Source organism: Liolophura sinensis, chromosome 13 (assembly GCF_032854445.1).
Source record: "Liolophura sinensis isolate JHLJ2023 chromosome 13, CUHK_Ljap_v2, whole genome shotgun sequence".
In the NCBI taxonomy this organism is placed as follows: Eukaryota; Metazoa; Mollusca; class Polyplacophora; order Chitonida; family Chitonidae; genus Liolophura; species Liolophura sinensis.
Genome location: NC_088307.1, coordinates 1,813,125 through 1,885,213, shown reverse-complemented (window position 1 = coordinate 1,885,213; position 72,089 = coordinate 1,813,125). Strand labels below are relative to the sequence as shown.

The 72,089-nt window shown below is 42.6% G+C and overlaps 4 protein-coding genes across 4 annotated transcripts; 2 read left to right on the top strand and 2 right to left on the bottom strand.

Moving 5' to 3' along the window:
- Window positions 1–13,711: 13,711 nt before the first annotated feature.
- On the bottom strand, window positions 13,712–25,102 carry LOC135480167 (integrator complex subunit 3-like). The gene is made up of 3 exons (XM_064759931.1): window positions 25,015–25,102; window positions 21,286–21,334; window positions 13,712–20,107 (listed from the first exon to the last, which is right to left on the bottom strand). The coding sequence occupies exon 3, from the start codon at window positions 19,981–19,983 to the stop codon at window positions 16,906–16,908; it is 3,078 nt and encodes a 1,025-aa protein (XP_064616001.1). The 5' UTR covers window positions 19,984–20,107; window positions 21,286–21,334; window positions 25,015–25,102; the 3' UTR covers window positions 13,712–16,905.
- A 4,626-nt stretch (window positions 25,103–29,728) lies between these two features.
- LOC135480388 (toll-like receptor 4) lies at window positions 29,729–32,422 on the top strand. Its single transcript, XM_064760216.1, has one exon. It carries the CDS (start codon window positions 29,924–29,926, stop codon window positions 32,420–32,422), a length of 2,499 nt encoding a protein of 832 aa, XP_064616286.1. The 5' UTR covers window positions 29,729–29,923.
- A 7,336-nt stretch (window positions 32,423–39,758) lies between these two features.
- Window positions 39,759–41,410, top strand: LOC135480387 (toll-like receptor 4). The gene is given in 5 exon segments (XM_064760215.1): window positions 39,759–39,799; window positions 40,188–40,338; window positions 40,830–41,084; window positions 41,086–41,172; window positions 41,174–41,410. Coding segments are annotated over 5 exon segments (771 nt in total).
- Window positions 41,411–48,323: 6,913 nt separating this feature from the next.
- On the bottom strand, window positions 48,324–48,785 carry LOC135480386 (homeobox-like protein HDP1). Its single transcript, XM_064760214.1, has one exon. It carries the CDS (start codon window positions 48,783–48,785, stop codon window positions 48,324–48,326), a length of 462 nt encoding a protein of 153 aa, XP_064616284.1.
- Between the last annotated feature and the right edge of the window lie 23,304 nt (window positions 48,786–72,089).

The following is a 72,089-nucleotide window of genomic DNA, read 5'->3' as shown; positions in this document are numbered from 1 at the left end:
GTACACAGTCATTCAGGCTCGGAAGCGTCGATTAAGTCCGTCCGGATGGAAACTGTTTAGGAGACTTCTCACAAATCGTCTGAGTAAACTTACACACCTTTCAGGTATGATTAGATCACGTGATCTCCCCTAGCCACAGCACACCTGCATTTAGAAGGGCGTTGGCGAATGGACGTGACTATTCATGCTAACTAGCTGATCAGCTACAAGACGAGTCATCCAGCACCGAGCTTGGAGGAAACTAGTTTAGAGTAAGATTGATTAAGGCATTTAACTGACGAAGTCTTGTGGCCAAATTGAATAGATTCTAGCCGTCCGCGTCCTATTCAGTTTTCGTATAACACTTTTACACCATGAAATACAAGAGGACTGTGTACAAATAGTACACAATATTGTGGCAAAAATGCACTTACACATAATTTGTGTATCAGCAGTACACAAGCTGCGTAATTTTTAATGTTAAATGTACACAAATTATGTACCCTTGACACACTTATCAATGTGGATGTGCAAAACTCTACAGTCTAGAGTATATTTCCAAAATAACCAAAACATCTATTTTCAAATAAATATAGAAGAAATAATTGTATGAATAGTAAACAAAGTTTACAACACGTATAATTAATTAAGAAGGAAGAATTTACCAGTTTTCACCGATGCGGGGAAGACGACGTTCTATATAAGCATGGCATCCAAATCAAATTTCATACTCTTAGTCCATGAGTAATTTCCACGTCGAATACAACTTGTCATCAAGTTTCGACCAAATTTCAAGAGCATCATTGTTTTCTTCAATGTGACTTCTTGTTGACAATCCATTTTAATCCATCTAAGTGACTTCAAAAAAATGAGAAGTCGAATATTTAATGTTTCAATATTTCGACCAAATTGTAGTTTTCATCTTCAAGATTAAAAAAATTGTCGATTTACTGAAACTTTTTTTTTTAACGGAGTGTCTATAGGCTTCTGCCATCAGCATTAAAGGATAACAAAATGCACTTTATACATAATATAACATCGTAAACCTTTCCTTGTATTTATTTAGTCTTTATGATATAGACTATTTGCATCTTCGGATGTACGGATTTTACAGAACGGTTTCTGTTATCACGCAATTACAGCCAAATGAGGTATTGATTAAAATTCCGTCAAAAAGTATTTGGGTCTCTATAGGCATAAAAAGTGCGCTCTGTTATAATTACACGAGCTAAAATATCGAAAATCTAGACCAACAAAATACTCCTACACAGCGGTGACCTACTGGTAACATTTCCTGGCACGCATCGTAATTGCTTTGAAATTTGTCTTCTGCGAAAGTCTTTTCTAGTGAAGGAAAATGGAAAAATCTAAATCAAACCTGATACACATAAACAATTTTTTAAAGTCAATGAAATATCCATATAAATATGTTGTGTATACCGTAATTTAGGCATATTCTGAAGGCATTATGCTGTGTAGAGTGATAAAATTATACTTTTTGTAAAGCCCAGAAAATGACCAAAACCCAGTCTACAAAATTAAATTTACAATGTGCAAAAGTTGCATTGAAAATTGCTCGTTCACATGCGAACAGGTTGAGGAAATAGGGTATATCTACTATTCGTATGAGAGATAAACGCCGTAGTTGTATATATTATATGCAACATTATTAAGTAGTATACATGGTGTCCCAGAAGTCGCGCACCATCCAGGTTGAGGTTGAATACTTGAGCTACAGAGCGGTGTGTGGTCCCATCTCTTCCAAACATAAAAACCAATTCAACTCTTTCTTGTACTGTTAATTTATTAGCCATAACTAACCCTGAAAGAGAGAAAATAATTTAAAATCAGTATTAAATCTGAAACACAGAAAAAAAAAGAAAAACAGGATGGTGCACGACTTCTGGGACACCCTGTATATGTACGAAGCAATGTTATACTCAACCATACAAGTTTTACCGGAAGCATGGGGTTCAGCTGATGCCCAGCTTGGTAGATAAGAGAGGGTACACACGCGTGGTTGTATACATTCAGCACGTTTTGTTACTCTTTTTAAACCAGTGCGTAAGAATAGGATTCCCTGGGAATAGAAATTCTCCTTTGCACAATGGCGACTCGGGTCCAAGTTGGACTGACCTTTGTTCTCTTGTAATACATGTGTGATACGTGCTCGGTATTCCAACAAAACGTCATTGCTATAATGTAGGAATGAACACTAGATTACATAGCTTAGGCTTAGAATTACTTTAGGCCGGAAAGGGTCTCTTTAATGGCAATATTTAACCGTGGTTTTGAAAATGATATATACTTATTCTCGTAGTTTTAAGTTTGATGAACATCTTAGGATTAGACGGTACCTTTCGTGAAACTGACGCCCAGATGAAGTATGTAGGCGACATATACAGGTGTACGTTGGACAGATTTACTAACTAAGGTTGTCATGAAACGCTCAGGTTAACAACCAATACATTCATACGGCTAAGAATAATCAAAACAGAAATTACGTTCACTCCAAGTTCTTTATAAATATTATTGTGCAGTATAGCATATGACATATTTTCAATATATATTTACCTGAAAAAGATAAACACAGAACAGTATTTAATGCGGATAAAATCGAGTTTTCTGCAGTAAGAAATGGCGGCATGACCGGAGCACATCACGACTTCATCACTATACTACGCGGCATTAAAACTGAGATATGACCATGTAAGTGGGCTGAGACATGGTAATATTAACAATGAGGCACTGTGACATCAGCACTGAGATGGCACGGTCGCATTAGAATTGGAACATAGTAGCATTACCATTGATACATTGTAGCATTATAATGATAAAGAAATGGTGGCATTAACACTGATAAACGGTAGCAATAGAATTGGGACATAGTAGTATTAGCATTGATACATTGTAGCGTTATAGCGATAAGAAAACGCATTAACATTGAGAAACGGTAGCATTAGAATTGGAACATAGTAGCACTAGCATTGATACGTTAAGCGTTACAGGGATAAGAAAACGATGGCATTAACACTTAGATACGATAGCATTAGAATTGGAATAAGTAGCATAGCATTGATACATTGTAGCTTTATAACGATAAAGAAACGGCTGTATCAACACTTAGATAGTATCAGAATTGAGACTGAAAAACGGTGGCATAACCATGGGGTATGGAAATATTAGTAGGAAAATATTAGTACATAGGCATGACAACAGAAGAAGTGAAAAAAGGTGGTATAAGCATTGAGACATAGAAACATTACACAGTATTGAGATGAGGTGGAGTTAAGACATGTCAACAGCGAGACACGACAGCATTGCCATTTCAACATTAAAAGCGACAAAACAAGGAAAAACTTCTACACACATTAGCTTTGCCTAACATAACAATTCCAAATAATTATTCCTGTTGTAACCAACCACCGTATACAAATTGACAGAAAATTGATTTTCAAAAAAATCTACATGTACGCATATTGTCTGGTATACGAATTTCTGTATGCATAGATTGCAACAACCAATTTAAAGAATACATTCATCCTTTCTGCAAATGTCCACATTATTTATTTATTTGTTTGATCGGCGTTTTACGCCGTACTCAAGAATATTTCACTTATACAGCGGCGGCCCGTATTACGGTAGGAGAATAAAAAATGCCCATATGCAGTGAACTGACTAAAACGACGAAGCCTTCTAGTTAGTACTGAAAAATATGTAGGCGGTTTCCAGCCACTTCATTCCTCGGTCGTTCCGTTGATAAAATCCCGTTATTCAAACATTCCTTTTCCCTGCCATCGACCACAACCTGTGATTATGGCCATCCCGCTGTTTAAAAGCCGAGGAAATTTATCATGGACGCCAAAGTGTGAACGCACGCACCGCGGCTCGCCGGCCACACCAAAGCGTTTGCGCGCGGATTAATTTCATCTCGTATCAATTAATCCCATCTGAAGAAAAAGTTTGAATTTGTAACGAATAGTTCCTGTCGGTTCTGACTTAAGTAAACCTTGGTTTTACGTCCTATTCCGGCGGATTGTGAAGGAGAGAGTTGGAGGCAAACATCAGCACATGTTACCCGCTGAGAGAGACAGAGGGAAGGTGACGCCGGCAAGTAGCTTCGGAGTATTTCCTATTCAATAAAGCTTCCATCGAATGCTCCGACTGGCACGACGGCATAAATTCCATTTGTTCCACGCATGGAGACTGAAGATAGTGTCCATGCTAATCCTACATTTATACACCGGCCATTCGGTCATCCGTAACATTTTTAATGCGTCGATACATGAAACAAATATTGAATACACGCACAACAGAATGCCTTGCAGAATATATAATAGGTCGTCGAAGGGAAAATACGGTGTGTATAATATTACCGCTTCAAGTCAGAAAGTGTATCACATACTTACAGAGGGCCGGTAGTTTAAATCAAATAAATAAATAATAAAAAAAAAAATCAACAAATGAATTCTTGTGATATTAGTAGGGCGACATCAGGAGAGTTTTCTATAACTTTATTTTTGTTTAATGGAATTTATATCGGCAAGGATTATCTGCTGTGTGGTTAAAAATACTTCTACAGTAAGCAGTGCACATAATACAAGTAAACCACAGGCCGCTTGATCACGAAGTGATCTTAGACTTAAGTGAAATTTTGAAATCACTTTAAAATTGTTATTTCTGACGTAACAAGGTCAAAATATTGCTCGACAACGGAAGTTCTGTGCAAGTTATATTGTGCAACAACTGGCAGCTAAAATAAAGGGAGAAGGACATACTTAATTTAATTATTATAATTTTGACTTAAGTCTAAGATCGTTTTGTGATCCCTGAGCCAGAGGCTTTACACGCGTGAAGAAGACCAAGCGTGTAATATAACGGTCCGGCCATGGCGCAGTTGATCAACTGGTACAAAGGCTACAAATCAATCGTCTTTTGACTTCATGGCATGTTTCCACATGTCAGTTCTTTGTCAAAGGCTATATGTAAGTTTTAGTTGCATGAGAAAATTTGACACCGTTTTCAGATACCTGTTTCCTTACAGGTGCTTTTAACACCATGGCAACATCAGGAGATGTCCAAGCTCCGAATAATACATGCCGTCTTTCACTAATTTTGAAATTAGCTCTGCTACTATGTCTCATGTTACAGAAGTCGCTGACTAGAACCCGGCTGTATGGTGCTGATTGACAGTCAGAAAGAACTTTGATTCCGCCACCCATAAATTTCACGGCCGTCAATTCTTGAGTACAAAATAAAACATCACTTCATAAATAAATAAATTAATAGATTAATAAATAAATAGTGATTATGTTAGCATTAAATAAATTAATAAATGAGAAGTGATTATCTTAGCATGACACCATCATGAGATAGTATTCTCCAAAAGTAAACATCTTCAAATCTGTCTTGAAATCCCGAGAATGCGCCTGCCGACTACAGAGTTCATGATCTCGCGAAAGTACAGGCCTATATGCTTAGTCCAGACTAGTTAGTCTCACACGTATAGATTTTTACCTAGATATATTGAAAATCTAAGTCTGAGTCTTATTTATTTATCTGATTTAACGCCATATATATATGTTAAGTTAAGTTTGATTAACTTCTTACCAGGACAACTGAAATAGTCGGCAACAAAATATCATTTACCGACCTTTATGTGCTTCCGGCCTTTAAAGCGCATTTTTACACACCAGCCTTTATGTGCTTCTGAGGGCGCATTTTTACACACCAGCCTTTATGTGCTTCTGAAAGCGCATTTTTACACACCAGCCTATATGTGCTTCTGAAAGCGCATTTTTACACACCAGCCTTTATGTGCTTCTGAAAGGGCATTTTTACACACGAACCTTTATGTGCTTCTGAAAGCGCATTTTTACACACCAGACTTCATGTGCTTCTGAAAGCGCATTTTTACACACCAACCTACAGTAAATATACCCTCAACTACAATCAAAAAATTGCTGACTAAGCATAAATCACTTATCACTCGGTATGCTGTTCTGTGGAGCATTTACATGGTTATCATTGAAAACTAAAACAGGGTAGGCTATCAAAATCACCTAATGCCAAGGGGGCGGCTTCTTCAAAATGTTCACCTCACAATTATTTTTATCCACAATTTCTTCACATGCGTACCGAGGGCTCAGCATACAGCACACACATTCTTACCTGGAGTCTCTAATTACCTACACAGCAAATATTAACGACGCATAACATGTATTTATAAAAACACACGCATTAATGTGCAAACGTCTTGCTGTTTTTATGTTACATGTATATGGTGGGGCTAGACACACATACGTTAAAAACATAGGCTGGCATCCTGTTTACAACAGGATGACATTTTGGAGAAAACGTTTTCTCCCAAATATTGGTATTTTATTGAAACAAGTCACAAGTCTATTAGAATAATGAAACCGCCCTTTTTTAAACAAGTATATGCCTTGTATATGCCTATATAAGTTTTTGCTGTGTACCGAGGAGCCATTATTTTGAAAAAGAAAAGGTCTCGGCACAAATAGTTGTATGTTGATGTATAGAGTCATGATGTACATCATAATGCTTTCTGTCTTTTTATTTCTCACTCGTTTAGTGAAGTCTCTCCATATGCCCGCATCAACTTTAACCTTAGATGTTGAAATGGTTCCGAGCAAAACACTTTTACCTCTAGTCTGGATCCTATATAATTGGTTATCGGTGATAGAATGTGACTGCAATGGTTGCGTCACAAATATTTTGATTCATCTATTAATCTAGCTGTTGGTACCATTAAGATTAAAAATGGTTGTGGTACAAACCCTTTTATCTGGGTTCTCCTAGCTGATAAATAGAATTGTTCCAGTGATAACAATAAAAATGGTCGCAGTGTCCACATATTTTTTATAATCTAATTTCTTCTACAACTACCCATCAAGAATCAAGTGCTTAAAAGCAGTCGTCGTAGTACAGATATCTTCATGTTCAATACGATTTTGCTGCTCGGCGATGAATGCTTTATTGAATGATCGGGGTTGAGCGCCATAGTGGCGGGTATTTCATCTATGTCATTGCGAGTCATGGCGATGAAAAACAATGTTGGCGTTACAAACGTTTTTCTTTCTAATTTCTACCTGCATGGTTGCCACTGGCGTGGAGTTAAAAACGGTCGTAGCACAAATAATCTTTCCCTTTTTTTCCAAATCAGCCTCAAATTAACGGAAAGAGAAAAGTTTTTCAACAACCATCACGAGGGGGAAAAAATCAAGACTTGATGATGGCGAGCGGTTGTTGTTGTCGTCGGATGATTTATCACCCCTACAGGGCTGTCACATAACCTACTGTCTTTGGGTGCAGGCGGGCAGGTGGCCCACAACCCCACAAAGCCCCCAGCCATCCACAGGTGAAAAATCAAGCCAACTCTCCAGGTATCGGTTTTATTATATTTGTTCAGACGTAGCTGTGGCTTCTGAATCAGCGGCTAGCTTTGTACACCGACTCATTGAAATTTTGTCCCTGCAAGTGGCAACCCGCGGCATAGCCTCGGGATTTCAAGCAGTAAACACCTTACATTGATAACACGTGCAGATGTACATTTCAGGCCATATAGAGGAGACAATAACAAGTGACTATTATGTAAATTTTATTACTGTTTTTGTCTATTTTGGACATATATATTCTTTGGTAAAGCCATTCACTCATTGATTTTTTTCCATGTTACCAAAGGCAAACCGCTAACGGTTCTCCCAGAAAATGGATCGAAGCGTAGATTGCGATAATAAAAACTAATATGTACACATGTTCATAGGGTTAGGATGATATAAAAGGCAAATATTGGAGATGATGTATAGAGACATGTACAATACGGGATCACATAAATGCGCTCTAAAACAGGGACAAGTACGCCTGTAGGCCATTATATTACTAAGTCTATGTGATCATCTTGCAAAATCCTTAATCTCGTTAGAATTTATTTCATACACATATATATATATTTATATTGGTTTCATACGTAATGAGACAAGATCAGTAAAACAGCGCATTCCATTTATGTATGAGGCAGACCGGAGTTAATTCACCAAAGATGACATCAGCATCTGATACAGGCTTTATGTATGACGATAAATGGCCATTCATGATAGAGCTGCGTGCTTTAGCATGTCAACAAGACAAGTATTAAAGACAAGAATTTACATGAAAGTTTTGCTTTCTTAAATTTGGAATTTTTCTTCTTTTAAAAAACTTTATCGTACATGCTGTAATACAGCAACGGTAACATGGACACTATCGTTTTCATGTCTCAAATGTTATACCCATTCATTTTAATATCTCGCCTATCTTACTCCTTCATGTTAATATCTCGGCTATCTTACTCCTTCAGTTTAATATCTCAAATATTATACCCATTCATTTTAATATCTCCGCTATCTTACTCCTTCATGTTAATATCTCGCCTATCATACTCATTCATGTTAATATATCGGCTATCTTACTCCTTCATGTTAATATCTCGGGATCATCGACCATCCGCAGGTTGCTGCCTCTCGGCTATTATACCCCTTCCCATTCAATTTTATGGGAGAAGAGACCATAACAGATCCCCGAGGAAAAATACAACCAATGTAGGAAAACTTTGTGAGGAAAATTGGAAGATGAGTCGAGAAAACAACAACAAACTGCACTTGCATTAGAGGTATAGTATATGGATCGAGTTCTGAAACCCAAGAACGCATATACAAAATACGGCTATATTCAATTTCTGGAAAATGGGTCAGGCAACCAGGTATGGCAATCTAGATGTTTTGTTGCATACATCCCTTCATGCATACATCCCAAAAATCAACCCTGAAAATCCCAAAAAGTTTGTTGTAATAAAACGTCCACACCTCTCCCTCGGGGTAACCATAACCCTGTAAAATTAAAAAGATGTGGGGCAGGGCAGACTCAGACCTCTAAACTAATATCTGTCAGTCGTACCTATAGCATAATGACTCATTCAACATTCATGTTAAGTTGCCAGAGGAAAAGTCTATAGCATGGGGTTCATTGTTCATATGAATGCTGTCACGTGAATATATAGAAAGACATTGCAGGGGATTATCAAAAGGGAGGTAACCGAGTCAAGCTGCCTCCCACAGTTGTCCCCCTTGGAACCGAACTTGGTGTAATAAGACGTGATGGTCGTTTGAGCCATATCGACGAGGGTGTTGCAAACATTCTGTTAGTTCTAAGTCGTATATAATTGTAACAACCCTACCAACAGTAGGATATATTAAAAAATCGACGTCTAGTTTAGCACTTAGCACTAGGTTGACACTAGCAGCCTGCTCAACGCGGCAAAGTAGTAGATAATTTGCAGCATGGTGAGTTAATTCTCACTGAATATTCATGTGCAATGGTTAAGAGTGAGTGAGTGAGTGAGTGAGTGCTTAGGGTTTAATGTCGTACTCAACAATTTTTAAGTCATATGACGACGAAGGAATCCTTAGAGTGCATGTACGTGTAATGTGCCTCCTTGCTGAAGGGCGGATTTCCACTGCTCTTTTATCTAGTGCTGCTTCACCCAGACGAAGGCAAGTAAGTGACCCCACCCGAGCCTTTATACTGATATGGGTTAATTAGCCGTTGCGCTATCCCCTTAATGCTGAACGCCAAGGAAGGAAGCTACAGCGTCCTGTTTTTAGGTCTGAGGTCTGACCTGGTCCATGATTAACCTTCGATCTACCACCCCTCTACCAAGTGAGCCACTGGAGCTGGTCACAATGGTTAAGTGTCAGTAGTATAATGAATTATAGCAAGGCTGCAGTAGAACGCACTCCAAAGTATATTCATTTATATTAAAGTCAAACTACAGTATACACTTGTGTGTATTTGATCGTATTCACAGATTCGCTCAGTTGGTTAGCGCGCTGGCGCAGCGCAATGACCCAGAAGCCTCTCACCAATGCGGTCGCTGTGAGTTCAAGTCCAGCTCATGCTAGCTTCCTCTCCGGCCGTAAGTGGGAAGGCATTCCAGCGGATGGCCGTGGGTTTCCCCGGGCTCTGCCCGTCTTACTCCCACCATAATGCTGGCCGCCGTCGTATAAGTGAAATATTCTTGAGTACGGCGTAAAACACCAATCAAATAAATAAATAAATCCACCGGTCCTGCATGGCTGGCGAGTTAGGCTGAAATTGTAAATATGTAATTTGACTTAATAGGCCTCAATACAACTGGGTCGAGTGGATTGGTAACTGATTGATTTGAAATTCAGAACGAATTTACATGATCAATAAGAACCGGGATACTCTCATCAATTCAGAACGAAAAAGACATGAAAATAAACGAACAACCCCCGTACACATTCCTTAAATTTATTTCTTTATTTTATGATTGCGACTCTATTACTGGTCGTATTAATACATTTCATGTTTGACAAGCAACATAATGTTTTTAATAACATAAGTGAAATCCTTACTGACCAATTCATTGCGTAAAAATCAAAGGTGTTTTTAATGTGTGAGTTAGATTCAATAATCAGAGGTTTTTCTGAAATGTTTGATTGGACTGATGGCTTACTCAGTACTCGAGAATTTTCACTTAGGCTACATAGGTACAACGTCACTCAACTTCTTGGGTAGAGGAAACCGGAGTGCCCGGCGTCAGAACACCAGGCACCGATTTCACAGAACAATTACACTTCAGTTAACGTAATACTTAACACTTAACATCTGACTCGGAATATTTGAAGTATGGACTCTCTTTAAATGTCAAACCCTTGGCTCGGAAGGTTTGAAATGTGGACTCTCTTTGAATGTCAAACCCTTGGCCCGGAAGGTTTGAAGTGTGGACTCTCTTTGAATGTCAAACCCTTGGCCCGGAAGGTTTGAAGTGTGGACTCTCTTTGAATGTCAAACCCTTGGCCCGGAAGGTTTGAAGTGTGGACTCTCTTTGAATGTCAAATCCTTGGCCCGGAAGATTTGAAGTGTGGACTCTCTGACTGTCAAACCCTTGGCCCGGAAGGTTTGAAGAGTGGACTCTCTGACTGTCAAACCCTTGGCCCGGAAGGTTTGAAGTGTGGACTCTTTGACTGTCAAACCCTTGGCCCGGAAGGTTTGAAGTGTGGACTCTCTTTGAATGTCAAACCCTTGGCCCGGAAGGTTTGAAATGTAGACTCTCTGACTGTCAAACCCTTGGCCCGGAAGGTTTGAAATGTGGACTCTCTTTGAATGTCAAACCCTTGGCAGAAAAAGTAGCATGTTCGAATTCAGCTCATACTGGTTCGTCTGTAGTCGACGATTTGTCTGACGTTAGGTTTGGGGTTAGTCTGTAGTCGACGATTTGTCTGACGTTAGGTTTGGGGTTAGTCTGTAGTCGATGATTTGTCTGACGTTAGGTTTGGGGTTCGTCTGTAGTCGACGATTTGTCGTACGTTAGGTTTGCGGTTAGTCTGTAGTCGACGATTTGTCGTACGTTAGGTTTGCGGTCAGTCTGTAGTCGACGATTTGTCTGACGTTAGGTTTGGGGTTAGTCTGTAGTCAACGATTTGTCTGACGTTAGGTTTGGGGTTAGTCTGTAGTCGACGATTTGTCTGACGTTAGGTTTGGGGTTAGTCTGTAGTCGACGATTTGTCTGACGTTAGGTTTGGGGTTCGTCTGTAGTCGACGATTTGTCGTACGTTAGGTTTGCGGTTAGTCTGTAGTCGACGATTTATCTGACGTTAGGTTTGGGGTTCGTCTGTAGTCGACGATTTGTCTGACGTTAGGTTTGGGGTTAGTCTGTAGTCGACGATTTGTCGTACGTTAGGTTTGGCAAAAATTTGTTAGGCCAAGGATGACCTCAGACCAAATCTAAGATGCGTTTCAATCCCAGCTTAGTTTTCAGAAATACAGATCTGTAGTTTTCCATTTACTAATCTGGAACTCGGTCCTTCCGCTTGTGCTGTCCTCAGCGTGTCGAAGCTGTACTGTGCTACAGAAATCTAATTCTTGTAATCCTTCAGTAATTCTTACTTCATATCACGTAGTTATTCGTAAATAAAGACCATGCAGTCACAATCAACACAAATGTACCTGTTACATAGGCAGCAAACTAAACTTAGTTAACCGCCGTCTTCAGTTTGTGTCGGACGCACTCGGCATCGTCCGGAAAACGATAATCTCGTAGAATAATCTCATCGAAATCAATGACATGTAGGCTCCCCGACTGACAAAATTGTTGGCGAGTCTTAACTTTACTTTGTGTGTTAATAATCGACTGAAAAGAACTATACTAATCAACTATTGTGAAAAAAAGCTGATCTTAATTTTTCGAAGTGCATAGCTACCCAGTCACGTGATTCGAGAGGTAAAGTTCTGCAGTTGTCCAAGTGGGTGCGAATTCAGAAGTACTTTAAGATCACGGGAACCTCTTTTTGTGCCGTAAAACGTTGGGATATTGAAGACAGCGCAAGCGACAGGACCGAGTTTCAGTTTAGTGAATGTAACGATTCAGAGAGGGGCGTGGAGAGTAATTTGTTTAACAATAAAAGATATCTCCACGCAGTCACACAGGCCACAGTACTTCCTCTGCGAATAGATTACATGGCTTCAATTTCCTACAATCCATCTATAAATCCGTCTTGCTGTGAAATTATATACTACAAGAGATAAAATAAAACTCATTAAGGTTATATCATACTAAAACGTGTATACAATTCCAAATGTGTCAGTGTCAGTAACAGGGTTTACAGTTAAGTTAATATTTGTTAGGGTAACTGGTGTCGCCTCCTGTCAAAACACGTTGTACTCGCCAAACATCCAACATGGTTTTTAAATAATTATGACATCCTGCAAGGCAATTTTGCTGTCGAAGTTAAGCTTATGGACTTTAGCATTATGAAGTAGAAAAAGTGCTCTAAATTCATTTTCCTTGCACTAATATAGACTTCCAAACATATCCATGAGTTGAGTTGGTGTTGTCCCTGACAAAAAGCAATTTTCGTAGCGAGTAAGATGAATTCGCTGAATGCACGAGTGCTTGGGGTTTAACGTCGTACAATTTTTCAGTCATATAACGACGAAGGAGTCCTTAGAGTGCATGTGGTGTGCCTCCTTTGTCGCACGACGGATTTCCACCGCTCTTTGGTCTAGTGCTGCTTCACTGAAAACGACTTACCGAAGGCAAGTAAGCAGCCCCACCCTAGCCATTATACTGATAGGGTCAAACAGCGAGTAAGTTACAACTTCCTCTTTTTTAAAATCTTAGGTGTGACCCGACCCATGATTGACCCTCGATGCACCGCCCTCGAAGCGGACGCCCTACCAACTGTGCTATCGAGGGCCGGTACTCGCTAAAAGAAATAGACTATAACCATCAAATAGGTACCCACGGCCTTAAGTTTTCATACATGTACGTTCCTTACCTTTTCCTCTGTAGATTTTGTGCAAGCACAAAATCGAATGGCTATGTCTTACGCCGCGATGGCCCCTGAAATTCCTAGGTAACGCTCAAAGCAACCTGCTCTACTGGCAGCCGCGACATATTTGACAAGGGCAGATAACTGCATCAGATTTTTCGGAGTAATTCAACTGCGGCTTTTTGTATTTTCATAAAATTCAAGCTGTGACAGATATGTAATGTTGCAACTCCTGGATTCAGTACTAGGCATTGTAATGTCTCAACCTTTTGCGAAAATGGTCATGATGAACAGTCCATTGACATTTTCGACAAAAAACAATGAATGATTATGACAAAGCCATTCCGACAAACATTGCAGCCACAGCCTTTTCACAGACACTTGAATGTTCTGTTTCTCATTTGCTTATATATTTTATTTAACAAAATGGTTTTAAGATCATAGTTCTCTCGTCGTGATCTAGACACACCAGTGGTGCATTTCGTGAGGTACATGTATGTACTGTACAAAGGCAATACCAGATTATTCTGTGACGATATAAATCGCTAGTGATTAGCCATACCATGGCGACGCAATCTGGCTAACAATTCCATATACACGTACACAGCTCACAAGTCACATCCATATAAATAAACTCAGCTGTATACAAGAATAATATTGGAGATTCGTATATCCAGCTGAGTTCATCCAGACTGAAGTTATAAGTGCGATTTATCTACCAATTTGTAGAACACAATCAAACCGCAAACGTGTCAATAAGAACGTGATTTTTAGCCCACGAAAAACAAGTCATCCCAAGCGGTTTACCCTTTTGTGCTATTCTGTAATACGTCACTGTTTTCTGTGTAGTTGTGTTCGTAAAGCAAAGACGTAGGTCACAAGTGCTGCAGCATCACGACAGAGATGACAGTGATGTTTACGCACAGCTTAGATCAAGCTTGTGTAGGCGGGAATGATGTTGAGGGATCACGTTCACTAGACTCAGCAGACCAGGTCCTATTTTCCTGGGACTACACGTCATGACTTATGACACGCCACTGCGACAGATCGTACTGTGTGGCTACCATTCCACAGTTCAGGGTTACTCCCTGACAACAGGTGTGACCGGACAACTAATCAGAGTACAAGTTATAGGCCCTGCCGACTACGTCATACCATGCTCATGTCAAGACAACCAATCAGAATACAAGCTATGGTTCCTGCAAACTACGTCATACCATGCTCATGACAAGACAACCAATCGGAATACAAGCTATGGTTCCTGCAAACTACGTCATACCATGCTCACGTCAAGACAACCAATCGGAATACAAGCTATGGTTCCTGCAAACTACGTCATACCATGCTCATGTCAAGACAACAAATTGGAATACAAGCTATGGTTCCTGCAAACTACGTCAAGACAACCAATCGGAATACAAGCTATAATTCCTGCAAACTACGTCATACCATGCTCACATCAGGATCAATAGCATGAACTGAACGCAGTACCGTACATACGTATTCCAGTAACAGCTTGGCCCATGAGGAGCAATACAAAACCTAATTTCGAGACATCATACACAGGTTATTTTAAGATAGCCAACATAACCGAATACAGGCAATATTTCAGACCGCGGACATCCGGGCACTCGTCTGCGACTGTAGCTTGCAGACGACGAGATGAAAGAGAACACGGGAAGGTATGGGAAATGGACAACAACCGACCTTATTCTGAGATCTGCGCCTGAATATTACCAGAAATTTTAACATGCTAGTTAACAGAAGAATCTGCGCAGCATACGTAAACTGAAAACGCCAACAAAGCGTAGTTAATGAGGCTAAGAAAGAGAGATTTTCATTAACTTCTCCATGTTGATATTTTCACCGCCGTCTCCGCGCGAGCAATATGCCAAATGTCGGGAAGTGTGCGGTCTGGAATAAGGTATCATTCGATTATAATGCAGTGTTAAAATGAACACCTTAACTCAAGAGAAACTATAGTCATGTAAACCTAAGGCCTTACTCCAGATTGCAACATACCCATGTTATAAAGCAACCGATTAAACTGTATACAGAAGTGATATATAGTCCAGTTCGTGGCTGCCTCTCATCCAGGTATCGGAGCCAAAGCATCAGAGCTACGTTAGCCAAAAAGCAGGAGCGTATCGAGCGGTAACACAGAACCGGCCATGTACTTCATACAAACTGATACATATAAGAAATTAATGGTCAACCACATGCCTTTCACATATGTACTAAAATGAGAGGAAACCACGTTATAAGATCAAAGCAAACTATAAAAATGAAGCAATAAAACGAAAAAAATTTCTATAAATTATATACGTGTACCTCATACAGTATATTGATTTTTATCCCTAAACATGTAAACGAGGAAACTTAACAAAGGCCTTTTAGGTGCTTACATGCGAAGACGGCACGACGGTACACAATTCTTGACGACAAACATAACAAAAGCAGAGCAAACCAAACTTAATTAATTGAAATTAATGATAAAAAAAATAAAATCATTATTCACCAGTCCAAGATTCATTAGCCTCTTTCTTACCCTTTCAGGCGGAAAAGAAAAACAATGGAGCAGTTTCGCACACTCAAAATTTGTTTTAGGTTTTGACGGCATAATTTTTTTTTTAAAGAAATGCGTATGTATATATGGTCTTAACTTCTTTTACCGGTGTTCATGTGGTTGTAAATACATTCTTTATTATTCTGTTTGTTTCCCGTTCATATACGGCGAAGAATCTGGCGAAGTGCGTAACACATAACCCCGGCTGGATGGATAAACACGACCTTTGACACTTACAGTTAGCGTCCAAGCGCTGTAGTCTACAGCTAATGCCTGCCTTTCCGATGATCTGTGGGCAAAAGGGTAACGTAATACGCACTTATTACAATAAAAGACAGATCAATCTAGCTTGGACCTGAGTCTCCATTGCACTGGAAGAGGTTTCTAACTGAATAACAAATGATGTAGCATAGCTTCGCGAAATAGAAGAGGAAACTCAAAAGAAGCCATCGCAGTCCTCAAAACTGTACCTCAGTATTTTTGGCAAGACTTTGTAGGTTTGGGGAAAAAATACAGCAAGCTCAGATGATTTGGTCTTGATTGACAAAATAATTCTGATACCAAAAAAATTCAATACCAGCAAGAATGCGAGATAAAATTATGTTGGACAAGGGCTAAACTATTCCCTACGTACACTTAACAGAAAATGTAGTCTAGCACATTTACGATGGAGGTCGTCAAACCTCGTGATTCATGAACAATTTATCAGGGGTGGCATAAAAATTAGATCTACAGCCATAAACCTGAACAGGAAAATTCCAGCTACAATATACACAGTCTGCATTATTCAGAATATAAAATCTCTTCGATTAAATGACCGCCTTGCTGAAAAGTCTATCTCTCAAGCAAGCGAGATTTAGTCAGATTCTGACAGGTCTGGGCAACTTAACGCTTGCCTGGCCTCCGAAGAGTTTATCCACGTGACAATCAATGGTATCCTGTAATGAGGCGGATGAACTACCTTAATGAGATATAAAATCTGAAGTCCGCTAGCTTAATGCTGCATCAGTCACTGTCGTCCTCTACTAGTGACGATTTCTTGCGTTTCTTGGACTTTGGGCGAATGTCTTCTTCCTCGCTGCTGACCTCTGTGCTCTCGCCGCTGTCTTCAACGGGTTTCTTGGGTTTGTTGCTGTGTTTCGGGCTCGAATTGATCGAAGCTTTTCGGCCTCGGAGAACCCGCGTCGTCCTGATGTCGTCCAAATCCTCCGCCAGCGCCAGAAGGTCGCTGAACTTCGTCTTCTGAGAGTCACTGGCCGAGCCTTGTACCTGCTGTAACGCGTGCTGGATTTGTTCGTTGTTCAGGAAGGAAGCGTTTTTGCACACTTGACGCATGTGGTCGAGATGGGACAGAATCTGGTCGACCGACGGGTTGTCCTTGTCTTTCTTGGCGGAATGACTCACGCGCTGGCGCTTTTTGGGCGTTGTGCTGACTTTTGTGAGTTGGTTATGAATGATCTCCGCAAGCCTATCCTCGTACTCCTGAGCCCAGTACTTCAACACGGACACAGCGAAAAGGTCTTGCTTCTTACAATCACGGTTCAGAACTGATCTCAGCAGTTCAGTACTCGGACACTCTTGTTTCAGCAACACCATCAGACTCGTCAGAGCTTCTGCGTGAGAGACGAAATCCAGCTTTGGCAAAATCGGCATGATGTGCTCTACAGGAATATTGTGCGCGGAGATAAGCTGCCATAGGAAATACTGCTCCAACGTTTCCCACTCCAAGCTCGCGTTGAGCACGGAAAGAAACGAATCCTTGCGGAAGAGGATGAGGTGACCCTGAAGAATATGACAAATGAGGTCTTGTAATTGAGTGCCGTCGATGCTAGAGACGATCATGTAGAGCAAGCTGGAATTCCCCACGGCGCTGGTAGGGAACTGTGTATAAATGTCGGGTAAAAGGAAAGTGAACAGCCTCACATCGTCTTCCTGGCACAACTTCAGGTCTTGCATGAGGCAAGACTCCGCATCCTTGTCCAAACTTTGACAGAAGTCTTTATACGTGGACATTTTATCGTCATTGCCTTTACAGACTTTCAGAAAGTACAACAGATGGTAACCTATTTTTGGCTGCTTGTTGTACATGTCGCCAAGAACTTGGAGAAGAGGTTGTCTACTCGGGTCCTCCGTTGCCATGGCCGCTAGGTTCCTGAACATCACAAAGAGCGGTGTCCCGATGGAGTCCTCAATACTATCGTCGTTGATGTCCTTGGGGAGAATGTTGTTGTTGAACTGCCCGATGAGGAGTTGGCATAAGCACTGAGCAAGATACGAGGAGGCTTCTTGGTCAAACTCGTCATCTTGGATGACAGCCTGTACGAGTCTGTCCATGAGTTCACACTGGTTGGCTTGGTCAGACTCGTCTTGCAGCTGGAGCGTCAAGTTCTTAACGTCTCCCTCTAGCTGTTGCAGAAATTCTGTGACGTCCACTTTCTCCAGTTGGTTTGGTGACTGAATCGGTTTGAATCGCTCCCCTAAATCCTGCTTCAGCTTGTCCAGAGGTATGTCATCCTCGTCGTCGCTGAACACGCCCTCTGGTGGCGCTAGGTTGTTGCTATCATTTACATGATTTGGCGTAGAGTTGTCCATGAGCTCGCTGACCTCCTTGGCCACTGGAGACACTATCGTGGGATTCACTTCTGGAGTTGGCTCCTTGATGTCCGTAGAGCAAAATTTGCTGAAATTCTCTTTAATCAGACTTCTTAATTCTCTGTCCAGCTTGGGGTTGTCAAACAGAGGCGACAAAGACTGTAAGACTCTTTTTTCCAGAATTGAGGCCAGAGAAGTGAAGATGCCTTGCTTAACCAAGTCTGACAGAGCTGGGTAAAAGTTTGCCATGATGCGACACAAGAAATCCAAGAGAGTAGCTGTGATGGCTGGATGAGGTCTCATGGAGTGATACATGACCAAAATTGCAGGCTCTATATTCATAATGCTGTCCTTTTCTGGATCAAAAAGAAGCCAGTCATAAAACAGCGCCAGTTTTGCGCTGGAAGCGGCCACATTTGACGTACAGGTTGTTAATAGCCACCCAATCACAGCCCAACGCGGAATGATGTCAGAGCAGAGGAGTTCATTTGGAGGATGGAACACAGCACAGATGTACCTGATGAGATCACATCGCAGAGACTGACTCTCTGGCGTAGACAGATACTGTCTTTGAAACCAGTCCTGATAACGTTTCTGCTGTCCAAAGCGAACTTTAGTGATCAAAAATAAGAGTTTGTTTTCCATCTCGGGAGTGAGGCGCGAGACAAGGAACTTTCGAGAAGTTCGCATCCGTAAAAGTTGTTCGACGCCAGTGAATTGTGAATTGATGGAGGTGGGGTTCAACATGATGTCTCGCCACAGGCTGTCAAACTCTGGTATTCTGGCAACGCTCTGTAACAGCCTTACCAAATCTCTACCAATGACAATGCAGTCTGTCCACTTTTCTCTCAGAAGACTCACACAAAACTCGCTCTCGCGTTGGCGCAGGATACTCAGTGACGGATTCCCGTGGTCAGTGATCACTCTCAGGAATGTGAACACCACAGTCGGGATGAGTCCAGGGTTTTTGTCCAGCCAAACTCTGTTTTCTGTGAATAAATCCAACATGGCTTCGGCCAGCCAAACATTCTTCTGTGTGATGTCACCACCCGCCACCTGCCTCAGCAGAGAATGACAAACACTCTCAGCATTGGCAACGCCATTTTTTACGAGCTCTTTGCAAAACCAAACAATCTGGTGCCGAGTTGAATCCAGAAGCTTTTGCCATTTTTCGAAGATCAACTGGTTGCTCCTGAGCAGTACGAGACCAAGCATATCTCTCGTAACCAGGGTTAGATCTCTGTAACTTCTTGGAGCTTGTTTAGGATCGGTTAAAATGGAATAGAGCAGACCAAGTGTTATTTCTTCATGCTGCTGAGATCCTTTGCCAACGAATGCGTTAAGCGCGTCATTAACCTCACGTTCAGAAAGTCCTGTGATCAGGTTGGACACCACATTGTAGTGGCGCTCCAGTCGTTCGTCTAACTCATCTTTACTGTCCAGAATTGTCATCAGCATGAGCTTAGACAATGGAGGCTTATTCTGTTCCATCTTTACTGGAACTGCTGTCAACTGTTCATTGCAGATTTAAGCCTAGAGCCACATTGCCGGTTACTTGTTGAGGATGGTGAACAATTATCAGCTGGCCGAATCCTCATTCGAGGATACCATATCTCTGTAAATGGAAAGAGGATATGTTACCAATATGATACCTTATATTTCTATGAGAAAATTCAGTAACAACACATTGTAAATGTTAACTTACAAGAAATCAAAACGGAAAATAGATGGAGTCACTAAGTCCAACTACTTCTTTACCAATATAAACTTACTCTACTTATAATTTTTATTCCTGAGTACAAATGAAAAGTTTGCATTGTAGATGCACCACGGGACCAATCAGTGAAATACGTCCAGCGAAATAATTCAATTCTTTTGTAAAGAAACAGTAAATTCAAGTAAAACAGTGGAATCTATGGTTCTAAATCAATAGACGACGTTTTCTAAGCGTAACGTGGCCAATGACGTCGCATCAGTTTTCTTCCATTTAATACAAACAAACTGCTAGACTTCTACATTCAAAATCCATATGATAAAAACCTATGAAAGAAATCTCGGTTAGATCTTTAAGCAAAGTATTTCATGCCAAAAATATGGCTGTGACATCCCTAATACCAACAGGGTAATAACAGACGTTCATGGAACTGTAAATGGTTATAAAAATTCTCCCCTGCCCCCCCAAAAAAACAACCTTAAAACCAAGGCATATTTGTAATTATCATCTTTCAAATTTTAGATGTAAGAGGGTCATGAGATATGAACAATTAATTTTATTTATTTATTTATTTATTCATTTATTTGATTGGTGATTTACCCATTACTCCAGAATATTTCACTTAAATAACAGCGGCTTGCATTATACTTGGAAATCTCTGGGCTGCGACCTGGGGGGAAACCCACGACCATCCGCAGGTTGGTGGCAGACCTTCCCACTTATGTTTGGAGAGGAAACCAGCATGAACAGGACTGGAACTCAAAGGGATCACACTGGTGAGAGGCTCCTTGGACACTGCAACGAGCTGGTATGCTAACCACCTCTGCCATGGCCGTCCCACGAACAATGAATCACTGACAGCCTAAACTATATTTCCCACAAGCGTACAGGTAGCACAGAAAAGCTTTATGATAATTCTGTGAGAACAGACAATGCTCTTAACTTCATCGAGAGTTAGAGTCTGGACAGCAAAGCCTTTATTACATACACTGACTTTGATCAGAAATGGGTCTAGACTTAACAAAGCACACACCAAAGTAACCATAATTGTTAAAACAATTTCACACAAATCTCCTCACCTTTTCACCCTGCTGTAGCCAGTTATCAGCTCTTTACACACTTCAAGAACTGCCAAACAAAAATGAAAACAGACTATTTATTTATTTTATGTATTTAATTGTTGTTTAACACAATACTGGTACTCAAGAAGCTGCCCTTCTACATATACAATAATGTTCAGTTGTAGTGGTTGGGGGAAGCCCTGTGTACAGTGGTAAACAACTGACCTTTGGCAAGTTACTGATGAACTTTTCCATAGGTGACGTACAGATATGCACACCATCTTGGTGAAGACAGCGGATAAACTATACCAAAAGTTACACAAATCATTGCTGATGTCTTATTGTCACCTAGGCCCTCGAACACTGAAAGCAGGAGAATCTCTATACATTCCCTGTTCAAGGCCGGACTTGAACCCACACCTTGTGACTGAAATGAAAGCATCTTAAACACTTGGCCACATGTTTGGCAACCATAACTGGCTTGCAAACATCTTTTTAAGAGGCACTAACTCGACAACAACAAAAAAGACTGGAAATTATATCGTCGCAAATTTTCAGATGATAGGCTATCAAAATATGAGGTGTGGATCTTTGCATGAATTTCCAGGAGATCATCCATATCATGGATCATGTTCATATCATGGATCACATTTATACTGTAAATCACGTTCATATCATGGATCACATTCATACTGTGAATCACGCCCATATCATGGATCATGTTCATATCATGGATCATATTCATACTGTAAATCACGTTCATATCATGGATCATGTTCATATCATGGGTCACATTTATAGTGTAAATCACGTTCATGTCATGAATCACATTCATACTGTAAATCACGCTCATATCCTGGATCACATTCATACTGTAAATCACGTTCATATCATGGATCACATTTATACTGTAAATCACGTTCATATCATGGATCACATTCATATAGTGAATCAGGCCCATATCATGGATCAATGTCAGATCATGGGTCACATTTATACTGTAAATCACGTTCATATCATGGATCACATTCATACTGTAAACCACGTTCATATCATGGATCACATTCATATTGTGAACCATGCTCATATCATGGATCACATTCATACTGTGAATCACGCCCATATCATGGATCACATTTATACTGTGAATAATGCTCATATCATGGATCACATTCATACTGTGAATCACGCCCATATCATGGATCACATTCATACTGTGAATAATGCTCATTTCATGGATCACATTCACATTGTGAATCATGGTCATATCATGGATCACATTCATACTGTAAACCACGTTCATATCATGGATCACATTCATATTGTGAACCATGCTCATATCATGGATCACATTCATACTGTGAATAATGCTCATATCATGGATCACATTCATACTGTGAATAATGCTCATATCATGGATCACATTCATACTGTGAATAATGCTCATATCATGGATCACATTCATACTGTGAATCACGCCCATATCATGGATCACATTCATACTGTGAATAATGCTCATTTCATGGATCACATTCACATTGTGAATCACGCCCATATCATGGATCACATTCATATTGTGAACCATGCTCATATCATGGATCACATTCATACTGTGAATAATGCTCATATCATGGATCACATTCATACTGTGAATAATGCTCATATCATGGATCACATTCATACTGTGAATCACGCCCATATCATGGATCACATTTATACTGTGAATAATGCTCATTTCATGGATCACATTCACATTGTGAATCATGGTCATATCACGGATCACATTCATTCTGTGAATCACGCCCATATCATGGATCAATGTCAGATCATGGATCACATTCATATTGTGAATCACGCCCATATCATGGATCACATACCAAAACAATGTAATTCATAATTTATAAAATCAGGTATACAAAAAATGAACTTTCACAATAACACTAAAACCTTAAAATGATACTTTTGATGCCAATGCTTAATTTCATCTGGTAGGAAAATAATCAAACTTCGCAAAAAAATGGCAACATATGGTGGATGAATCAATCAGAATCAAGCAAACTGTGTGAATCGCAAAATGTTATCTTTGGGTGAAATATGGTGTTTGCCTTCCCATGTCTGTATATAATTATAGTTGATTTATTTTTGACTGTTTTTTTTAGTAAAACTGTCGTCCGTATTTTGGGAATATGATCCAAATCAAAGTGTCACAGATCATACTAATACTGACACTTGCCAGGAGTAACGGGTAACTTACACCGGTCAGATGGATTAAATTAACAACTTTTGCATGAATTTATTTACATGTACTTATTAATTTGATTGACGTTCAACAATAATTTGGGAGGGGCAGGTGAGGAAGGCTGTTCCAGGCAAAAAAGGCCGTACACAAACCATAAATTCTTGACTTATTTGATTTATTTTCATTGGTGTTTTAGGCTATACAAAGGAATATATCAATTTATGACAATCATCAACTTCATGGTGGGAGGAAACCAGCTTGTGTGCCAACCACATGGTTTGACACTTTATTTATGGCAAGTCGCGTATGTCAGCACTTTCTGAAGGGACAACTGTGTTGACACATGAATTTGGTGAATGTATGTTCTCGTAGTATTGCCAGTAGTTCTCTCCTGGTTTAGCGACTGAAAATTATTGAATCAATTTGCAATTTTTTTGAGACTGTTTAGATTTGTGTTTTCGCTTTCTTCATTGGTATGCTTAGGCTATCAAAGCAGCTAGAGTTAGTGTAAATCTTGTGAAATATCACAGCCCATTCTGGTGACAGACAACAGGGAGCAGATTTAAACCATGTCCTGTGGATTCCACTGAGTTAGAAAGAAAACTGTACATCTGAAACCTGGCAAATTTGTATACACTACGGTATTATGAAAGGTTTACAAATAACAACATGTTGGCACCTGATGCTGCGGTTTATTTTTCTTCAATAGGGTGTACCCATAAAATTACCATTTTAAAAACACACAATGATGAAATTTAGGGCAGGGCGCAGGGCACAGATATTTTTTATGGCAGGACACTATCTCTGAAACTGGGCGAATTCTTAAAAACTGCGGTACTATGAAAGGTCTACCAATAGCAACATGTCAGAACACAATATCACCCTAAAACCACACAATGGAATTTAGGGCAGGGAACAAGGGGATAGGTATTTTTAAGGACAGGGTGGCAAATTGTATGGTATGGCAAACTGTCCCGCAAAAAAAGTCTAGCTAGGTAGTTTGAATAAAGCCTATCCAAATTCCCAGGTGAATCTCCCATTTCTTTTTTTTTTTTCAGAATCAAAAATTTATATTTGGAGACATTTGAGGAAAGAAAATTCAGAGCAAAAACAAATAATGAAAATGAGTATTAGTCACAGTGTTAAGTTAAATCATGGTTGAACTCGTGTCGTGCCAGCCAGAGGGTAAATTTTGTCCTTTCCATTCAAAATAAATCCAACTCGTAAGATCTGATGAGTTTGATTTAGGGGATGGGTAACGTGTGACACTTGTGCCAAAAAAACTCTCTTAAAATACATCGGTAAGCACATTCAGCAAGCGGGTGACGTTATGTGCCATTCCATCTGACCGATAACATCGCAGCACAGAGGGACAACCGCTTTTTGTGTTGTTGTTGTTGTAACGGAAAGATTCTCGCGATCGTGGTGGATAATGACGGAGCCCTGATGAAACACCCTAAGGTAACCGCCAATAGGTAGAATCCTTGTGATCAATCAAAGCTACTCACCTGATACTCATCATTAAAATGCTTTTTGTTTTTATTTTATCTGCAGAATTCAGTTCCCGCTTGGATAGGAAGAGCTCTAGGCTTTCTGATCTACACAATAGACGTTGTTTCGTATTTAGAAGCTGCTTTAAAATTCTTCTTTTTTGTTTAGACTGCAATGAAATAAAGCTTGTCTCAGATTCTAACAAAATTTGTGATGATATTTTTTCTATGAAATTGTTAATTTTTTCATATTATTTCCTGCGAAGTGATTTTTGGGAATAATAATGTAGCTTTTTGAGTAGCCTAATTTGTATGGCCTCCAGAAAAGTTAGTGCGGTCTGGTTATTTGCGTAGAGCACGTCAATATGCCATGTGGGCTAATGATTTGAACTCCTATAAGATGGTGTATAGGCAGCAGTTTTCATTTATTTGATTGGTTTTATACGCCGTACTCAAGAATATTTCACTAATACGACGGCGGCCAGCATTATGGCGGGAGGAAACTGGGCAGAGCCCAGCGGAAATCCAGGACCATCCGCAGGATGTCGGCAGACCTTCCCTCTTACGGCCAGAGAGGAAACCAGTGTCACCTCATGGCAGTATCACGTTTTGACGACGTCACGTCACGATGGTGTCGCGTCACGACAATGCTACTATAACGACGGTGTCACGTCACGAGAGTGTTCCATCATAAAAAAATCACGCCACGGCCGTATCACAGTACTGGACGGTGGAATCTGACTGGTTACTCTTGTGACTGTTTGGCCTAAAGCCTACCTGTCGCTCTTGGCCGCAACAATCGGTACCTGGCCAGTCAGGTCGTATGTTCGAATCCAGCTCTAGCCGGGATTCGAACATGCAGCTGCATACAGCTTTATGTCAGGTGGTTTGTCAGCTGTATGCATGGCGAAGGGTTTTGTTAACTGGTAGCAAAGCTGGTACACCGGTTTGCTTTGTCCACTGACCTTATTGCCTTAAAGGAAAACAAGTCTTGAGTAAGGTGTTCACCCTGTAGGTGATCCACCAACTATGGGTATACGGAACAATGAAGTACAGGCATTGGTACTGGAACGAAAACATTGCGTTTTGGCGTATTGAATTAGAAAAGACGTTACCGGTACGAGTCAGTAAGCCGAAAAAGAATCTCCACTGGCCCGAGTTTTCTATATTGCAAACCAAGATTCGAGCAAGCAAATAATCCGAATAGACCAAAGCACATGGTAATTTAATATCTCGTGAGAGACCATATGTTATCTAGGTTGAGAGCGAAACTATAATATTCTGTGTATTGGTATATAATCCTGCGGGTAGATACCGTAATCTGAAACCCTCTACCGCGTAACGTGAGTAAAGTTGGGTGTGTTTGTGAGTGTGTGTGGGTAGGGTGGGGATGGGGGAGTATTGTGCAAACAAATTCCCTGAAAAAAGAAGAGGCTCGAATGAAGCCATGGTGTTCATAGTATTTACAACTGTGTTGCCTCGTTTAGTTGTACACTGAAGCCCGCGGGCAGAATCAGGAAGAGGAAGTGTTTTAAGCATACGCATTCTCAAGATTTCATGCCCAGCTGCCATAAAAGGGCGACATACTTATACGTCAGAACGGACTATCTGCAAGGTATACACCAGCACGGATTATCTGCAAGCTATACATTAACACGGACTATCTGCAAGGTATACCACAGCACGGACTATCTGCAAGGTATACACCCACACGGACTATCTGCAACGGAGTCTATCTGCAAGGTATACACCAGCACGGACTATCTGAAAGGTATAAATCAACACGGACTGTCTGTGAGGTATACATCAACACCGGCTATTTGCAAGGTATACACCAGCACGGACTATCTCCGAGGTATACATCAACACGAACTATCTGTATGGTATACATCAACACGGACTATCTGCAAGGTATACATCAACACGGACTATCTGCAAGGTATACATCAACACGGAATATCTGTAAGGTATACATCAACACGGACTATCTGCAAGGTATACATCAACACGGAATATCTGTAAGGTATACATCAACACGGACTATCTGCAAGGTATACATTAACACGAACTATCTGAAAGGTATGCCGGGGTGTAGGCTGGGGGGTGGGGTGGGGTGGTGGTGCAAAAATATTCCCCTCAAGTCGACGAAAAAATATTTTAGCCTTTATTTCTTATTTAGCTATTAACATTCATTCGACAGATATTTGCTGTAGCCTGTAGCCTACCAGTTTACTAAACGGCATATAGGCCTATTTAGACTAGTTATGTGAACAATTTCATATTGTTCCCGGTGGAAGACGGCGTGTTTTACAGAATTACCTCTCTTGAGTCGTACTGCGCAGGCAACAGTGGCCATTTCCCTCTGGTGGACAATACAGATGCCGCAGTTTTACTTGCTCTGTTTGTAACTCTAGACCCATGGCAATAAATAATATATATTCAGGGACAACCTGTTTTCAACCCCACCTAAGCTGAACTTGAGTTGTTTTGGTTTTTTTTTTGAACGTGAAAATGAATGTGTACACTTTGGCCAAGCCTGCATTCGAAATGCTTCGAAATCACTCAGATTCTCTCTCCGGCATTCTAATATCCCCGAGCTTCTGGGACCCTCGCCTTATAGACTGTGATAGTCGTTCCGCTCAAATCCGCACCCCCCCCCCCCTCCCCACCCCCAGTGAAGATCCACGCTACGCCCCTGGTGTGAATTCCAGTATCTGCCTTTCTAAAATCTAAATCTGCCTAAGCTATGCTAGGGAGAGTGTAATTTGCTACTACTTAAACATTTACAAGAATAACAAAGCTAACTCGTATATTGACAAAAGATTATATTTCAGCGGCCTCTCAAATGAGACCAATTGTCAGCTATCACGTTGTCGCACTGGTTTTCTCCCTATGCTGTGTGTCCTTTATATTAATAATCTATTCGGATTGTTTGGATTGTTCCATCGACTTCCATACGTCATATTCCCTCGTAACAAGATGGAAACGGGAGAGGGTGGGGATAAGAAAGGGGAAGGTGTAAGAGGTCCAAAGTCCAAGCTGTGTATATTGTCGCGTTACCATGTGTTCACTCAGCACATAGAGGTAACACAGAAGAGTTGACTGATGTTGTATGTCGGTTTACTGTCGCTCAGCTCAGACAATGTCCCATCATGCAATGCGTTACATGTCATACCTGTACGTGCACTAACATATTAGATGTACACATGTACTAAACACTACATGTATGAACAAAAACTTAATATATTTCCTATTTTCAACAATTATTTTTCCAGTTAAATCCCCGATGGTGCGGTGTACCGCATGGAAGGTGTGGTATTCCAGTGCCCACCTATATATGAAAGCATGATGACGCAATTCAGCAAATTTAAGAAAGCGAACGAGCAAGGTTTAGGTGTGCCAACAGGCTGCAATCATGAAGAACTCGAGCATTCACTATCTGCAAGTGTTAACTCTGTGTTTGTATAAGGTAATGACTCTGGAAATAACTGGTGCAGCGCAACCTAAATATGCACCCCCTATATACTCACCATGACGAGGAAAGGGGGATAAAAAGAGTTTTCTTTTGATTTCTTTTGTCAGACGTATAGCGCTGGTAAGCATGACCACCCTCACTCAGTCTCTGTCTAGTGTAGAAAGTTTCATGAAACCCCAAGGAGATGCTTTGACAAGGGCTCACTATCTGCAAGTACCCATTCTATGTTTAAAGGGCAATAACTCAGAAAATAAATGATGTGGTGCACTCAAAATAGCACGTGGCCTCTGTCATGCCTACAAAGTTTTGTGAAAATCCAACCAAAACTGTGAGAGGAGATATCTTGACAAGGTAATGGTTACAGAGAGATTGACGGATGCACAAACAGACAACCTGAACACTGTATCCCTCCGTACTATACATGCCAGGGGCGGAAGGAGGAGAATTAAACATTCATTGGATCGGTAAAGCTTAAACCTTGTACATGATTTGGTCTGTCAGCGCTGGTATAACGCTGGTATTAAAAGCACCACTTCTATTGTGTCAATTTGGAATGTCAGGCGTCTCCAATTACATCTCCTAACTCTTCTTCCTCCTTCCCCTGTTCTCCAAACTCCAGAACTAGCCTATTTCCCATTGCCTCTTCTGGTCCAATCTAGACAGGCACAATGCTTCGGAGTTCCCGTTCGGATGGATATCCAATCAAATAAATACTAGCATATTGTCAGTAGATTCGGCACTTTACTTGTTCGCGTCCTATATTACCGTCCTTATTTATTGGTTAACCACATACTAAAGCAATCCATCCGACAACAGAGCGGCCTTATTGCTTGACGGCTGGTATACGAATGTCTATTTCGACATAAAGGCCCTCAAAATGTCAACGGTTCATTTTCACGTCTCTGCAAACCATGCCTTAAATGTGCTAAATATACTGCAGCCAGATCGACCCAGTCACATGCAGTCACATCGACGTTGTGAGACGAAATCATGTCCTGCAGAATTCCAATCTTAATTGTCTTTACTGGTCGAGAATAACTGAAAATGCTGTGTTGACATAACATTTAATATACAATCACATTCAAACACTACAAAGGGTTATGGAAACATACAATATTTTAGGTATTAAATGAAGTTAAAGTTTTGTTCAATTGTGTTTATAATTTATTTCTTTTGTTTGTTTTCAGGCAAAGCTGAGATAAACTGTGTTTTCCTCTGTCTGTTGATGAGATAAGGATGTATGTGAAGACACAATTTACTTCACCGGCAGCCACGTCGATCTTCTCGCTCGTAGTTAGTGTCTTAGCAACAATAAACGTTTTAGCCAGCCACTCGGGCAACCTACCAGTGAGTTATGCGCGTAGTCCGAGAAAAACCACAGATCTCCCTAACGATGGCAAAAACTGGAATGAGTTCAGTAAAACCAAAAGTATCGGCACCGAGTATGTAAGCATGACACTAAATCCACTGTGCAATTTGACTGGTACCTTTCCATGCCCTTGTGCTGTATCATTAGGTGATGATGTCATTATAGACTGTTCGCACAGAAATCTAACATTTGTACCTAAAAACATCCCCCAGAATGTCACCGAGTTACTTCTCAGCTATAATAGGATTGAAACACTTGCAGCTGGTGTTTTTACGACCTACCGTTCTCTGCAATCACTGGACATCTCATACAACAGCCTATCCTATTTGGGGTCAGGAGCGTTTGACGGATTACATCAACTGAGAACACTGCGTCTGGACGGAAATCCCTTCAAGATGTCCAACAAAACGTTTCATGAGGACGTATTCGACTCTCTTAAGGGTCTTGTTTTGTTAAGTTTAAAGTCTAACTTATACGTTGATGATCCGGAGATTCAATACCCTGATCTTGCCTTGGCTAAACTCTCCTCACTGGAGACGCTTCTAATCAGTGGGTTGTCGAACAAGACATTTGGAGAAGGCGTTCGCAAGATGACGTCACTGCAGACATTAGACCTTTCTTGGACACCATCCTTTACATCCATATCTAAAGATACATTCGTCAACTTCTGTGATGTTCCTTTGAAGAATTTATTTCTTAGCCACTGTGATCTGAGGTGGGTCCACAAAGAGGCTTTCACACATTTGGCAAACATCGACACTATTGACTACAGCTACAATAAGAACCTGGAGTTTAAAGGAGTGGGGATGAGCTTCTATGGTCTTCAGAACTCTACAATCCGGAAAATCGTGATGCAACGGGTTCATGCACGACCATATTATGCTGTTGTTACGAAGGAGGACGTACAGTACCTCACGAACACGAACCTTGAGGAACTGCACGCAGATAACAACACCATTGGCCAGCTGGAAGAAGGTGTAATTCAGCTTTTGCCGTTATCAATCAAAGTGCTCCGCGTGTCATGGAACAATTTACAGTCAAACACGAGGCAGATGCTTCACCTTTTACGGTTTAAAGGTATGACTGAATTCGATGCCAGTTACCAGGAAGTATTTGACTCTAGTGTAATCTTCGGTAGAACTCCCAAGGCAGATCATAATAATGAATTCAGCGCAAGATCGGCAGAATTGCGTAAAATTCGCGTCGACACTTCGAGAAACAAAAACACAACACAAAATCACGTGCCCTTTGGCATAATTCTTCCTCCAAATTTACGGAAAGTGAACGTTAGTCATACGTACAAAATGGGTTTTACCATCCCGCATGTGGAATTTACCAGATCAAGCCTCAGCCATTTGAATGTCGCTGACAACCTTTTGGAGAAATGGATAGGTCCCGTCAAAGGGTTAGAGACACTTCGTCATCTTGATCTAACGGGTAATAATTGCTGCGAAGTTTCAGAGACGTTTTTTGCCTATGCGACAAATCTGGAAACATTGCTCATCGGAAACAACAGACTCGGAAGAGACTTCAGAGAGAGCACGTTTCATAATCTCACTAAACTAAATCTCCTGGACATGAACCACAATCAACTTGAAACAGTTGGGCGCAACTTGTTCTCAAGACTAACAAACCTCACTTATCTGAACTTGTCCGGAAATTACCTTTCGAACTGGAGAGCGAACATTTCCGGTCTAGTCAAACTTAGGAATCTAGATTTATCCAACAACAAACTAAAAGCACTCCCTCTGTCATTATGTAGAGATCTTGATACTATCCAGCAATTCTCCCCCATCCAAATTGACATCCAGGGTAACCAACTTCAGTGCCTCTGTGACACGGAGTATTTCATCGAGTGGTTAACACAAACCAAAGTTTACATCCGCAGTTTAAATTCCTGTACGTTGGAAAATGGCACAGTGGTATCTTTGTCAGGCAACACATCCATTCTGAATCATCTTCAGCGGCACTGTCGATCTTACACTGTTCTAACTGGTGGATTATGCGCAGGTGTGGCTTTGTTCCTGATTGTGCTATTGGTTGGAATTGTCCGCCGACATCGCTGGAAACTCCGTTATCTGTTCTACATGGCGACTAACTGGCGAAAGAGAACGGGTTACCAAAGACTGGACACCGCCGAAGAGAATCCATTTGGTTACGACGCTTTTGTGTCTTATGAAGACTCTGATCGAACCTTCATCCGTGAACAGGTTATTCCCCGTCTGGAAAGGGACGCTGGCTTAAAACTCTGTATAGACAAGAGAGATTTCATACCTGGACTCTATGTTACTGACAACATTCTGCATGCCATACAGAACAGCAGGAAAACCGTGATCTTCCTCTCTCGAAAGTTCCTAAAAAGCAAATGGTGTGTGTACGAGATGAACATGGCTTGGATGGAGGCGATTCATAGCGGCAGAGACGTACTGGTGATGGTTCTGACAGAGAAAATACCGACCAGTCAACTTTCCGCTGATATTGTAGACGTCATCCACAACCAGACGTACATGGAGATGACGAACAACAGGTACGGCGAGGCGCTCTTCTGGGAGAGACTTGCCTCGGCCATTAAGGCTAACTAACTCATCCGGGTGATGGAAATCCGGGACCAAAGTTTAGCCTCTGCTAAATTCAACAACATTTTGAGGTCTCTAAAAATGGAAGCCTTAGGGATTAGACGCCAACCACATTCCAAGTGCTTATATATTTTGTAATTCTGAGTTTTGAAACGAACTCCTGTTGAGACCTCGTGCTTGTGGCATGAGACCTGGAATTCCTTGTACTGCTTTTGTAGAGAGTGAAATATTTGCAGTGAACTAATTTCACCAGTTTTGTGTGACGAGGAGAAGCACATTGCGAAACAATGTCGACTGTTTTATTTTAATATTCCTCAATAGCCCTTGACCCTAAAGGGAAAGACGTCTAGACGTCTGTCTAGAACAAAACTTTCTTCCAACTCCTGAAGCCCTGTGCTTAAAACAGTGGATACCTCAAACCTTTCAATTTTAGTAACTAAACATTGTACATATAGTGTATCGCGTGCCCTCGTTTGCACATAGGCAGCCCAATTTTGGCACATATTATCTGTCAGATATTTTCCAGGGGTACTTTTTAAAATGTATTTCTAGGTCACGCGGTTTGGCCGCTATATTGGATTTTGTTTGAAACTTTTAAAAATCTTCTTCTTAAGAATCACTGAACCGATTGTTTTGAAATTCGATATGCAAGTAGACCGTTGTTAGTTAGTAAAAGTTACAAAAAAAACATCGTTGACATCCGGTAAACACTTTGAAAGTTTGCCATTGGTCGAAGTTGTGACGTCACAAAAGGTTTTAAAACCTTTAATTTTGTGTAACGTATTCTGGTGTATTTTGAGCCGCTGATTAGGAATCTGCTTTTATTTTTTGCATATCCTTGTAACTTTTTGAGACATAGTCAAAAAAATCTAAATTTAGTTACGTAATTTCAATGACCTGTAATTCGAGAACTATGGGAGCTAGAAATGTGAAACTTGCACCAAATTGTAGCCCAAGAAATGCTTTTTCAGTGTAATGTGAACGAATTTGAGCTACGATTGATAATTTTGTCGCTAGAAGCCTTTGAATGATAATACCGTTTTTTTTGTTTAGAAAAAGATGTTAATCCAATTCTTTAACACGGAGTTAAACGGGAACCAGACTGGGTTTATAGCATTTCACCTGATGCTTCCGCTCCACTAACCATGTTTTCCCGAAACGGTTGGACGATGATATACAGCTATGCTGTCGTGCGTGTGATGGCGTAAAATAACTCCCATATCATATAACCAAGGCGCCTCCGTGGCTCAGTTTCTTAGCGCGATAGCGCAGCGCAGTGACCCGGGAGCCTCTCACCAATGCGATCGCTGTGAGATCAAGCCCAGCTCATGCTGGCTTTCTCTCCGGCAGTACGTGAGAAGATCTGACAGCAACCTGCGGATGGTCGTGTGTTTCCCCTGGGCTGCATTCAGGTTCCTCCCACCATGATATTGGCCGCCGTCGTTTAAGTGAAATATTCTTGAGTATAACGTAAAACACCAATGAAATAAAGAAACCAATAAATACAACCAAGTATTTCGGCACATAGTTAAAATAGACATGAAGAGATAGGGTCCCCTTGCCTACAACCTCTGTTAACCCTTCAGCAAAACCTTCGCTGGCCGATCGAAAAACAAAGTATCCTATCTCTTTCCAAAACATTTTACAAAATTCTACATGAAATCTATCATTTCCATGACTTTTGTCGTTTTTCATACTCTTCAGACATTCAGCCTTCTACCATAGTTATTTGTCCTTCTAGTGCTTACGCATCGATGTCTGACAGTCTCCCCAGTCGTAATTTGTTTAGGTCCTGTAAGTGCTCTTTTTATTCAGTCCTTTTATATAGTTGTGCTTGGTACAGTTTTTGTTCTTCTAGGATCTAGGATGTTTTACATATATCACCTCCATCGTCTAGTGTCAATTTTGATATAAGTTTATTAGTATAATTTTTCTTCTCTAACGAAAAAAACTACTTCGATGTTTTTTCTCCACTTTTAATTGATTTTAATTTCATTCTAATCCTAATGCCTTCTAATTTTTTTTGTCTTATTCCCTCAAACTCTGATTTTAAAGCTGTTAACTTTTTCAATCGTGTATCGTCAACCTGTGAAAAATTCGTCTATATCGCGGTTTCAATTTTTTAAAAAAAATTTTGTTGGATTTACTTTTCTGTAAACGTTTCTTTTCTGTTTTTCATTGATGAGTATTTAATGGTTTCTCCTCTTATTTTCATGAGTAAAACTTCACAGAAAAAAAGTTGATCGCTGAATGTTATATATAGATAGGATCTATAGATAGCTAGGACATTTTTTCTGCAATATGACAGAGGAGTGTATTCGTCGATAATTTGCTTTATAGAACATTTTACTAGGTCAGTGTATTTAGGATCTTTCAGAAGGGGAACAATATAGTTTCCAATAACCCTTTCCTTTGTCACAGTTGACATACTTACATTTTAATGTAGCAACCGAGTGGTCGCTTCGATATCCTGGCATAATTTCGGTTGTTGTGGACATATTAAGAATATCATTTGTAACAGGGAAAAATCTAATCTGGCCTGTTTTTAAGGATTTTTACCTCGCCAGGTATATTTTCTCTCTTGTGCATATGGTGCACATCAGATATCCATTAGTCTTTTTCGGGCTCTAGGGTTATTGGTTTTTAGGTTTTTTGTATATTTATTTGGATCCATTACAAAATTCCAATCCCCACATATAATAAGAGCGGGATTTGCAATCTGATTAATTTTTTCCACGATTCCGTTATAAACACTAGGTCTATCTTCATTTGGCCCATAAAGGCTGCATTGTGTTATTTGAACATCATATATTAGTACGTCTAGGATAATATAATTACCAGGGGAGTCTATATAAGCATTATTAACATGGTACGTCATGTATTAGTGCGTGTAGGATAATATAATTACCAGGGGAGTCTATATAAGCATTATTAACACGGTGCGTCATGTATTAGTACGTTTAGGATAATATAATTACCAGGGGAGTCTATATAAGCATTATTAACACGGTACGTCATGTATTAGTACATTTAGGATAATATAATTACCAAGGGAGTCTGTATAAAGCATTATCAACATTGTATTCAGAATTTGAATTAAAAAGAATTATTACATCTCTTGCATGAGAGCTTAGGGGACTTATCCAGGCATCGATGTCCCATTCTCGCTTTATTTCATTCTTTAAGTGCTGCTATGATATAGGACAGTGATATACGAATCGCTTGTTTTCGTCCATTACCAAGTATATCCTCGGGTGTAGAGGGTAGACGATTGCATGTGATGTGCAGGACGCAAAAATGTAAACTGTTAAGTCAGTAAAATACTATTTTACTCCCTTACCAAGTATATTCAAGTGCATGCCGTTTTTGTGATAGACGATGAGCTTGTCAGTAGAAATGTATTGTTTCAGACTCCATTAGAAATTACATGTATGTGCATGGCTTTTAGTGATATTTATTTGGTGTTTTTGCGCCGTAGTCAACGGCCAGCATTATGGTAAGAGGAAACCGGCCAGAGCCTGGAGAAAACCCACGACCCACGACCGACTGCTGGCAGACCCCACGTAGGCCGGAAAGGAAGCCAGCATGAGCTAGGCTGGGCAATGGTGGGTTTTGTGTGGTAGACAATGGGTTTGTCAGTATACAAATATAATGCACGACTCTTGCGAGTCATTTCAGTACAGGCTACACTCACGTGTATAAAAATCAGCTGAAGTCGTCTAAAATGACATCAAAATATAAGAAATATTCTGTCTGAGCATAGCTTGTGGATTGTAAATCCAAGGCCCAGATAAGAGTGGAGACTACCTACAAGACAGAATCAAGTTCGTTCAGCAGATTTAGTCGAAAATGCTGCTTGGAACAAAGAGGCAAAATTCTTCTACTTAAAAAATAAAGATAAATAAACAAATAAATAAATACAACAGGATAAAAACAAGACTTGGTCTTGCCGCTGCCTCGCTTGGCGTTCAGCACTGAGAAGTTAGAGCAACGGCAACACTTTGGAGGCATGGCGTCTACAATATACGCACAATATATGTACACACACCTAATGGCTCCTCGTCGTCATATGAGCGAAAAATGGTATGAAGTGAAACCCCAAGGATACATACACACACACATACATACACTATATATAACTTTATTTCTTTATTTGATTGGTGTTTTACGCCATCGTACTCAAAAATATTTCACTTATACGAGGGCGGCCAGCATTGTGGTGAAAGTAAGCCGTTCAAAGCACTTTGGAACCCACGATGATCCGCAGGTTGCTCGAATGCCTTTCCACGTACGACCATGAGCATGAGCTGGACTTAAACTTAAAACGACCGCATTGGGCTGCTGTTTTCCCTGTGAAAGCTGATTGTATTTGAATTGACATCTTTTATTCACTCATGTTTATTCACAAGGATTCGACCTCGCCTGTAAAGTAGCGATGAACTGATACAAGATCAAAACTTTTAACGAACCAGCCAGCCGCGACTCCTTAATTCATTTAAAACTGCACCCTATTCGCCTTAAATTCATATAAGGTGACATCACGCTGTCGCGCGAGATTTGAATGTCATTTCATAGACTGGTGATCTCCTGTCTCTCCTATCACTGTGAAGACAATTCACGTCGAGATGTTGGATGACACGAGGTTACCATGACCCTGCTTTATTTGGGAGTTAGATGAATGGAAGAGCACTCAGAAAAAATCTAAAGTAGCCTCGTCCTATGCCTAGCTGTCCTGTGTCACATACTGATTTATTTTCACACAAAGAGCCTTCACGTGAGTATCAAGCACGTGATCACCAAGGTTACGCGAATCAAGGAAGTGGACAATTATTCAGTCACATGGGACGGTACTTGTCACCACGCACGAATGCATCCATATAAATCTAATACTAACTGCATAGTGTCATTTAGCTGAAACGGGATATCGGTAGAAACTAGTATGTACACTATATGCCATTATTTTATTTTATTTATTTATTTGATTGGTGTTTTATGCCGTACCCAAGAATATTTCACTTATACGACGGCGGCCAGCATTATGGTGGATGGAAACCGGGCAGACCCCTGGGGAAAACCACCCATATGCCATTAAGCCAGACAGGGAAAATGATAGCGCAGAAAACCACTTATAATAAAATACTTATTGAGGACTCTTAGCAAACAGTCAAATAAAATAGCACGTGCTGTTTTATGTCATCATGTGCGTATAAACATTTACACTGTAGTTTCCTCCACCGGAAAGATGTCGGATTAAAACAGGGTTCCTCGATGACGTGGGGCGGTCACGTGCCCATCACAAATCCACATGAGTTGGCCACAACTGAGTCTACCACAAAGATCGGTGTCAGCCGACTGACCAGAAATGCGTGTTCGAAAGAATATTTTAAAATTTCAGAAATAACATCATTAATTGTAGATTGTAGATAAATATTTATTTATGAAATATGCTTTGGCTACTCAGAATTGCCGTGTTAGTCTTAGTGTGTAGAGCTGCATATATGTACCTACATGTCTATTCAACTCCGTCAGAAGCAATTTAGAAACAGGATTACCTTCCCTTTCATGTTTTTATTAGATAAATCAATACTACGTCTCGAAGGGGCCTGTGTACATAACAAAGGCATGGAAATAAACTGTCGCCGATCCATACCGAACACCCCTATAATGTTTTAGTTACCATCCTCTAGACCCTCGATGATAGCGGTAGCATACTCCTCAGAGTGATAGAAATAACGAACTCGGTGGCTCAGTTGGTTAGCGCACTAGCGCAGAGTAGTGACCTAGAAGCCTCTCACCAATGTGGTCGCTGTGAGTTCAAGACCAGGTCATGCTGGCTTCCTCTCCGGCCGTAAGTGGGAAGGTCTTCCAGCAACCTACAGATGGTCGTGGGTTTCCCCCGGGCTCTGCCCGGTTTCTACCGACCATAATGCTGGCCGCCATCGTATAAGTGAAATATTCTTGAGTACGGCGTAAAACACCAATCAAATAAAGAAAAAAATTATAGCTATGGGCCTACATGAGACATTTGATTACCAATATGCATATTCCACTGAAATATGCCTATATTATTGCAAATGTCTAAAACATAATGTTTTATGCCAGCATCATTATATGTAGGGCGGCATTCTGACTGGCCTGTACCTGGATATGTTATCGTAAAATGTACGAAATATTGTGTTCAAAGCGAACTTAAATGTTAACACTGAGCAATCAGTTAGATCGCAATATATTATCTGCATGTTGGTACTATAACACTCATAAGTATCGAATATCAGCGCCATTCATCACTTGTGTATAACATAACCATCACATTTAATAACATGTATAAAACTGTTCTTAGTACATAACTAAGTAAAACTGTGACTCGTGCGGACAAAAGGAACGTATTCTCGCCACTGTCTGTGCACAAAATCATCTGCACTCATTCCTACGTGTTACCTGAACCATAATGCGCTATCCTCTCTTACGTAGCTTGAAGCCACCCTCACCAAAGTGAAGCGAATGTCATTTACAAACTTTCTTGGGCAAATAGAGTAACTATTTTAATTGACCTGAGTGTGGTTTTATTTCTTCTTTCACACATCAGAAAGCTGTTAAAAGTATTCACTGAGAGGCGCTTCTGTTCATATCCCCTATACACATAGGTAGCGCTGTCAACATACACGGATCAAAGTACAAATCTAGTAACACATTTTCTTTGTGGCATTCGCGGTTTATGATTAACATTTCACCTTGCTTATCAAGGAAATGTCTTTTGCGTGGTCCTTTGGATATCTCATACCAACATTACCGTACTTAAAACATGTGGCCAAAGCAGGCCTCACCAAAATGAGGTGGTGGAATTTGTGGCCCGAGTGGCCACACTGGATGGCCACATTCCCAATAAAGCGCTTTAATCCCAGGTTTCTGACACCATTCTGTTTTTGAGACGAAACACAAATTTACTGACGTATATCCTCAATGTAATTAAACAAGTTATGAAAATATGGAGGCCTTTTATGCGAGACGATCGATGGGGATACAAGTAAAGAAGGGAGGTAATTCACCGAGCTGGTATGCCCTAAGTATTGTGTGTGTTTACATTCACGCCGAATTACGTAAAACTCCAACTCGTCGGAACTAGACCATATCTCTGGCCACTATATGTGCACAGAATCACCTACACTCTTTCTACATGTCCGCGTTTTATCTGAACCATAATGCTTTACATACTCTTATGTATCTTGAAAACACCCTCACAAAAGTGAAGCGAATGTCATTAGCGGCATGCTTGGTGAAATATAGTAACTATTTTATTTTAAATCAACCTGCTGTTTTTCTCTCTCTCGTCAGAATACTATCAATGGAAAGTATCTATTACTCTCGTAGCCCCTACACACATGGGTAAGACTGTCAACTTACACCCACCATAGTAAAAAATCTAGCAGCACATTTTTTTGTGACATTCACGGTTTCCAAAAAACAACATTTCACGAGACTGATGTCGTTTCCTGTTGGATAAGAAAATGAATTTTGCGTGGCCTTTCGGATATCTCATTCCAACATCACCGCACTTAAAACACGTGACCAAAGCATGTCTCTAAAGTGAGGCGGTGAAATTTGTGGCCCGAGGTTATGTTAGAATAGCTAATGTATCATGGTTTAGGTAACACACGGACATGTAGAAATAAGAGCAGGTGTCTTTGTGTACAGATGGGGGCGAGAAATGTTGTTTTGCCTCGACCAGTCACAGATTTACATTCTCGAGTTTGTAAACTTAGGCCTCAATCAGTTGTATTTTGCTTACAAATCTCTTGGACAAGTGGATCGGTCCCGTCAAAGGTTTGGATAATGTACGATACCTTTACCTAACAGGCAACAATTGCTTCAAAGTTTCAGAGACGTTTTTGCCCATGCGACCAACCTGGAAACATTGCTCATTGGTGAAAACAGATTCGGAAAGAACTTTAGCAAGAACATGTTTTATAATCTTACCAAACTGAAAATGAACGACATTCAACTAGAATATGTTGGGCCCAACTTGTTCTCAAGTCTAACAAACCTCACTTATCTGAACTTGTCCGGAAATTACCTTTCGAACTGGAAAGCGAACATTTCCGGTCTAGTCAAACTAGGCATCTAGACTTGTCCAAAAACAAACTAAAAGCTCTCCCTCTGTCATTATGTAGAGATCTTGATACTATCCAGCAATTCTCCCCCATCCAAATTGACATCCAGGGTAACCAACTTCAGTGCATCTGTGACCACGGAGGATTTCATCGAGTTAACACAAACCAAAGTTGACATCCGCAATTTAAATTCCACTTCCTGTACGTTGGAAAATGGCACAGTGGTGTCTTTGTCAGGCAGCACATCCATTCTGAATCATCTTCAGCGGCACTGTTGATCTTACACTGTTCTAACTGGTGGATTATGCGCATGTCTGGCTTTGTTCCTGATAGTTCTGCTGGTTGGAATTGTCCGCCGACATCGCTGGAAACTCCGTTATCTGTTCTACATGGCGACTAACTGGCGAAAGAGAACGGGTTACCAGAGACTGGACACCGCCGAAGAGAATCCATTTGGTTACGACGCTTTTGTGTCTTATGAAGACTCGGATCGAACCTTCATCCGTGAACAGGTTATTCCCCGTTTGGAAAGGGACGCTGGCTTAAAACTCTGTATAGACAAGGAGAGATTTCATAGCTGGACTCTATGTTACTGACAACATTCTACACGCCATACAGAACAGCAGGAAAACCGTGATCTTCCTCTCTCGAAAGTTTCCTAAAAAGCAAATGGTGTGTGTACGAGATGAACATGGCTTGGATGGAGGGGATTCATAGCGGCAGAGACGTACTGGTGATGGTTCTGACAGAGAAAATACCGACCAGTCAACTTTCCGCTGATAATGTAGACGTCATCCACAACCAGACGTACATGGAGATGACGAACAACAGGTATGGCGAGGCGCTCTTCTGGGAGAGACTTGCTTCGGCCATTGAGGCTAACTAACCCATCCGGGTGATGGAAATCCGGGACCAAAGTTTAGCCTCTGCTAAATTCAACAACATTTTGAGGTCTCTAAAAATGGGAGCCTTAGGGAATAGACCGCCAACCATATTCTAATTGCTTCCATTTTTTGTAATTCTGAGTTTTGAATCGAACTCTTTTTGGGACCTCGTGCTTGTGACATGAGACCTGGAATTCTTTGTGCTGTTTTTGTAGAGTGAAATATTTGCAGTGAACTAATTTCACCGGTTTTGTGTGACGAAGAGAAGCACATTGCGAAACAATGTCGACTGTTTTATTTTAATTCCTCAATAGCCCTTGCCCCTAAACGGAAAGACGAAGACGTCTGTCTAGAACAAAACTTTCTTCCAACTCCTGAAGCCCTGTGCTTAAATCAGTGGATACCACAAACCTTTCAATTTTAGTAACTAAACATTGTACATATAGTGTATCGCGTGCGCTCGTTTGCACATAGCCAGCTTTTTGCTCACATGTATAAAATGGGGAAACTTTGAGCAAACTCATGCTTGCAATCTGTTTTATAAATCAACGCCGGGAAATGTGCTGCATTTTTGCAGTTTGAATTGTGTTAACTTTGTGCAGGTAATGGTGGTTTGGCTATATTTAGGGATTCCGTTCTCCAGAACGGGATACCTAATGTATTCGTTCTGTTATCTCTTCTTCTTACTTTTTTACGTGACGTCACGAAAAGTTTTGAAACTTTAATTTTGTGTAACGTATTCTGGTGTATTTTGAGCCGCTGATTCCGAATCTGCTGTTATTTTTTGCATATCTTTGTAACTTTTTGAGATATAGTCAAAAAACTTAATTTACGCAATGACCCGGGAGCCTCTCACCAATGCGATCGCTGTGAGATCAAGCCCAGCTCATGCTGGCTTTCTCTCCGGCAGTACGTGAGAAGATCTGACAGCAACCTGCGGATGGTCGTGTGTTTCCCTGGGCTGCATCCAGTTTCCTCCCACCATGATATTGGCCGCCGTCATTTAAGTGAAATGTTCTTGAGTATAGCGTAAAACACCAATGAAATAAAGAAACCAACCATGTATTTCGGCACATAGTAAAAGTATACATAGAGAGATAGGGTCCCCTTGCCTACAACCTCTGCTAACCCTTCAGTAAAACCTTCGTTGCCCGACCGGAGAACAAAGTATCCTATCTCTTTCCGAAACATTTTATAAAATTCTACATGAAATCCATCATTTCCAGGACTTTTCTCGTTTTTCATACTCTTCAAACATTCACCCTTTTCTACCATAGTTATTTGTCCTTCTAGTGCGTGCGCATCGATGTCTGACAGTCTCCCAAGTTGTAATTTGTTTAGGTCCTGTAAGTGCTCTTTTTATTCAGTCCTTTTATATAGTTTTGCATAGTACAGTTTTTCTTCTTCTAGGATCTAAGATGTTTTATATATTTCATTTCCATCGTCTTAGTGTCAATTTTGATAGAAGTTTATTAGTATAATTTCTCTTCTGTAACGAAAAAAAAATACTTCGGTGGTTTTTCTCCACTTTTAATTGATTTTAATATCATTCTAGTCCTAATGCCTTCTAATTGTCTTTGTCTTATTTCCTCAAACTCTGATTTTAAAGCTGTTATCTTTTCCAATCGCGTATGGTCTACCTGTGAAAATTTCGTCTGTATCTCGTTTTAAATTTTTTTCATTTCTTGTTGGATTTACTTTTCTGTGAACGTTTTTTTCTGTTTTTCATTGATGAATATTTAATAGTTTCTCCTCTTTTTTTCATGAGTAAAACTTCAAAGAAAAAATGCTGATCGCTGAATGTAATATCTAGATAGGATTTATTGATATTTATGATATTTTTAGGACTGTATTCGTCGATAATTTGGTATATAGAACATTTTACTAGATCATTATATTTAGAATCTTTCAGAAGGGGAACAACATAGTTTCCAGTAACCCTTTCCTCTGTCACAGTTAACAAATTTACATCTTAATGTAACAACCGAGTGGTCGCTTCGATATTCTGGAATAATTTCGGTTGTTGTAGACATATTAAAATATCATGTTAAATGTTACAAGGAAAAAATCCAATGTGGCCTGTTTTTACGGATTTTTAGGTCGCCAGGTATATTTTCTCTTTAGTTCATGTGGTGCACGTCAGATATCCACAAATTCTTGTTCCTGGATACTATCCATTACTCTTTTCCGAGCTCCAGGATTATTGGTATTTATGTACTTTTTGTATCTTTATATTTGGATCCATTACAAAATTCCGATCCCCACATATAATAAGAGCGGGATTTGCAATTTGAGGAATTTTTTCCCAAGATTCCATTATAAAACTAGGGCTATCTTCCTTTTGGGCCATAAAGGCTACATAGTGTTCCTTGAACATCATGTGTTAGTACATCTAGGATGATATAATTACCATGAGAGTCTGTGTAAGCATTATTAACAAAGTACGTCATGTATTAGTACGTTTAGGATAACATAATTACCAGAGGAGTCTATATAAGCATTATTAACATGGTACGTCATGTATTAGTACGTTTAGGATAATATAATTACCAGGGGAGTCAATATAAGCATTATTAACACGGTACGTCATGTATTAGTACGTTTAGGATAATATAATTACCAGAGGAGTCTATGTAAGCATTATTAGCATGGTGCGTCATGTATTAGTACGTTTAGGATAACATAATTACCAGAGGAGTCTATATAAGCATTATTAATATGGTACGTCATGTATTAGTACGTTTAGGATAATATAATTACCAAGGGAGTCTGTATAAGCATTATTAACATGGTACGTCATGTATTAGTACGTTTAGGATAATATAATTACCAGGGGAGTCTATATAAGCATTTTAAACACGACACGTCATGTATTAGTGCCTTTAGGATAATATAATTACCAGAGCAGTCTATATAAGCATTATTAACATGGTACGCCATGTATTAGTACGTCTAAGATAATATAATTACCATGGAAGTCAATATAAGCATTATTAACATGGTACGCCATGTATTAGTACGTCTAAGATAATATAATTACCAGAGCAGTCTATATAAGCATTATTAACATGGTACGTCATGTATTAGTACGTCTAAGATAATATAATCACCATGGGAGTCTATGTAAGCATTATTAACATTATATTCAGAATTGGAATTAAAAAAGAATTTCTTACATCTCTTGCATGAGAGTTTAGGGGATTTATCCAGGCATATTCTGTATGAACACAGGTTGGGTTATGTGAATCGTAAATCCAAGGCCCAGATAAGACTTGGAGACTACCTACAAGACAGAATCAAGTTTGTTCAACAGATTTAGTCGAAAATGCTGCTTGGAACAAGGAGTCAGCATTATGGTAAGAGGAAACCGGGCAGAGCATGGGCGAAAACCCATGACCCGCGACCGACTTCTGGCAGACCTTCTTCCCACGTAGGACAGGAGAGGAAGCCAGCATGAGCTAGACTGGGCAATGGTGGGGCTTTGTGTGGTAAGAATGAATTTGTCAGTATACAAATATAATGCACGACTCTTGCGAGTCATTAAGTACAGGCTACACTCACGTGTATAAAAATCAGCTGAAGGTGACAAGATTTTTTATACACACACCTGATGACTCCTCGTCGTCATGTTACCGAAAAATGGTAAAGTTTGACATGAAGCCACACACACACACACACACACACACACACACACACACACACACACACACACACACACACACATACATACATACCTACCTACCTACCTACCTACCTACCTACCTACATACACACACACACAAACACATACATACATACATACATACATACATACATACATACATACATACACACATACACACATACATACATACATACATACATACATACAACATACATACATACATACATACGTACATACATACACACATACACACATACACACATACATACATACATACATACATACATACATACATACGTACATACATACACACATACATACATAAATACATACATACATACATACAACATACATACATACATACATACGTACATACATACGTACATACATACATACATACATACACACATACATACATACATACATACACACATACACACATACATACATACATACATACACACATACACACATACATACATACATACATACATACATACATATATACATACAACATACATACATACATACATACATACATACATACAACATACATACATACATACATACATACATACGTACATACATACACACATACACACATACAGACATACATACATACATACATACATACATACATACATACATACATACATACATACATACATACGTACATACATACACACATACATACATAAATACATACATACATACATACAACATACATACATACATACATACGTACATACATACGTACATACATACATACATACATACACACATACATACATACATACATACACACATACACACATACATACATACATACATACACACATACACACATACATACATACATACATACATACATACATACATACATACATATATACATACAACATACATACATACATACATACATACGTACATACATACATACATACATACATACATACATATGTAGGGCCCCCCGTGGCTCAGTCGGTTAGCGCGGTAGCGCAGCGTAATGACCCAGGAGCCTCTCACCAATGCGGTCGTTGTGAGTTCAAGTCCAGCTCATGCTGGCTTCCTCTCTGGCCGTAAGTGGGAAGGTCTGCCAGCAACCTGCGGATGGTCGTGGGTTTCCCCCGGGCTGTGCCCGGTTTCCACCCACCATAATGCTGACCGCCGTCGTATAAGTGAAATATTCTTGAGTACGGCGTAAAACACCAATCAAAAAAAAAAACCAAAAAAAAAACCCATACAGATGTATGTCTGGCGTAGACAGATACCGTCTCTGAAACCAGTCCTGATAACGGTTCTGCTGTCCAAAGCGAACTTTAGTGATCAAAATTAAGAGTTTGTTTTCCATCTCGGGAGTGAGGCGCGAGACAAGGAACTTTCGAGAAGTTCGCATCCGTACAAGTTGTTCGACGCCAGTGAATTGTGAATTGATGGAGGGTTGGTTCAACATGATGTCTCGCCACAGGCTGTCAAACTCTGGTATTCTGGCAACGCTCTGTAACAGCCTTACCAAATCTCTACCGATGACAATGCAATCTGTCAACTTTTCTCTTAGAAGACTCACACAAAACTCGCTCTCGCGTTGGCGCAGGATTCTTAGTGACGGAATCCCGTAGTCAGTAATCACTCTCAGAAATGTAAACACCACAGTCGGGATGGTTCCAAGGTTTTTGTACAACCAAACTCTGTTTTCTGTGAATAAATCCAACATGGCTTCAGCCAGCCAAACGTTCTTCTGTGTGATGTCACCACCCGCAATCTGCCCCTCAGCAGAGAATGACAAACACTCTCAGCATTCGCAGCGCCATTTTTACAAGCTCTTTGCAAAACCAAACAATCTGGTGCCGAGTTGAATCCAGAAGCTTTTGCCATTTTTCGAAGATCAACTGGTTGCTCCTGAGCAGTACGAGACCAAGCATATCTCTCGTAACCAGGGTCAGATCTCTGTAACTTCTTGGAGCTTTTTTAGGAAAGGTTAAAATGGAATATCTCTGTAATTGTAAAGAAGAGAAGTTACCAATACGATACCTTATATTTCTATAAGAAAGTTCAGTAACAACATAGTGTAAATGTTAACTTCAAAACGGAATATAGATGGAGTCACTAAGTCCAACTACTTCTTTACTAATATAAACTTACTTTTCAAAAGTATTTAAATTTATAATTTTTATTCCAGAGTACAAATGAAAAATGTGCGTTTTAGATGCACCACGGAACAAATCAGTGAAATACGTACAGGGAAATAATTCAATTCTTTTTTTAAACAAACAGTAAATTCATGTAAAACAGTGGAATCTATGGTTCTAAATCTATAGACGACGTTTTCTACGACTTCTACATTCAAAATCCATATGACAAAAACCTATGAAAGCAATTTCGGATAAACCCCCTAAAACCAAGGCACATATGTACTTATCATCCTTCAAATTTTAAATGTAAGAGGGTCACGAGAAACGAACAATTAATTTTACTTATTTATTTATTCATTTATTTGATTGTTGATGTAACCATTACTCCAGAATATTTCACTTAAATGACAGCGACCTGCATTATACTGGGAAGAGGCTGGGCAGAGCCCTGGGGGGGAAACCCACGACCATCCGCAGGTTGGTGGCAGACATTTCCACTTACGTTCGGAGAGGAAGCCGGCATGAACTGCACTGCTTTTCACCCTACTGTAGGCAGTTATCGGTTTAATGCTAAAGTTTAGTGCGTCTTTGTTCTGCTCTTTACACACGTCAGGAAATGCTAAACAAAAATCAAAACAGACTATTTATTAATGTTATGTATTTGATTGTTGTTTAATGCCATATCGGTACTCAAGAAGCTGCCCTTCTACATGTACAATAATGTTCAGTTGTAGTGGTTGGGAAAAGTCCAGTGTTCAGTGGTAAAGAACTGACCTTTGGCAAGTTACTGATGAGGTTTTCCATACGTGACGTACAGACATGTAAACCATCTTGATGGAAGACAGCGGATAGACTATACCAAAAGTCAGACAAATTATCGCTGATGGCTCATGGTCACCGAGGCCCTCGAACACTGAAAGCAGGAGAATCTCTATACATTTCCTGTTCAAGGCCAGACTTGAACCCACACCTTGTGACTGAAATGAAAGCATCTTAAACACTTGGCCACATGTTTGGCAACCATAACTGGCTTGCAAACATCTTTTTAAGGGGCACTAACTCGGCAACAACAGAAAAGACTGGAAATTATATCGTCTCAAATTTTCAGATAACAGACTATCAAAATATGAGGGGTGAATTTCCAGCTAGACCATAGAGATAATCCATATCATGGATCATGCCCATATCATGGATCACATTCATACTGTAAATCACGTTCATATCATGGATCACATTCACATTGTGAATCACGCCAATATTATGGATCACATTCATATTGTGAATCACGCCCATATCATGGATCATGCTCATATCATGGATCACATTCATACTGTAAATCACGTTCATATCATGGATCACATTCATATTAAGAATCACGCCCATATTATGGATCACATTCATATTGTGAATCACGCCCATATCATGGATCATGCTCATATCATGGATCACATTCATACTGTAAATCACGTTCATATTATGGATCACATTCATATTAAGAATCAGGCCCATATTATGGATCATGCTCATATCATGGATCACATTCATACTGTAAATCGCGTTCATATCATGGATCACATTCATATTGTGAATCACGCCCATATCATGGATCACATACCAAAACAATATAATTCACCTAAAATCAGGTATATAAAAAATGAACTTTCACAATAACACAAAAACCTTAAAATGATACTTTTGATGGCAATGCTTAATTTCATCTGGTAGGAAAATAATCAAACTTCGCAAAAAATGGCAACATATGGTGGATGAATCAATCAGAATCAAGCAAACTGTGTGAATCGCAAAATGCTTATCTTTGGGTGAAATACGGTGTTTGCCTTCCCATGTCTATATATAATTATAGTTGATTTATTTTTGACTGTTTTTTTTAGTAAAACTGTCGTCCGTATTTTGGGAATATGATCCAAATCAAAGTGTCACAGATCATCCTAATACTGACACTTGCCTGGAGTAAGGGTAGATGGATTAAATTAGCAACTTCTGCATGAATTTATTTACATGTACTTATTAATTTGATTGGCGTTCAACAATAATTTGGGAGGGGCAGGTGAGGAAGGCTGTTCCAGGCAAAAAAGGCCGTACACAAACCATAAATTCTTGACTTATTTGATTTATTTTAATTGGTGTTTTAGGCTATACAAAGGAATATATCAATTTATGACAGCCATCAACTTTATGGTGGGAGGAAACCAGCTTGTGTTCCAACCACATGGTTTGACACTTTATATATGGCAAGTCGCGTATGTCAGCACTTTCTGAATGGACCACTGTGTTGACACATAAATTCGGTGAATGTGTGTTCTTGTAGTATTGCCGGTAGTTCTCTCCGGGTTTAGCGATTGAAAATTATTGTATCAATGTGCACTGTTTAGATTTGTGTTTTCGCATTCTTCATTGGTATGCTTAGACTATCATAGCAGCTAGAGTTAGTGTAAATCTTGTGAAATTTCACAGCGCATTCTGATGACAGACAACAGGAAGTAGATTTAAACCATGTCCTGTGGATTCCACTGAGCTGGGCGGAAAACTGTACATCTTAAACCGGGCGAATTTGTATACACTACGGTATTATGAAAGGTTTACAAATAACAACATGTTGGCACCTGATGCTGCGGTTTATTTTTCTTCAATAGGGTGTACCCATAAAATTATCATTTTAAAAACACACAATGATGAAATTTAGGGCAGGGCGCAGGGGACAGATATTTTTATGGCAGGACACTATCTCTGAATCTGGGCGAATTCCTAAACACTGCAGTACTATGAACGGTCTACCAATAGCAACATGTCAGAACACATTATCGCTCTAAAGCCACACGATGGAATTTAGGACAGGGAACAAGGGGATAGGTATTTTTAAGGGACAGGGTGGCAAATTGAATGGCATGGCAAACTGTCCCGTAAAAAAAGTCTAGCTAGGTAGTCTGAATAAAGCATATCCAAATTCTTAGCTACCTCTCCCATTTTTTTTTCAGAATCAAAAATTTATATTTGGAGACATTTGAGGAAAATTCAAAGCAAAAACAAATAATGAAAATGAGTACTAGTCACAGTGTTAAGTAAAATCATGGTTGAACTCGTGTGGTACCAGTCAGTGTTAATTTTGTCCCTTCCATTACAAATAAATCCAACTCGTAAGATCTGATGATTTTGATTTAGGGGATGGGTAACGTGTGACACTTGTGCCATAAAAAAACTTTCTTAAAATACATCGGTACGCACATTCAGCAAGTGGGTGACGTTACGTGCCATTCCATCTAACCGATAACATCGCAGCACAGAGGGACAACCGCTTTTCGTGTTGTTGTAACGGAAAGATTCTCAAGATCGTGATGGATAATAACGGAGTCCTAAAGAAACACCTTACTGTAACCGACGATAGGCAGAATCCTTGTGAAGCTACTCACCTGATACTCATCATTAAAATGCTCTTTGTTTTTATTTTATCTGCAGAATTCAGTTCCCACTTGGTTAGGAAGAGCTCTTGGTTTTCTAATCCACACAATAGGTGCTGCTTCGTAATTGTAATTGTAATTCTTTATTTGCTTATTAAGGATTTTCCACAACTCTATAGCCACGAGGGGATAAAATCAAGGTATATACATCGAATAACATAGACAACAAGGAGAACAAACGACATGTACATGTACAGAATAAAGGGATGGGAATAAAGAAAGACCAAAATCAAATCATATTACTGCTGGGCGTGGATGTTGAAACTATTGGACATGATTATAAAATTATGTAAAGATTTTAAGATCATTGGATTATTATTCACGCTTAGTTCAGGTGAACCAAATAAGAGTATAGAACAAATGTGTTTAGAGCAACTAGTCAAAAATACACAGGGGTGAACTTCAGGAGATATAATTCTAAAGATGCTTTTCACCATGTGCTTTCTATGAGTGGCATAGACAGGACAGTCAAAGAAATAATAAGACGCATTTTCACATTGATGTTTACATTCACTACATGACTGATCGTCGATAATATTATATTTAAAGAGGTCACCGTGAAGAGCGCTCAGTCCCATTCTCATTCTACAGAGCACAATAGAGGGAAAGGTGTCAAATGAATTATACACAGATATTAGATCACGGTTAATACTGCCTTGAGAGTACAAAAAGTTCTTAACTGTTTCCAATGAAGAGTTTTGGATATGAACAGGCAATGAATTCCATTCTTGGTAGTCTTGGGAAAGAAGGAAGAAGAGAAAAAGAAGTTCGGCATTTATATAATCGAAATTGATGTCTATTTCTAAGATTGTAGGCATTTGTTTCGCTGTTATACTTTTAGGTATGGAGGAGAGAGCCTATTGACGATTTCATGAAAAAACAGAACGCGCTTGGATCTACGCCGACTGTATAAAGGTTCCGATTTTAGTTCAATTAAAAGAGATTGATATGAAGGTCAACGTAAGCCTCCATAACAATGCTGCTCGGCGTTGGACATTTTCCAATGAGTTGCATATTGAAACGCTGCAGTTGTCAAACAGAAAATCTCCATATTCAATAGAAGACCTTATCAAGTTAAAGTACAATGTGATCATGCACTTTCTAGTAAGTACTCGCCTGGCCCGACTAATAATACTTGTCATGTTACTTTTCTTAACTATAGCTCTTACATACTTATGTGACATCTACGCCATCTAAATATAATCTCTGATGTGAGGGATTATGTTTCAATGATATTAAAAAATAACCAGTTTTGGTAGCATTAAATGACACAAGCCATTGACTAGCCCAGTTGGATAGACGTTCAAGATCACGATTAAGTTTAGCCTCAGATGTTGCTAAATCTAAAATTTCTTCAGACAAGGATGTTTCATCTGCAAATATGTTAATATTACATTCAATATTCATACTAATATCACTGACAAAAATTAAGAAGAGAAGTGGACCTATTACAGAGCCTTGTGGGACCTTGCCTACCATGACCTGCGGTAGTTCAGAATAAAACACTGGGATGGTATCGGCCTACATCCTCTGTGTTGTTTGGTAGCTATACCCACTTGTTTTTCTCTGCCACTGAAATTGCTTCATAGATAAGTGTATATAATATACTGTTTGTGTATACTTGTATGACTGCAATATATATTTGTACATTTGCGCACGCACAATTTGTTTTTGTTTTTTTGTATTGTATATATACTTGCCGTGTGTGGACACTGTTGGTGACTAAGTTGTAAATATAGTATAGTGTGGAGAATTTTCCGCAGTTGTAAATTTTGCTGTGATTTAAATAGTGGTATATATTTCTTAGTGTAGGGATATAGTTCCTATACCTTTGGTATAATGGTAGGATTGTATGCAGTACAAATCCTGTACGTGCACTGTCTACTCTGCATTACTAACCTGAGCGCCTTTTGTCTTGTCCCGGCCCGGAGCAGCTCCCGGGCAACACCCACTTGTGCTTTAACAGTCTTACGTAATAACACACCTGTCCTATACACCTTAGATATTATATTTAGATTAACTGACCATGGACAACGGCGAAGGGGGTGAGGATTCTATGGAATTCTCGGAGGTCCGATCCAGTAATAAACGCGTGCGCGATTTATCCTTGGATCGGGCGTCCTCTGAGGGGAAGAAACCTAGACAAGTAAACACTAGGTCAAATTCAGGCAATCACAGTGTGGTTATATGCTCTATGGGTGGCCTGCCCATTACAGCGTGGAACAACATAAAATTTGGCCAAGCGTACTGCAAGCTATTGGTAACATCAAACAGGTGAAAAGGCAGGGTTCTAAAGAGCTATTATTTATATGTACGGGACCAGCCCAAGTTAAAAAGGCTTTGGCATTAACCTCTATTATGGGACGTGATGTGCAATGTAGACAACAGTTATCTGCTAACTAAGCACGGGGTGTTATTTATGGGGTAGGAGATGAGCTTACTGAAGAAGATGTATTGGCTGCTTTGAAGAAAAACAAATGTTATAAAGTGGAAAGGCTGTATAAGAGGAGGGAGAAACTGTAAACAAAACGCATGCTGTTGTATTTCGATCTCGAGGACATTCCTACTGAAATTTGTTTAGGTTATGAAATGTTTGAAGTCAAGCTGTACGTTCTTTCGGTATTACGCTGCTACAAGTGCCAGGGCTACGGCCATATATCGTCTTCGTGCAGGGGGAAAGCAGTGTTGCCCTCGTCGTGCAGGTTAACATGAGTTTGAGCATTGTAAAAATCTGGATAGACCTAAATGCGTTAATTGTGGCTTCCTCGGCCATTCATCTGCCTACCTGGACTGTCCATATCGCAAGCAGGTTAGCAAAGCCCAGTATATTCAGGTAACGCAGAAAGTTTCGTTTGCCGAAGCTCTTAAGAATGCTCGTGAAGAGAACAGCCGACCTTATCCTGAAAGTCCCGCAGAGAGGGCTTTACTTGAAGGCTCTGAATATTCACCATCTATGTGTAATAGTACACCACCAACGGATAATAGTACACAACCTACGTATAACAGTACAAAACCTCGACCAGACGTTCATCCTGTGAAACCCACGTCACAATTCAGGGCGAGTTAAGCCCGTAATGAAGTCTGCATTTACCCAAACCATGTGGGATTCATGTAATCAAACCGAAGATTTGTCTTTGTCTACGGCAACTAAAATCATAGACGTGTTCACTGGAGTAATACTCAAAGCTTTTGAGCTTAGAGAGGTTGATCAGTTTATAGATGAAGTCTTCCATATCGCCCAGTCACGGCTCGGACCTAAAGTAGTATGCAGAGTATAGGTTCTGGCGCCCCCCCCCCCCCTTGGGGCCCTCCCCATAACAAATAGAGGCTCCCAACCCCCCATTCCCTAAACACCCTCCCCTCAAATAGGGGCTCCCAGCCCCATCTCGAGGCGTATACACACTATAGGTTCTGGCGCACCCTCCCCTTGGGGCCCTCCCCAGAACAAATAGAGGCCCCCAGCTCCCCAGCGGAGGGTCTGGCGGCTATCGAAATTTCATATTAGAGAGACATCGCAACTAGGCATACGGCGATATTGCACAACGGCGCGTACAATGACCAATCACCAAGAAGCACGAGCACTACGGGAGGAGTATGAGACGCTCATAGTCGTGCGGCCCAGGTACCCACGGCCCTGCATTGCCTTGGAAAAATTGCAGGGGTTCCTCGACAGGTATGAAACGGCTGGGAAGCAAGACAACATGCCAAAGAGTCTCAATAATTGCCGGTGGCTTCTCATCGGCTCCACGGAGCTCTGTGGTAAGAGTTGTCTGGGGGCTTCCACCTATACCGTCTGCGGAAAGGTCCTGGCACCCAGCCATGTATTCGCTGTGGTCGGGGCGTTAAAAACCAATTTCGGCTTCGCGGGGCCTGTGGATATCATAATGTCCAGACGCGTGAAAGGCAGCGGAGGCGCAAGGCTTTCTTGGACGAGTTCAAACGGCTGGCGGCTATCGAAATTTCATATTAGAGAGACACCACTAGGCATACGACGATATTGCACAACGGCGAGTACAAACAGCTGGCGGCTATCGAAATTTCATATTAGTGAGGCATCGCCACTAGGCATACGGCGCGTACAATGAGGCACCATCAAAAAACGCGAGCACTACGGGAGGAGTTTGAGACGCTCCTAGGTGTACGGCCCAAGTACCCACGGTCCCGCATTGCCTTGGAAGAACTGCAGGGGATCCTCGACAGGCATAAAACAGCTGTGGCTGAGTGGAAGAGGCTGGAAGACAGCAAGAACTCCCGAAGTAACGAGGAGTTGAAGCAAGACAACAAGAACTTCCTCAGTAACGAGGAGTTGGATGAATTGCTAGGTGGAATACAGGGTGAAAAGAAACTAGAATTCATTAACAGCCGAAGGGCCATAAAGAATCTCCTCCGGGTCTGGCAGATGGGCGTACCCGAAGGTGTTTGGGCGGACCCCGTAGCCTTCTTAGAAGAAATTCGAGCCAGTATTTGCCAGAAGCTAGAAGAAGAGATCCTGGCACTCAACGGGGTTAAGTTCCAACTAGGCCTCAGGGTTCAGCTGCGAAAGGCCCACGCCGATGGCAATGAAGAGTATACCAGCCCAGTACTCCGCAGCAAACAAGAGGCCCTCCTAGAGGTCGGTGACATTGACGGGGCTGTAGATAAGGTCTTCCCCACCATCCAGGAGGCGCTAGAAAAATGGACGCAGCGAGGGTCAGGGTGGGCTGAAAACAGCGTGCAAACACTCTGGCTTGACATTGCAAGGTATCAGCCGCTGAAAGGCGGGTCCTACATCCCCTACCAGCAGCTGTGAGTAACAAGAAAGCAGTCATCAACGTGAAGAACAAAGACGACGACTGCCTCCGATGGGCACTCCGGTCTGCCTTATTTCCAGCCGCCCGGGACCCTCAGAGACCAACAAAGTATCCCACCAATGATGGTCTTGACTTTGGGGGGATCGACGCCCCCACGCCCATCTCTCAGATCCCTAAAGTGGAGGAAAAGAACGATCTCGCCATCAACGTGTTCGGGTGGGACAAGGGTGTGATCGTGCATCGTCTCAGCAAGCAGCCCGGCGACACGCCACGAATCAATCTGCTGCTGATCGAGAAGGCAGGCAAATTCCATTATACGTGGATAAAAGATCTCAATCGGCTCCAATACCAAGAAGGTAAGGCGCCAAATCGCAAACACTTCTGCGAGCGCTGCCTACACGGCTACAAAAGGGAGGACCTGCTAGAGGCGCATAAGCCGGAATGCCGAGGGATTGGCCAGACGGCGGTGAGGGTGGAGATGCCCCAGGAAGGGGAAAACAAGTTCTCCTTCCAGAACCACCACAAACAGCTACCGGCGCCGTTCATCATATATGTCGACTTCGAGGCTCTGACCAAAAAGGTTGAAGGCCCGCCGCCCACGAGCCCTGCAGTTACTGCTATGTTGTGGTGCGTTGCGACGGCCACACAAAACGCCCCGTGGAATACAGAGGCCCTAAAGCGACGGAACACTTCCTCAGACCTCTCCAACAGGAGGAGCGGGAAATCAAAAATGTTTTACCCAACCCTATAGCCATGAGGATGACTCCCCAGGACTGGCAGGCCCACAACAACGCCACAACCTGTCACGTGTGTGAGAAGCCTCTAGGCGTCGATTCTGTGCGCGATCACTGCCATATCACCGGCAAGTACAGAGGCGCGGCCCATAACGTATGCAACCTAAAGTTGCGGCTGGGTCCCAAGACAGCCATACCGGTAGTCTTCCACAACCTACGGGGCTACGACGGCACCTCCTAATGCAAGCCATAAGTAAGGTGGAGGGCCGCATCTCCTGCATCCCCAACAACACGGAAAAGTACATCTCCTTCTCGCTGGGGCAAGCTCCGCTTCATCGACAGCGTTCAATTCTTACCGGCTTCCCTTGACAATCTGGTAGAGGCCAACAAACCTGAGGCTTTCCACATCACAGCCCGGTATGAGCCTGCCTAAGAAAAACGTAAGTTACTCATGCGCAAGGGCGTCTACCCCTATGAGTATATTTGCTCCTGGGAGCGCTTCGACGAGCCCAGCCTCCCATCTAAAAGGGTTTTCTACAGTAAGCTCAAAGTCGGAGGCATTAGCGATGAGGACTACAGACTACATCCATGCAAAACAGGTATGGAAGGCATTTGACTGCACCAATCTGGGGGACTACACAGACCTTTACTGCCATCTATTGGCTGATGTGTTTGAGGCCTTCCGGAAGACTTGTTTAGAGCAGTATGGATTGGACCCAGCTCACTACTTTACGAGCCCAGGTCTCTCGTGGGATGCGCTGTTCAAGAAGACCGGGGTAGAGCTGGAGCTGTTGACGGACTGTGACCAAGATCCCTTCAATGAGAAGGGGTTGCGAGGAGGTATCTCCATGGTAAGTAAGCGATACGCCAAAGCCAATAATCCGCAGGTGGAGGAATACAAACCCGAAAGTCCAACAGCTACATCCAATACCTAGACGCCAATAATCTATATGGCTGGGCTATGAGTCAGTTCCTTCCAACGGGCGGCTTCCAGCGGGTAGATGACGCGCGGCGTCTCGGTGAAACAATTGTTACCCACCCCCACGACAGTCCTTCCGGTTACATCCTCGAGGTCGACCTAGAGTATCCGGCCGGCCCACATAACGCACATAACGGCTACCCATTAGCCCCGGAGCATCTGGTGGTCCAGAAGGAGTGGATGTCAGACTATCATCACGGCCTTCTTGGCAAGAAAGCACCCATCGAGGTCGAAAAGCTGGTCCCCAACTTCCGCAACAAGGAACGGTACGTCCTGCACTACCGGAACCTACAGCTGTATCTATCTCTGGGAATGCGCCTGACAAAGGTTCACCGGGCCCTGAGATTCGCCCAGAGCCCTTGGATGGAACCCTATATCAGGATGAACACCGAGCTCCGAAAAACGGCCGCGAGTAAATTCGAGAAGGACCTGTACAAGCTAATGAACAACTCGGTCTTCGGAAAAACTATGGAGAACCTTCGGAAGCGTGTGGACGTCAAACTGGTACGCTCTGGAGAAGACGACAAGCTCCGACGCTTGATAGCCAGCCCGAGCTTCGCACGGGTAAACATATTTGATGTTGACCTCGCAGCGATTCAGATGCATAAGACCCGTCTAGTCCTAAACCGACCTATCTACGTGGGCATGAGCATTCTAGATCTCTCCAAGCACCTGATGTACGACTTCTACTACAACCACATGAAGGCCCAGTACGGAGAGCGCTGCCAGCTCCTCTACACTGACACGGATAGGCTGCTACTCGAGATTCAGACTGATGATGTTTATAGGGATATGGCTGAAAATGCAAACCTGTACGACACCTCAGATTACCCACAAGACCACCCCCTGCACAGCGTAGCAAATATAAAGGTCTTGGGGAAATGAAGGACGAGTGCGAGGGGCGGCCGATCGCCGATACATAGGTCTGCGTCCCAAGATGTACTCCATTCTGGACGCCCGGCGGAGTCAAAATAAAGAAGGCCAAGGACGTGAAAAAGGGTGTTGTGGAAAAGCACATCCGCCATAAGCAGTACAAAGAGGCCCTCGTCGAGAAGAAGATCTTCCGTCACGGTATGGACGTGCTGCGATCAGAGCGCCACCATATCTACGGACAGCACCTCCATAAGGTCTCACTGTCCCCCTTCGATAGTAAGCGCTGGATCGCCGAAGATGGTGTCCACACCCTGGCTTACGGCCATAGAGATGCGGCGCCCGCGGGATGGGCGTCCTCATCGAGGAACTACTAGCGCCGTAGAACCCCATCCGGGGGAAGCTGAGTATCGGGAAGCACTATAAGCAACTCTTCACGAACGAAGCCCCGTCGCGGGCCATCCGACGTATCGTGTAGATAGTACAGCACGGGCTCATTAGGCTTTGTGACAGAGCGCCCCAGCCGATATATCCTCCAGCTCTCCAGGCTGGTAGAGATAACGAACGCCAACACCCTCCGGGATCTTCCGCTCACTAAGCCCAACGGGACGACCTGGAACCGTCAAGGAAGGATTATGGGGCACCCCTTTTGCCTTGATGGCGTCTTTCGGCTTTTTACCGATCAGTCTCGTTGTCTCGTTATTCAGAGCGGCCACAACAGAGGGCAACCGAGCCACCCATTCAGTAGAGCGATTTCGGGGGTGGGGGGGGGGGGAGGCGCATCTCCTGGGCGTACTGATGTCCAAAGAGCCGCTCAGCCAGAGTACGGTTGAAACGCTCCATTATGCCTTGGTCTCGGTGGATATCCACGCGGCCTCGGCGGACTGTGACATCGTGTTTGGCCAGCAGTTGGCTCACCGCACCATGAACTCGCGTCCAGGGTCAACTTGGAGAAGCTTCAGCCATCTCAGGGGTCCTGCTTGTAAATGCGAGAGAGAGCATCAGCGACTTCTTTGGAATCTTTAGTAGCCAGAGGTTCCGCCTCCTTGTAGCGAGAAGCGACATCAACAACTGTCAGCTTCCGGCCTCGCCGATTATGTAGTAGAAATAGACGATCGGCTTGGTGGATGTCAGTCGGCGTGGAAACATCGAACATAGGCCTTGGTATTTTTCTGGGACGGGGCAGGTATATCTGCCAGATAGCCTGCTTTTTCAGCCAGGCCCAGACCACATCTTTCTGGATGGCCGCGAGACCCTTCCAGTACCCACGAGGGCTGTAGTAGATATTTGCCAGGCGAGTAGACACCTACTAGCCTTGTCATCAAGGTATTCTAGCAGCCCTCTAACAGATTTGCGACGAAAAAGATGTTAATCGTCGCGGCGTATTTGCGTGCGCAGAACCACCTCACTACTAAGATGGTGCCTGCCATACGGCGAGGAGCTCGATGGTGAGTCCGGCACAGTCAGTTCGGATTACTTGGTGAGTTTTGCGATTTTTTGCGAACTCACACCCCCAACCACACACATTCCCAGGATGACGAAGGTCATCTCGCGGTGTTTTTGATCTACACTAGGCACATAGAAATGGGAGAGCTGTGGCTCTGTGCCCAGCAGTGCGTCGCGTGCGTCGCTTGTAAGAGTTTTGCCCGTGACCCTAGAATACTCGAGGATTGCGGCGTCGACATCCCGGAACGTTTGGACAGCGTGGCCCTGGCGGCGGAGTTCATCGTTGATCCAGTCCAAGCGCTCAATGCGCTTTCGGGCCCATTTTTCCTGGGCGGCTTGGAGCTGCTCTACAGCGCGGTCATGGCGCCTCCGCTCTTCGTCGACACCAGAACTCCTCAGCATCGAAAACATATAGCTGCTCCCGCTGAAGGCCAAAGCGTTTACGAGGGCTCCGCCCATCATCATTGCGATGGAGGCCATTACTACTGGATTATATTGGGAGGAAGGAGCCCTTGTTTAATTAGCAGTTCCTTCGAAAACATGGCTAGGCCTACATCTGCAATGACCATGCCGACGTCACGGGGTGTTAAGTCCAGCTTCGGGAGGGCTCCTTTCAGGAACATCTGGCCGAGACGAGCGTACCCAGTAGCCAGGAGAGAGACCACAGCGGCGTGGTAGGCCGCGTTGACTAGCACTTTTCCGTCACTGGGTGGAGTAGACATGCTGCTCTATATAGAAAGAGTCGCGACGTGTATTCAAATGGGGATTCTTCTCTTGCGGCGTGATGTCTTTTTGCGGCGTGATATCTGCTCCTTGTGCATGTGCTGTATAGCGGCTGCGCCACACGCGTAGCAACACTAGCACTGCAAGGTTGCCAACACCTAATAACGCCAGGGGCGCCCTCCAGTGGGTGATTTGGTGTGCCTTCGTAGAATCCGGTTCCTTCGCAAAATCTGTGCCCCCCCCCCCCTCCTGCGTAGAATCCGGTTCCTTCGGCTGTTTTCTTGGTGGAATCAGCTGCGTCAAGCAAAGCAGCCTTTGCCTCGCGAAGGTCGTCCTTAGAGCTTTTCAGCCTTGGCTTTTCTCGCTGCAGCACCCGCTCGACCCGCAGCGACTTTTTTGGGATTCTTCGCAGGGCCGTCATTCGTAGAATCCGCTGTCACCCCCTCCGCTTCCTTCGGGCCTTCCGGATTCGTTGTACTCATGTTCCTCTGGATCATACGCCTCATTTCTAGGACAGCAGTGGTGTTCAAATGAGCAGTGCTCAGCAGTGGTCACCTCCATGGTTAACGGTGCTAAGTACTTACCATTGCAGTAGTATAGCCAGCAGCTAGCACTGCTAAGCGCCTGTTCAACAAATGGTTCGGTGGCGAGCTGTGCCATGAGCATTGGTCGATTCTCGGGTGGGATTGGTAGGAGCCAGCTGGCCGCCCTTACATATGATCTCAAGAACATACCTCCAAGACCGTTAACCATCCGCACACCGAGCTTAGCCTCGTGCCGGGAGTACAACATTTCAACGTCTTCGTCGCTCATGGCGTCGATCTCAGCGACTGTTAAGTCTTTTCCCAGATATCGCTTGGCCTGCTCACCCACCGCAAGTGCCGCCAGCCTATTCCTGAGCTGCCGTGCATCATCTTGTTGGCTGGGGTCGGGCTGTTGGCTTCGGCCGGGCTGTTGGCTTCGGCCGGGCTCCTCCTCTGCGCCCAGAATCTCGTCTATTATAAGCTCGTCGGTATCCATGCTTCATTGGAAAGGGGCGCCTACGTCTAGTATATAATCTTAAATGTGCCGGGCGTATCAGTCATTAGCAGGAGCTTAGAATGCGGATTGTTCATCGCCGCCGGTAGGCCTCGTTATGCTTAAGAGTGGGGCACAGGATCATAATGTGATGAAAGAAACCGCCGAAAGGGCCCTCATGCAGGTCCAGCACGAAGACTGTTTATCCGCAGTTCGTCTGCCCACAAATAATGGCGCAGTGGGCGTCATCAATAAAGCGCGCTAACGAATCTACCATTCTGGATGTACAGTTTTGCGTCCATGATCACATATAGATATACGTTCAACACGCCGGGATCTTCTCTCTCTTTTGTCACCTGTATCGTAATCCCCTCGCTGGCGTTCAGAACGCGCCTCCCACTGCCATGCAGCTCGTCATCGTCGCTTGGCTGAAGGTCAAGCCAGAAGGCGTGCTTGTGCGTCAAGAACTCTTCAAGGGAGACGTTTGCCAGGCCTAAGTCTTTTACGACCCTGGCCACCTCAGGGTCCCGCTTCCGTAGGGGTGAGCTGGCGAAGAACTTCTGGACCTCGCCCCATTGCTGGTACGCCCGCATGCCCTGGCTGTACAGCTGATTGGGGACCCCTTCTATTGTGACTTCTACTTTGGTGATCTTCGGGTTGTAGAAGGATTCCGACCTCCTCTTCCACGGGGTTCCTTTAGTTTCGAACAGCATGTGGATGCCCTTCGTTGCTCTTGCGGGCGTGTTCAGGTTTATGTTCCAGAGAGTATCAGACTTGTCCTTCACAAACTTTCGGTGGCGGAGGACGCGATCATACAGTATGGAGACGCCCTCGGTAAACTGGGTGTGGATCTGTCTAGCGAGCTCCTCTTCGGTGACCATATCGAACTCCAGGCTGATGTTGTCGATAGTGTAAGTCGCGCCGGCATCGTCTGTTGTCTGGATGACCCGGCCGTAATCGTTGAACGTCAGTTCGTACTCCAGTCGGTCGGCCATGCCTGGTAGAATGGCAGGTGGCTATCTAGAAGCTCAAAGTCTAGCGGGATGTGAAACCGGCTGCCAAAGGAGCGAGCGATGGCCTTTTCTCCAGCATCGTCGTCACTTGCGTCCTCCGCTCCGACTCGAAGTTTAAGCATGTTTTCGCTGCCGATGCCTTGGTAGGCCGCATTCTGCCATTCGTTTTTGGTCAGTCATAAGTCGCCGTAGCAATGAAACACATCAGAGTCGTCGATTACCTCATTCCCGCTGATTCTGATCGTGGTTTTCTTGACTACTGCGCGTCCGAGATTCCCGACCACTATGGCGTTCGGGTGGGATGAATTGATCGTGATCGAGAAGGCCAAGCGCACGGTACCGGGCACAATGACGTCATTTGCGCCGAGGTTGGGGGAAGCGGACCAAGAGTTGTTGATTCTGGTCGATCATACTCGGGTTGTTGTTGACGACCAAGGACTGCCGTACACCTTGTACCCCGAGAGGCTTACGGAGTGTTCTGAAGGGGTTTAGCGTGCGTCCGTATGCATCCATTGTTGTATTGAAGGCATACCTTGCAATGTTCAATACGAAGATTATGGCAGACATTGACATTGGTGAACAGGCGTTCGACGACGCCCAAGAGGACAACAACATAGACGACGAACAGACCACTCTCCGTGCAGGTGGTGATGTCCAGATCGGGGTGGTTCCCGGGCAACAAACCTTGGATGTGGACCTCAAATCCCAAGATGGAAGGCTGTTAGTGTTCACCGTGAATGAATATTACGATGCCATGGCGAGGAAGTATCCTAACCTTACCAAACCCAAGCCCTATTATCCGGGAATAACCGTAGTCTCCATTCTCACGGCAATTGGGATGGCGATCTCGACTCTGGGGATAGCGATAAAGTTGGCGCTGACTGGCGGGTCCGGCGGGGGCATCCAGCCAACGCCACCTCCATCCGACCGGCGTGGTCTTAAAGAATGGGTGAAAAAGCATCTCCAGTCCCTGGCGCGCACCCTTGACAAGCTGGCTGGGAAGGCTGCCGCTGCGATTTCGGGTATTATTGGCAGTATCGTGTCCTGGCTACTGAACCTTCTCTTGAAAGCGGCTGGGTGGCTGGCCGATAATGTCTGGGCTCTAGTCGTCGCAGTAGGTGGCCTAATGCTCGTGGCTGTGCGCAAGTATTTAACGCATAGTCCACAGCAGCAGTAAGCCGATACCAACCCCAGCGACGACGATGGCTGTCTTCTCCCCATCGTGATTCTTTTGCTTTGGAAATACGGGTTCTTGTTTGCCTCCGGCGGCTGCAATATGCTGAACGCGCGCGGTGGGTGGTGGGACGCCTTCTTGTGGCTCAACGATCCCGTGGGAAGGTGCGCGCTTGTGCAAAGTGGGCGGCACTTTAGCGTTCACATCCTCATTGGCGCCTAGCTTCTGGTTCTCTGTGGCCACGACGATTTTGTTGTTGTAGTTCGCCACATGGCCTATCTGCAGAAGCATGTCGCTGGGGGCCATATATAGGCCTATGCCATACACAAAGTCTACAGCGCTCCCGGCATACTGTAGCACGTCCTGGTAGCGTTTCATTGCAGACGGAAGGTCGATCGGAGGGGAAATGGCGTCTTCAACGTTCGCGGCAAACTGTTTTTGCGCGTCGAAGGCGCTGCCCATGTCTAGAAAACGCGCCCTTGTTTGCGCTTGGGCGCCTAAAACAGCCCACACGTATGTCCGGATGGAATCGTTTAGGCGCTCTACGCCCGGCTGCGTGAATCCTTGGGATTTGTCGACAATGAACGACGCCCAAGCCTCCTCGGCGTCCTGCTCGATGTAGTCGACATGGAGCGCTGTAGGCTTTCTAGAGAACGACATCTTGCTCGGAACGAAGGTCCCATCGGCAATGGGGCTGTAGCCCGTTCTCGTGATAAAGAAATATGCCACTCCGAGGCCGTGATTCACCCCCCTGCGCCTCCAGTGTGTGCGCATCTACGCGGAACTCTCTACAAATCCTCTAATAGGCCCTCTCGTCGTGGGGGTTTTTGAATGTCGCCCACGCTCTGTCTTGCAGCAGGGGGGGCCTGGATCTCTTCCAAGATCCGCATAACTTGATTATACACATGGAACGTGTAGAGGGCCCTTATTCGTTGGTCGGGGGCGAGAAGATGGTCTTTTGCAGAGACGCCACAGCCCGTGGTTGCGCACCAGACCGCGAAGTTCACTTGGTTCTGCCAGAATTGCATAGGATGGGTGTTCCAGTCCTTAAAATGTCATTGATGGTTATCTTTGGCAGCCGGTATTTGGCCAATACATCTGTGAACTGGACTGGAAAGGCCTTCTTTTCATCGATGTAGATATCAAATCGCGTGAGCTGCTCTGCGTGGGTTTGGATACTATGAAATGCCCCAGCCTTGTAAGTGACCTCTCTATTGAACCTGTAAACCTCGCTGTTCATCGTGGCTAAGATGTTCATCACATTGACTGACATTCTAAATGGGGCACAGCACACGCTGCCTCATGCCCTTAACAACCTCGACGGCCGCCTTAAAACCGCCCTTCGCGAGATAACATTCTACCCGTCCTGCGTGAATATCCCCTCCGGAGTGGGCTTCTTGCTTGAGGGCAAACGTGTTGAAGTGCCGACGGGCTACTACAATGTCTGTACTCTGGACAAGGACATATTCCGCCCGCATGGGGTTTCTCTGGGATTTAATGAAGCCACGGGCCGCTTTTCCTCCCTAGAAATGCCTTCATAATACTGCAAGAGCTTGCCCCCATCTTGGGGTTCTATGGGATGACGCCCATAGGGGGGGGGGAGGGGGCTGTGGAGGGTGAAAAGCTACCTAACTTTGTCTCACACAAAGAAGTCTTCGTGCATTTAGATGAACTGAGCACCTCAGAAAACGTGAGAATAACCTCAGATTTTGGTGGCGGTTCCACACTACTTAAAGCCATCGTCGTGACTGGTGAAGGGATTAACTGCGGGAAGACGGTTTCATTTCCCAAACCACAGTACAAAACCTTGCGCGCCGACTATATAACGCACTTGACCGTGGCACTTTTAGACAAAGACGGCAAGTATATGAATGTAGGGTACCTCAGTGCTACCCTAGAAATACAATGAGTATGGTGGACGCGGCCGGTCCCAGGTCTGCGTGCCTGTCTTTAAGCGACTTGGCAGATGTGTCGGAGATCGAACTTCAAGGCCAGGAAGGTAAAATCTACGCCTTCCAGTTTCAAAGTGGCAAGTACAACCGCAAAAAGATTACAGGGGAGCAAGCAGAACCTGCCAAGTTTGCTTCCCTTGAAGATGTCTCATCCCCTGCAGAGCAAGAGCGCAGGTCGCCGTCTGAGGTGGTTGAAGAACAAAAACTTTCATTAATTCGCCTTGAAGACCGCTTTGTTCTTACCAGAGCTCGCGACCCCGATTGGTTGATAGATGTGAAGGTGACCCCGATGTCGGTCCAGGCCACCGTGATCGATATGAAAAAAGTTTTCAACTCCGGAACCTCTTTCGTGTCGTACGTACCAACCGGCCGCTGTATTCTAGATTGGGACAGAAGAGGCCGCTTCATACTAACGTCGTCGCAGATGCTAGAGCCCTTGCGTCTTACCGCGCAAACCGATTTAAAGGCCACTAAACCCTGGATCTATACTTATCTTCGACCTCATGCTTGGCGCGGGCAGTCGCCGTTGCACTTTGATTACCGGGTTAAAAATAAGTTGGCCTGCGGAGCACGATGCAAAGTATCTCAGACTTATGATCAAATTACCGGCCCAGGGCGACCCAGTCATCCGGAGCTCTCTCGAGGATATACGAGTCGTCACAGGGGGCGTTTTAAATCTCGATGAAATCTATTTAGAGTGCGGCATAGACCTTCGCCGCTTTCGTGTTAGTAATTCCGATGACAATTTAGAGCTAACCGACGTTACTGATTCGTAGGACGGACAATATGGGGCGACTGTACCCGACGATCACGGATGAAGACTCCTTACCGACGATTACGGATGACCACCCCTTGGCCCCGACCACGCCGACGATTATGGTTGAAAACCCCTTGGCCCCGACCGCGCCGCCGGAGAGCGTGGCGCACGCCCATCGCCTGCAGTATATCAGCGAAATACAGAGGCAGCTTGAATCTGAGCGAGATCTCCACCGGGCCTTGTACAAAAAGTACCGGCGTGGTGTCTTGGCCACCGAAGCCCTTGATTCAGCCATGCTCTCGGCCGGTTTGGGCCTAGGGGTTGCAGGCGTGGGGCTACTCACAACAATAATTGCAACCCCCGCTGTCTTGGCCATGGAAGCTGCGGCCCTAGCTTGCGGTGTCTTAAATGTCGCCGGAAAATTCGTTAGCCGCCGACTTCACGCAAAGGCCAAGAAACATAACAATATACTGCTGTTGGCTGAGGCCAAACTTAACAGCATCCGTGCGCAGGTATCTACGGCATTATCTGATGGTGTTATTTCGGACGCAGAGTTCAAGCAAGTCGTTCAGGAGCTCAAGAACTACTCTGATCTGAAGCAGGAGATACGCGCTAAGTCTCGTAAGGCATTCAACGCCGTAGAAATCGATGAAAGCACGAAAAAACAGCTTGTAGATCGCGGCCGAAAACTAGCTCGGCAAGAGCTGAAAAACGCTCTTTCCGAATGATGTTCTGGGAGGTGCCCAGGGGGAACTTGTTTGGAACCAGGGCAACCCCCATGCTATGCCTCGAGAGCCCCGGGGGTAAAAAAAAATCTGCCCAGTGTGGGGCTCGAACCCATGGTCCAAAAAAGCAAAAGGCCTGGTTTATAGCTCAACCTGTTACCAATTAATCACCACCCTAACGGCCTAACGGCGGGCTCCGGATTTTTTGCGCTAGCGACCCACAGTTAGGGGGGTTAATTGGCGCTGACACATCCCACCACCATTGGGCCATCTACAACACCCCTTGGTAAGGTCTCTCTGCCTCCGAAACTGTCGAAAGTTGCAGAGATTCCTTAGAAGTGCATAGAGGCCGGCGCCATATGCAGGTAATGTATTCATATACTTCATATACAGGAGACCAAATCCGGATTTGAGCTAGCAAACATCCCCTTATATACGCAGTATATGAATACACCCCTTACTTACAGCGCCTTTCCCACCTCTGTCAGCCGACTGAGCTATATCCCAGACCCACGAAACATGGGCTAAATTGGAAGGACTTTTCCGCATAAACACAATATCTCCAATCCTCCTAAATATACTGGATCATATCAAAAAAAGGCTGTCACATTTATTTTTCATAAAAACGCGTAGTTTAAGCCCTATAATGGGGAGGAAATCAGCTGAATCACGCTGTTGTGCAACATATCCGGCCTACATATAGGCTATACGCCTTATCTGTTAAATGCCAACTAGGTCGCCTCATATCAATGTGTGTGTGTGTAGGCTAGACTTGTAAATAAGCGTGTATGCCTTGGCTGGGGAGGTGCCTAAGTGGCGGGGGGGGGGGAGCTCTATTTGTTCTGGGGAGGGCCCCAAGGGGAGGGTACGCCAGAACCTATAGTGTGTATACGCCTCGACATGGGGCTGGGAGCCCCTATTTGCCAGGAGGAGGGTGTTCAGGGAATGGGGGGTCGGGAGCCTCTATTTGTTATGGGGAGGGCCCCCATGGGGGGGGGGGGTGCGTCAGAACCTATACTCTGCATACTACTCCTAAACATGTCAACTTTATCCGTCTCAAGTCCGTACTCTCTATTCTGGTTTCTGCTGAGGTTTCGTAATGTATATGTATTCTAACCTTTATTGCTTCACTCCTTTGCTTTTTTCGGCAATAATAGCGCTTAATTTGCTTCATCAGAATATTTGGGGTATCAGTTCCCACGACCAGGAGTTCTATCTCTCTAATGTAAATCCTGAACCGCATGTTGTCTGCTTACAAGAAACCTTGTACAGTCCGTTGTGGGGCAGTGCAATTGTTAACCAAAATGGGCGGGTACTTGAAGAATTTATTGATCAATATGGTGTATGTGTACTTAATGATGGTTCAGGCACTGGAGTTGATCCCCACTCCGGCAATTTCTCACACCTTGATCTTACTTTGTGTTCACCTGACATAAGCCTGTCTTCTGATTGATCCATGGATAACACCCCACCGTGTGGGAATGATCACCTACCTGTCCATGTATCCTGGGATTTCAATCCTTATGTAAACTCAGTGGGTCACACTCCCAGTTGGAGCTTTAAAAGAGCAAATTGGGGGCTTTACCAAAAGGAATGTAGGAAATCCTTTAATTGTGAGATTTTCGATGACAGTGTGAATGTATTTTCTGACAACATTGTGGATGCCATTAACGCTGCAGCCACCAAGACAATGCCTAAATCTTCTGGTGATATGAAATATAAAATGCCAGTTGCGTGGTGGAATACCGAATGCTCTGCTGCCGTTAGGGAACGTAAACGTCTCAAGAATCGAGCACGTCGTACACGACATTACGATAATATTATATTGTACAAGAGGGCGAAGGCTTTAGTTCAACGAACAATCAATCGAGCTCAGAAAGATCATTGGCGGCAATTTTGTAGTAATTTATCTGAGAATACACCAGTCAAAAACGTTTGGGCTCAAATTAATTCTATTAATGGCAAGGGGAAATCTTAAGCTATCCCCACCATTTTTCATAACGATTCTGAATATGTCACCAATTCAGATAAATGTAACATTTTAGCTGACAACTTTTCCTATGTCTCCAGCTCGAGGAATTATTGCCATGAATTTATCTCTCATAAGGAAGAAATGGAGAAAGCTCATTCTTTTGAAAATATTGCATTTGATGAAATGCCCATCAATGATGATTTTTCTCCAATAGAGTTAAAGCAAACTCTTTCAGTATCCACTGACTCGTCACCTGGAGAGTATTTGGTTACTTACTCTGTTGTGTAACTTGACTGAACAGTGCCTTACGGTTTTATTAATGTTATACAACACGGTATGGACCCAAATGAAACTCCTCTTTAAGTGGAAAAGTACTATCGTCATACCGGTGCCTAAAGCCGGCAAGGACCTAGCTGCCCCTTCATCGTACAGGCCCATCGCGCTTACTGCCACTTTGTGTAAAGTCATGGAAAGGATGATTAATGCTCGTTTGGTGTGGTTTTTAAACAAACACAATATTTTCAGTCCAGTTCAAAGTGGTTTTAGAAACAAACGTTCTACAACCGACAATATCATCACTTTAGAATCTTCTATTAGAAACGCCTTGTGTAATAAGGAATATTTGTTTGCTGTGTTTCTAGACATGGTTAAGCTTATGAAATGGTGTGGCAAACTGGTGTCCTTATGAAAATGAGAAGCATGGAAATTGGCGCAAAAATGCTTGAGAAGCATGGGAATTGGCGGAAAAATGCTAGGGTGGGTGAATAACTTCCTTTCGGGCCGTTTTATTAAAGTAAGAGTCGGTCGAGACTACTCTCGACCAGTACCTGTGGAGAATGGGATGCCTAAGGGTAGTGTTTTATCTCCTACTCCTTTTAATATTGCGATAAATGACCTACCGGACGCACTGTCACCAAAACTGACATGCACATTATTTGCGGACAACAAAGCTGTATGGTATGGTTCCAGGAGTCTTAAACTCTGCACCAAGTACATTCAACAGGGCTTGAATGACATCATGAAATGGAGCTTAACATGGGGCTTTAAGTTTTCATCGGTTAAAACCGAGGCTGTCATCTTTACACGAAAAGCTATCATGCAGGTATCTGTTTCTCTTAATAATTCTCCCGTGAAAATATCCTCGTCTTTCCGGTACCGGTATCTTGGCGTGATATTTGATAGGCGCCTTACCTGGTCTAATCACATAGATTATACGATTACTAGATGCAAGTTGTGACACCTTGCTACAGGCGACTATACATGTGTTCTTAACTTGATGAGATGTGTTTCCGGGCGAACCTGGGGAGCCGACGAGCAATGTCCTTTGCAACTCTACCGGTCCTTAATTAGGTCTCGGCTTGACTACGGCTGCGAAGCCTATGATTCAGCGTTTTGTCAGCCTCAAAGCTAAACTTGACTCTATCCAGTGGGCCGCACTACGTATTTGTACTGGAGGCTAACGCTCCACTCCTCTCAGCGTATTGCAAGTCTTCTGTAATGAGTGGCCGTTACATTTACGTCGTCGGTTGCGTGTTCTAAAATGTTTACTTTCAGGCTAAAGTCTGCCATAATTAATTCTGCAACGTCTGTACTTAAACCCTCATATTATGATCAGTTATATAGTAAAGACAATAAGAAAGCCTTGCCATTTAATTTACGGTCGAACGAAATTTCTGACTTCTTTCAGGCCAGGGATATTTCTATTCAGCCTGGTTGTGTTCCTCATTTTCCTCCCTGGAAGTTATCGAGCCCATTTGTCTCTGTGGAATTACATTCTAAAGTCAAAAAGACGGATAACAGTAATGTATCGTTGTTATGTGTCAAAGACCATATTAAATCAAACTGGAACGAGTACTTACAAGTATTTACCGATGCTTCCAAATGCCCCGACACTAACAAAGTGGGCTCATCAGTATGTATTCCAGAAATGAGGTATGAAAAATCTTTCCGCTTGTCTGATTATGTTTCCGTGTTCACGGCAGAGCTTACCGCAATTTTGTGTGCTCTTAACTATCTACTCGAGTTAAGACCGATTAGGGCTGTTATTTTCACAGACTCCTTAAGTTCTTTACAGTCACTTGGTAACTTTATTTGGAATAAGTCGGCAGCGCTTGTGTATAAAATACTGTATATCTGTACTATATTGGGCTACCAAGGTGTATCTGTGGCGTTTGAATGGGTGCCGGCCCACATTGGTGTTGATGGAAATGAGCTGGCCGACAAACTGGCCAAAAAGGCCCTTGATCTGCCCAATATATCCCACACCATCCCGTTGTCTGTACAAGAAGCTATTAATTATGTCAAACCGAAATTTATACCAGTATGGCAAAATGAATGGGATAACTCTGTTAGAGGAAGATTCTTTTATTCTCACAACCCTCAATCTCTCTCTCAACTGTCGCTGTAACGAAATACTCATATTTAGACTCTTGTCTGGTCACATTAAAACAAACAGCTATTTGCATAAATTCATTCTCCATGACACGGGTTTTTGTGAGGAATGTTTTGTATAAGATACTGTTACGCATGTTCTTTTTCGTTGTAGACGTCATATTGACGCCAGGCGCGTATTTTACGCAGAATTAACTCGTGTTGGTGTGAGGAACCCGTCAGAAGACACGGTTTTAAAACCGGTGAGAAATCACAATAAAGTTTTTCAGGCTGTTGCCAAATTTCTCACTCGCTGCCACAGATCCTAACACTTAAAATGTGTACTTAACGGTGTACCCAAGCATGTCTTCTATTGTTATCTATCGTTGTTTGAACATGCGTAATTTGTCAAGGGTCAAAGCCTAACATTTTCTGTGGAATGTGTTAACATTCCCCCTCTTTACTGTCCACGCGTGTATCCTTATACCATCGGTGTTCTTTACGATAGCTGTGTAAAGGCTTAGTTCTCTTGAGTACTGGACATTTATGTAAAGCAGCCTCAATTGGCAGTTTACTTGGGAAAACAATTTATTCAACGTTTCGTTATTGCCGTGTATCATTCGACTTGGATGGGGAAACGCCATTACAAACTAATTTCCCTCCTCCTACAGAGCCTTGTGGGATACCAGCATATATAGGACAGGTTTCGGACTCTGTGCCGTTAAGGCAAACCTTAATTTTTCTGTCACACAAATAATCTTTTACCCACGTAAGTAGACGATCTTCAGTACCCAATTGCTCTAACTTAAACAGGAGACCATCATGCCAGACTTTATCAAATACCTTACTGACATCTAAAAATAGTAAACAGGTGTCATTTCCACTGT

Bases quoted from the DNA above. Each gene is read 5' to 3' on its own strand.
- LOC135480388 (XM_064760216.1), top strand. From the start codon at position 29,924: ATGACACTAAATCCACTGTGCAATTTGACTGGTACCTTTCCATGCCCT.
- LOC135480386 (XM_064760214.1), bottom strand. From the start codon at position 48,785: ATGAATGTGATCCATGATATGAACGCGATTTACAGTATGAATGTGATC.
- LOC135480167 (XM_064759931.1), bottom strand. From the start codon at position 19,983: ATGGAACAGAATAAGCCTCCATTGTCTAAGCTCATGCTGATGACAATT.